The following is a 72,089-nucleotide window of genomic DNA, read 5'->3' as shown; positions in this document are numbered from 1 at the left end:
TCAGCCTGGGCAGAAGGGCAAAGGGCAGTTCCTGTTCTCAAGGCTCACAGTCTGGCGAAAAATGAAATATCGCTCTACAAGCAGGATAAACAGGAGATAACTCTAGAAGCCACTAGTATGAAGAGGAATTAGAAGAGACTTATTTTTGTATTTAACATGTAAATATTTTTTCAATTACATAGTTTTTAAATTACATAGTTTGAATTAGAACTACAAAGATATTTTCAGCATTCGTTTTAATAAGCTTTTGAGTTCTAAATTTTATCTCTTTCTCCCCATTCCCCATCCCAAGATGGCAAGTAATCTAGCCTATACATGTGCAATAATATTAAACATATTTCCACATTAGTCTTCTTGTGAAAGAAGAAATAGAACAAAAGAGGAAATACACACACACACACACACACACACACACACCAACTTCAGTGAAAGTTGTGTGCTTTGATCTGCATGCTTCCTCTCAATATGGATAGCATTTTTCATCATGAGTCTTTTTTGAATTGTCTTGGATCCTTGTATAGCTCAGATAGTTAATTGTTTCACAATTTCCTTCTGATTCTGTTCTCTTCACTTATCATCAGTTCATGTAAATCTTCCAAAGTTTTAGAAAAGTCTTGCAAAATTGGTAACATTTTAGCTGGGATTGAAGGAAGCCAGGCCAGGAGACAGAGATGAAGAAAGAGAGGTTATTTGGTCTGGGGACAGTTAATGAAAATGCACAGAATTGGCAGTGGAGACACTATTATTGAATTGTGGAGTATGTGGTGGGGACTTTGTAAACTGAGAGCCAGGTTATAATAGGCTTTGAATGCTAAAGGTATTATATTTGATCTTGAAGGTGATTGGGATGCATTGGAATTTATTGGGGGGGAAGGCAGTTTGAGGGGTGGAGGGGATGGGGAACTGGTAGGATGGTAACATGTTATGGTCAGATTTGTGCTTCAAAAAGAAAAGTTTGTCAGCTGAGTCAAGCATGGAATGGAGTGAGGAGAGACTTGTGACTTTTGGAATAGGCCAGGAATGAGGTGTTTAGAAGGGAATTAAGCATTTCTCTATCTCTACTATGTACCAGAAACTGTGCTAAGAAACTTACAAATATTGTCTAATTTGATTCTCACCAAAACCTTGCAAGATAGATGCTGTTATCTTCACTTTACAGCTGAGAAAACAGAGGCAAACCCACACACCAAGTAAGTGTCTGAGTGTAGAGTTGAAGTCAGCTAACTGATTCCAGGCCAAGTACTCTATTTTGTAACCTTCCTCTCTTTTATGAGTCTTTGGGTACCAGGGTAGCTGCAAAGTGTCAGTAAGTTGATCTGAAGGAAATTCATTGAGTCTGGTTGAATGAAATTTATAAATAATCCTTCAAATCTCATAGTATCCAAAAGTTCAGTTAGACTTTTATGTAAAGGATCTAACAAAGATGAGAGGCTATAAATATGGAATGCTGCACATATTTTCAAAATCAGTGAATATAACTGTTAGTTTTGATGAATTACTCTCCCCACTTCTTTAAGACCTTTGTTTCAAGGGTTGACTCACTGAATAGGTAATATTATATGACTCACTGAAAAGGATATTATATGTGTATAAACTAGCATTTATATAACACTTTAAGCTTTGCAAAGCATTTTATTTTATTTTATCTCAATCTTCACAACAATTTTAGGAATAAGTGCTTATATTATCCCTGTTTTATAGATGAGTCTAAGAAAAGTTGAGTGACTTGTTCAGGCTCATATAGCTATTAAATATATGATCAGAATTTGAACTCAGATCTTCCTGATTCAAAGGCTAGGATTTAACTGGTATAAATAGAAAGGACATCAAAGACAAGATTTTTTTTTAAAGAAATATAGGTTTAAAAGTGCTTATTTCATTACTTCACATATGCTAGCCCCAGAATCCAATATCAGTAATCTAATCTCTGTAAAAGAGATGATGTTGGCTGTACTTTCTACCTCTACCAATTAAGAAGCAATTAAGTATCAGATATATTATTGTGGGTGCCAGGTATACAAAGACAAAAATGAAAGAGTCCTGGCCCTTAAAGTGGTTTTCATTGAAGAGCTTACTTTGATGAACTTAAATATGTTTGTAGAGGCCTTTAAAGGAGCTTTCATTGAGGAGCTTATTTTTATGAACTTAAAGCAGAAATGTTTTGAAAACTGAACCTTTATTTAAATAAATGGAAAAGAAAATAAACGTATCAGAAATTCACTTCTCCTGTTCTCCTAGCCCTCCCCACCAAATTTGGAGTCTCTAGATTTTATACTCTAGAAGACAGAAGCAAAGAACTTGGATAATCCATTTATTGATTAAATATTCCCTAATAATTTAATTATGAACAAAAGTTTTTAGGTAAGAATTTTGACATTTGATTTCTTCTTAAAAATGATCTGATTTTCCTCTTAAATTTCTTCTAAATTCATGAGGCTGGTTGAGGAAATTCTCAACATAGAGAGAACAGAGAGAAAGGTAACTTAATTGAAAATGTTAAGATTCTGCATAGAAAATCTTCTATATCTTCTTAATTCTTCTCCTTCTACTCTTCAGTCTTAAGTGGATTTTCATCTAGGTCATGTCTATTATAGATGGGTGACCCACAGCACTCAATCAGAGCTCTCTTTTTTCCCTCTATACTACTTTACTTGGTGATCTTATTAGCTCCCATGGATTCAATTATCACTCTGTTGGTGATTCTCAAATATACTTACCCCTCCCTAACCTTTCTGCTAATCTCCAGTCTCTAACTGCCTATTGGATATCTCTATCTGGATATCTTAAAGACATCTTAAACTCAACAAGACCAAAATTGAACTCACCTCCTCACCCAACCCTTCCAAAGTTCCCTGTTTCTATTGAGCACACTACCATTCTACTCCCCTAGGCTGACAACCTAAGTTTCATCCTTTTCTCATTATCTCTCACCCCTGACCCCCATCCACTCTGTTTCCAAGATTTGCCTATTCTACCTCTACCTTTTGGATATCCTGTGCTCTGGCCACCACCCTAGTAGAGGCCATCATCTCCTCATACCTGTACTATTGAAGAGGCTTCCTCATTGGTATTTCTGCCATAATCTTTCCCCACTGTTGTCCATCTTTGATTCAGCCACCAAAGTGATTTTCCTAACATGGATGTCTGACCACATCATCCCATTAAACTATAGTGACTCCTAATCATCTTCAGAATCCAATATAAAATTATCTCTTATTAAAAGTTCTTCACAACATAACACTCCAGTTTTGAAGAAAACTTTTCCAGTCATCTTATGCATAGCCCTCCTGCCCCTATACACACTTTCTCTCTTCTTTCTCTCTCTCTCATATTCTTCTATCCAGTGAAACTGACCTCCTTACTATTCCTCAAAAAAAAGAAGTGTTCAGTATTTTAATTCTATGCATTTTCACTGGCTATCTATCCCATACTCCCCTTCCTCATCTCCAATTCTTGACTTCTTTCAGGTTCTGGTTAGAATCCCACCTTTTCCAGGAAGTCTTTTGTTCTGTATATAACTTATCTGTAAATAATGATTTACTTATTGTCTCCACTGTTACTTCATGAGCTCCTTGAGAGCAAGAACTGTCTTAAACCTTTATTTTTATTCTCACTTTTTGAGTGATTGATTGCCTTCTTTCCTCTGCTACTGTGCTTTTGTTGTTGTTTGTCCTTCTTTCTTGAAGAGGACCATCTATGCCTTTAAAAACTATAAGTGCTAGGGGCAGCTAGTTGGCACAGTGGATAGAGCACTGGCCCTGGAATCAGGAGTACCTGAGCTCAAATCCGGCCTCAGACACTTAATTATTACCTAGCTGTGTGGGCTTGGGCAAGCCACTTAACCCCATTTGCCTTGCAAAAACCTAAAAAACAAACAAACAAAAAAACCAAACTATAAGTGCTGCTAAAAATCTGTATACTTATATACCATAGTCTTGTAATTGTCTATCTTTAAATATTAGTTCTGAAGATGAAGTGGATGTGCTTTTACATGGTACTCCTGACCAAAAGCGAAAACTTATCCGAGAATGCCTCACTGGCGAGAGTGAATCATCTAGTGAAGATGAATTTGAAAAAGAAATGGAAGCTGAATTAAATTCCACCTTAAAAACAATGGAAGATAAGTTGTCATCATTAGAAACAGGTAAATCTTCAACTCAGTATTTTAAACACCTAGTTTTAAGGACTGAGTCAAAAAATTTTTTCCCCAGAGATTTAACTGAGGTTTGGTATTCATTACCTACAGAAATTTTACCTGTGTTTTTGCTAGGATACAAGTGGCATTTACCTTTGTGATATTATTTATTTACTAGACTTTGTGATGGAGTAGAGATGGGATAATGTTGAGGAGGAGGAAAAAAGAAAAGCTCAGAAATAACTCAGCTTGAAGAAGGAAGATTTGAGGATTTACCATACTTTATTTCCTTATTGTTCCCCTCAGTGAAATTTGTTCTGCGTTTTGTATAGTCCTTGAAAAGCAAACATTTTTTTTCCTTTTTTTGAGTTAATAACAGGAAATAGTCCCCTGAATTCTGACATTTATTCTATAACATTGACCCATATTGGGCTAAGGAGGTATCACTTTCTTACTAAATCCTTGGATAAAATACGATCTTACCCCAGACAGGTTCCAAAATCTTATTTGTATTGTAGAAGGAATTTAGTAGAACCCCTTTTTTTCCCCCATATTTTTTACATTTTATTTTTTGGGATTATTCTTTGAAAGTTAGAAAAATACGGGGCAGCTAGGTGGCACAGTGGAGTCAGGAGGACCTGAGTTCAAATCCAGCCTCAGACATATAATTACTTAGCTGTGTGATCTTGGGCAAGTCACTTAACTACACTGCCTTGCAAAAAAACAGCAACAAAAAAAGAAAATCCATCTTATCTGTGGCAATGTGTATACGTGTGTGTGTTTGTGTACTTCTTATCTACTGACTTTCCATTTTTAAAAACAGGTTCTTCCTTAGGAACTGTGAAAAGTTCCATGGTTATGTCAAAGTATTATGATGACTTATATGCTCATTCTGATTCTGAGGATGAAGATACAGGTAATTCTTTAATACTCTTCCAGCTATTTTTTTCATTTTCTTTTAAGAAATAAAAAAGGCTAATGGCAGCTAGGTGGCACAGTGGATAGAGCACTGGCCCTGGAGTCAGGAGTACCTGGGTTTAAATCCGGCCTCAGACACTTAATTATTACCTAGCTGTGTGGCCTTGGGCAAGCCACTTAAGCCCATTGCCTGGCAAAAAAAAACTAAAAAAAAAAGAAAGAAAGAAAAAAGGCTATCTAGTTAGTATTATCTTGATATAATAAATTTTAAGTAGTTGCAGAACATTTGCATTTAGGGCAACTAAAAGACACAGTGAATAAGTGCCTGAACTGAAGTCAGGAAAACTCATCTTACTATCTCAGACACTAACTTTGTGACTCTGGACAAGACACTTCACACTGTTTGCTTTAGTTTCCTTATTTGTAAAATGAGCTAGAGAAGGAAATGGCAAACTGTTTATTTCGCCAAGAAAACATGGGATCACAAAAGTATTGGACATGACTGAAAAGGACTGATTAAAAGACATTTGCCAAGATAAAGGAGATACAAGTATTTATATAATATTTTTTTCCAATTACATTTTGGGGGCCACTAGGTGGTGTAGTGGATAAAGCACCGGCCCTGGAGTCAGGAGTACCTGGGTTCAAATCCAGTCTCAGACACTTAATTACCTAGCTGTGTGGCCTTGGGCAAGCCACTGAACCCCATTTGCCTTGCAAAAACCTAAAAAAGCAAAAAAAAAACTATCCCCCTTCCCCTTGCTCCCTCAATGAGATGGTGATCTATGTAATATAGGTTTTAAATATGCAATCCTATAAAACATTTCCATATCTAATTCAGTTGGGGTTTTTTTGTTTGTTTTTTTAGGATTTTGCAAGGCAGCTGGGGTTCAGTGACTTGCCCAAGGCACACAGCTAGGTAATTATTAAGTGTCTGAGGTTCGGATTTGAACCCAGGTTCTCCTGACTCCAGGGCCGGTGCTCTATCCACTGCTACCTAGCTGTCCCACCTAATCTCAGTTCTTAAAGAAATGTAGCCACCCTTTTCAAAGATAAGATTGAAGTAGATATATGAAATTAGTATAGGCATAAAGGGTAGTACCATAATTCAATTAAGAGAACAAGAAATAATTTATTTGTCAAATCTATGGAGAGGGTATGAGTTTGTGACCAAACGAGATAGAGAACATAAAAAATGCAAAATGGATCATTTTGATTATATTAACAAGTTTTTGCACAAACAAAATCAATTAACCAAACATTAGAAGGATTGCAAAAAAAATGGGGAAAGTCTGTTTCTGATTAAGGACTCATTGCTAAAACTATATAAAGAATTGAGTCAAATTTATAAGAAAACAAATCTTTCTCCAACTGATAAATGTTCAAAGGATATGAACAGACAGCTTTTAGATGCAAAAATTAAAGCTTTATATAGCCCTATGAAAAGAATGCTCTAAGTCACTATTGATTAGAGAAATGAAAATTAAAGCAACTCAGGTATTACTTTACACCAGTCAGATTGGCTAACATGACAGAAAAGGAAAATGATAAATGTTGGAAGGAATGTGGGAAAATTGGGACACTAATGTATTGTTGATGGAATTGTGAACTGATCCAACGATTCTGGAAAGCAATTTGGAACTATGCCCAAAAGACTATAAAATTGTATATCCTTTGATCCAGCAATACCACTATTAGATCTGTATCCCAAAGAGATGATTAAAAAAGGGGACAGGACCCACATGTACAAAAATATTTATAGCAGACCTTTTTGTAGCAAAGAATTGGAAATTGAGGGGATACCCATCAATTAGGGAATGGCTGAACAAATTGTGGTATGTGGTTGTAATTGAATACTATTGTTCTGTAAGAAATCATGAGCAGCCAGATTTCAGAAAAACCTAGAAAGACTTACATGAACTGATGCTGAGTGAAATCAGCAGAATCAGGAGAACATTGTATACATTAACAGTAACATTATGTGATGATCAAGTATGATAGACTTAACTCTTCTCAGTAATACACATGATCAAAGACAGTTCTAAAAGACTTGTGATGGAAAATATTCCCTTCCAGAGAAACAACTATGGATCCTGAATGCAGACTAAAGCATACTGTTTTCACTTTTTTATAATGTTATAGGTTTTTCTTTCTCACAGGTTTTTCCCTTTAGTTTTGATTTTTCTTTTACAACATATCTAATATGGAAATTTGTTTAAAATGATTGTACATGTATAATCTATATCAAATTTACTGTCATGGGGAGGGAAAAGAACCAAACACATTTAGAAACAATAGACAAAATTATTTTTCTTTTAATTCTACTTTATGATTTCTCAGAATTTCTACCTTTGACCCCATGTTCTTCATTATTCTGTTTTTCCTTCATATCTTTCATATTTGTCATTTTAATCACACCAAAATTTTCTTTTTCAATATATAATTCAGCCATTCTCTCAATTATTGGGAAGAGAGGTTATTTGTAGTATTTTATTATTACAAATAAAATAGTGATGAATAATTTTATTACAGATAGACCATTGCAGTTTTTAAATATTTCTGCTAGATAACAGTGAAATCACTAGATCAAGTTTTATTTCACATTTTGAAGCACTTACACATGACAACTTAAAAGAAACTTTAGACTCAGAGAAATGCCTAAGATATTTCATTGAATGAGTATCTCAGTGTTTAAAACATTAGTTATTGAGCTTTTTGTGGAGACTTTTGTGATGTCAGGTGGATTTATCTCCTGTACCATATGATTTTAAATTTCTTTATTAGCTGAATAAGAACTTGGGGCTGAGCCAAACTGGGAGGGAAGAGGTATTGTCTTTTTTCCTTTTTTTCAACATTTAAGAAAAATACATAAACAGTAAAAAATAACACAAAGAAAATGTTTAGCATAGAAAATTCTTTATTCTGTGTTAAAAGCGCATGACTATTTAAAATTTTATTGATACTTCCTTTACATTTTCAGCAATATCACAAGTGAACAGGAAGAAAAAACAGCAATGTTGGATTCCAACAAATGATGAATTATTATATGATCCTGAAAAAGACAATAGAGATCAGGCCTGGGTGGATGCTCAAAGAAGAGGGTAAGAATTTTAAACCAAAAAAGAAATTATGCTAGAACACTGAGGGAGAAATTAAAAATAATTCTCCCAGTTAAGTGCCTTAAATTCATTCAAAAGGGAAAGTACACTCTTGTGCTTTTTGAAAAATTAATTTTTAAAATAAAATCGTTAAATTTAGCCTAGCATATGACTCATAATAGCTTATTTTATTTTTCTGTAGATTTTTTTAAAAGATTTTAAGATTTCTCATAATCTCACATTTGTAACATAAACAGACTTAATTTAGAATCATTCATTTATGTAAGGCAAATTGTTCCTTCTAGTTTTTATCTCCCTGTGTCTTTACATTGACCATTGGATAGTCAAAAGTTTCCCACAGTGACCTCTGATATATTTGATTCCTTCTCTTCTTCAGCCCCCAATACATTGTCATTTACCAAATGATAGTAACTCTGTTTCCTCATTATTTCTTAAATTTTTCTTTCCTCTTTATTCTTACAGTTCAGTCCAGTTCTTCAACTGTAGTGCCTCAGCTGTTGGCATCTGACTTTTCCTTTGATCTGCCATTCACACTTGTCTGAATACATGTCACATACAATTTTGATCAAGTTATTACTCTATTCGATACTCTTTATCCTTTTGTCTACCCAATGGAGTCCACACTCTGACTTATCCTAGCATTGAAGTTCTTCCTCCTCTTAGAATCCTAGCTCTCCACACCTTATTTTTTTTTCCTCTGATTGGAGAGCAGATTGCTCCCCTAGATTCTCTGCTTAGGCAGGTGATCAGTCCAGCCAGCTCTTCATTTTCTCCTTGGCTACACCTCTGGTCCTCATCATGCCCCTTCCATTCTTCAACTAATTTTTAATGTCTTGTTTTTCCTCATTAGATTGTGAGCTCCTTGAGGACAGGGACTGTCTTTTGTTTTTTTTCTGTATTCCCAGCACTTAGCATAGTGCACAATGAGTACTTATTAAATGTTTATTGACTCATACTTTACAGTCTGTCCCCAGTGTGCCTTTTCAGCTTTAGCTCACACTACTTACATTCATACCCAGCTTTTCCTATATTTTCTTATGTCCATGTCCTTGTTCTTTTGTATCTGGCTACTTCCTATCTTTCCAGGCTTCTTACATCTTATTTCTTTCTATCTATTCTTCAATTGAGTGATCCTTCCCTCTGCTGTTTTGTAAATACTTCTTCTCCCTAGTCTTAAGCATTTTCAGTGACTATCCTTACGTACTTGAAATTCTCTCCCTCCTTCATCTTGGCCTTTAGCTTTTATGACTTCCTCCAAGTCTCAGCTAAACTCCTATATTAAGTAAGAAATCTTTTCCAATCCTCCTTATCTTAGTGGTTTCCCTCTGAAAGTAACTGAATTTATCCTTGTATATTTCTTGTTTGTAGAAATTTACATTTTATATACTTCATTAGACTGGGACTTCTTGAGAACAATGCCTGACACATAATAGTTAAATAAATTCTAGTTAACTTGACTTAAAATATTCTTTTCTAACCATTTCTGCCTAGTGACATCCTGTCTTTTTTTTTTTAACAGGCAAAATAGGTTTACTGGAATGTCTTTAGTCACAGTTGAAAGTAGCAGTATTGAACACATTAGTTTTGCCATAAATAATGGAAACCATTTCCAAAATCTAATTTTTTTTACATGAGAAAAATTATGCACTTTGTGATCATTAATTGAATGGTTACCAATCCTTTTTACATAATGTTTCATCTCTTACCTCCCATCCTATCCCTGAACTTGATGCAATAAATCCCTCCCTCTCTAATTTACAATAGGAAGTTATGTTAAATTATAAATATCATCATCAACGTTTAACTCTATATACAAATAATGTATTGGCAAGTATCTAGTTTCAAATTAGGCTTCTATAACAAGGCAAAGTAGATGTTTCTTTTAAAAATAAATTAATGACAGCATATTTTGGTAAAGGAGAGGATGCTAATCGGGAATTTGTCAGTGCTCCAATTTGAACAGGACACTTGCCTCTTCTTGAGAAAACACTTTTCAAAGTCATGTACATTTATCTTTAAATTATGCAGCAATCTTCTTTTTTTTTTTAAATTGTCCCAGAAATGTTTTATTAGAGATCTTTGGTCACAGAATCAAGTCCGATATTTCAGGACAATAGGAATGATAATCACCAGCAAAAGGATAACAGCAACCAGAGCCATGATGGCCTTCATTTTACATCCACGCCACCACGTTTGTTTTGATCTGTTGCTAAAAGCTCTTGCGTTATCTGATAAGCTTTCTGATTTGTCTTGTAGCTCATCCAGTCTCTCTCCTCTTTCAATCACTTTTGTAATATTCTCTTGCATGACATCAATTACTTCATCCACCTGATTCTGTACATGTCTAATTTTGTCATTCTGGGATCCAAATTTTGGTCCAGATGGTCCCCTTAGGAAAAAATCCTCTTCGTCATCTGAATCTTCTTCCAAAAGATTTCTCCTTTCGCTTTTCACAGAACCAGTGACATCATCATCATTTAGGTGGCGCTTGAATTTAGGCAGCATTTTTATTAGTCAAAAAGTTGTTTTTCTTTTCCCAACTTTAAGAGGTAGATATATACCACCTGGGCATCCGCTGGAGGGTCTGGGACGCCCCTCGGAGCCAGGCTGGGCCAGGCGGGGGGGGGGGAAGGGGAGGGGGGGCGTCAGCCACTCGCGGCCTCTGCCGCCTGTGGGGGGGGCAGGGAGCATCGACGCCCTCCGTGTTCCAACATCCTGTCTTTAAAGGCCAAGTTCAAACATCACCTCTCCCATGAAATTTCCCCTTTCATGATAAACATGAAGTAAACTTTTTTTATAATTAATTCTGTCTCTTTGGTGCTTTATATTTTAATTTGCATCTGTTGTTTGTGCAGTTCCTCTGCTTGATTTTAATCTACTTAAAGGGCAAGACCTAGTCTTAGTTGTATTTTCATATTCCTAAAGTATAGTATCTTGTGTATCACAGATGACTTGAATTCTACCTCAATTTGTCCTCCCCCAGGATAATGCTATATTCCAAGTGATCCCTTCTGTTTCTATCCCAATCAAAATAAGCCCTTAGTAGAACTAACATTACCTGGTTAAAAAGACCCTGCTTGAAATAGTGAAATAAATAATATTAATGTTCCTTCATTGTTCCTTTTTTCCATCTTGAATGTACTGAGATATTTTACTAAATAGTCAACCAAGAAATATTTGTTAAAAATTTGTTGTGCTCTGGGCATTTATATAAAATATTGCTTACAACCAGACATCTATCATTCATGTGTTGAGATCATATAAAATCCTCAATTGTTCCAACCACAGAGATAACTTGGTTAAGGATCCTTTTTTACCATTATCAAATAAAGGAAATATCAGTCAGTCAATATTTTTTTAATTTATTTTTATTAAATATATTATTTGAATTTTACAATTTTCCCCCAATCTTGCTTCCCTCCCCCACCCCACCCCCACAGAAAGCACTCTGTCAGTCTTTACTTTGTTTCCATGTTGTACCTTGATCTAAATTGGGTGTGATGAAAGAGAAATCATATCTTTAAAGAGAAGAGAAGTCTAAGAGGTAACAAGATCAGACAATAAGATATCTGGTTTTTTTTCTAAATTAAAGGGAATAATCCTTGCACTTTGTTCAAACTCCACAGCTCCTTATCTGGATACAGATGGTACTCTCCTTTGCAGACAGCCCAAAATTGTTCCCGATTGTTACACTGATGGAATGAGCAAGTCCTTCAAGGTTGAACATCACCCCCATGTTGCTGTTAGGGTGCACAGTGTTTTTCTGGTTCTGCTCATCTCACTCAGCATCAGTTCATGCAAATCCCTCCAGGTTTCCCTGAAATCCTGTCCCTCCTGGTTTCTAATAGAACAATAGTGTTCCATGTCAGTCAGTACCTGCTATATTCCAGTACTGTGCTAAGTATTGGGGTATAAAAAATGGCAAAGACAGTTCTTGTTCTCAAGGAGTTTACAGTTTAATGGGAAGGAGAAATTAGGGAGATGTATGCTTCATCATTGTCCTAGAAAATTTTCTGAACAAAAATCCAGATGGAAGAGAGATTCCATATATATATATATATATATATATATATATATATAGTAAGGTCCTCTAGGTATTCCTACTTACAGATGACATTGTGCTGCTTTCATTAAAGTTCCAGAATACATACCTCATCAGTAAGATCTATTACCATTCAACAGTTTGCTCAAGAAAAAAATAAGTAGGGGTGGGTAGGTGGTGCAGTGGATAGAGCACCGGCCCTGGAGTCAGCAGTACCTGAGTTCAAATCCAGCCTCAGACACTTAATAATTACCTATCTGTGTGGCCTTGGGCAAGCCACTTAACCCCATTGCCTTGCAAAAACTTAAAAAATTGAAATAAATTTAAAAAAATGGATAGAGAATTTTGCCCAAATTATAACATGCAATTGGATGATCAATTACAACTGATAAGAGGCACAGTTGGGGAGATAAGTGGTAGAGTGTATAAAACTTATTGTATGTCACTGGTCAAGTCACTTAATCCCTATTTGCTTCAGTTTCTCATCTACAAAATAACTCTCTGGAGCAGTGGATAGAGTATTTGATTTAAAGTCTGTAAGATCTGAATTCAAATCATATTTTAGTAATTTAGCTATTTGACACTGGGCAAGTCACTTAATCTTTCTTAGCTTGATCTGTTCTATGGGGAATAACAATAGCACTTACCTCACAAGATTGTTGTGAGAATTAAAATGAATATATCATACGTAAAGAGCACTTTGAAAATCCTAAAGTGCTACATGATGCTTGCTATCATTGTCATAAATAATAATAATTTATTATGACTTTATTTTGGGACAGATATTAAATATGCGGAAGAGTAGACTAGATAGCATTTGAGAGATTGCTATGTGCTTTCAGTATTTCTCAAGATACTCCTTTCCCTCATTTCAAACCCTTTTTTTGCTAAGGGGAGGGAATTCATCAATGAAGGAAACTTCTTTTGAAAAGACTCATTTCAATAAAGATCAATTGTTATTCAGTTTATCATCTTAAAGATTTGCCCAGAGGCTCTGAGTCTGACAAATCTATAGTAGGAATCAAACTATACTTTGATTTCTGAAAAGTCAAAACAGTGAATGATCCACTGGAAAATAGAGGGGATAACATGGTGGGGCTAACCAGTATCTAACAAAATGCTAATAATTGCATGGCCTCTGGCTCTCCTGGAGTACTCAGCTAGTACCTTTGAAGTATATTAAACGACCTGGGCTCATCCTAAATTCTAAATGGAATTTGGAAGGATGTGATAAAAATGCTGGAAGATGAGAAAACAGAGAGGCTGTGAGCTTTATGGGTGAAGAGTCACATTAATAAAATCAAAGATTCTTCAAAGTATCGGAAGAATTTTTGTGAAAATTGCAAGAATATTATTGGCTAACATTTTTAACATACCAAAGGTTAGAATGCATTAACTTATGTTAGTTTCACAAAACATTTCACAGACTATAGTAAGGTATTTTCATTTAGTTGCCCAAGTTCGGGTTTAAAAAATTGTAAGACTGATAATATTTTGATAGATTGTGAATATATAAATCTTTAATCATACAAGTTTATGCTTTTATTACAAATGCAGAAACAGCATGTAGTAGTGAATAAATACACATTTGTTATACACCTGCTATGTGCCAGGCACTGTGCTAAGTGCTGGAGATATCAAAAAATGCAGAAGTTATTCTCTGCCTTCAAGGACCTTACAGCTATTAGGGGAGATAAGTAAATAATTATATATAGAACAAGCTAAATGTAGCATAACTCAAAATAATTAAGAGGGTTAAGTTAAGGAAGGCTTCTGCTAGAAAGTGAGATTTTAGTTGGAACTTAAAAGAAGGTAGATAAGTAGATGCAATTGAGGAGGGAGAGTATTCCATGAATGGCTGACAGCCAGAGAATATTTCTGCCCCTGAGAGATGAAGTGTTTTGTTTGGAGAACAGCCAGGGTGCCACTGCCATTGAATCAAAATTTGATTGGGGGGGGGGCTAGGTGGTGCAGTGGATAGAGCACCTGCCCTGGAGTCAGGAGTACTTGAGTTCAAATGCAGCCTCAGATACTTAATAATTACCTAGCTATGTGGCCTTGGGCAAGCCACTTAACCCCATTGGCCTTGCAAAAAAAAGAAAAATTTTGATTAGGGATTAAGATGTAAGAAAACCAGAAAGATAAGAGAATCCTAGGTTCAAAAGACTTTGAATGTTAAAAAGCATTTTGTATTTGCTCCTTGAGACAATATGAAACCACTGGAGAAGTGGTGACATGATGGAACTTGCATTTTAGGAAAATAACTTCAGTGAGTAGATGAGAGAAGAGTTGGAATTGAACAGGCACCTAAAGTAGGACAGATCCACCTGCAGGGCTAAGTATTGAAAGTGTCATGAGGAAGGTAGGGTGTGTATTTGTGAAATGTTGCAAAGGTAAAATCAGCAGGCCTTGGCAACAACTTGGAGGTGGAATGTGAGAGAAATAAGGAATCCAGAATGACTTCCTACATGTAAAGCCTAAGAAACTAGGAAGATGGTGTTATTCTCAGCAGTAATAGGGAATAACAGGGACATAGAGTTTAAGGGAAAGATAATGAGTTCTGTTTTGGACATAGCCTCAGACACTTAATAGTTACTTAGCTAGGTGACCTTGGGCAAGTCACTTAACCCCATTACCTTGCAAAAATTTTAAAAAAAGCCTTGGGAGATGATGAAGTAGTATAGAGAAACAAACTCAGGGCTCAGCTGTGAGGGATCTTATGGTTAGAGGACATTATCTGGAGAAGGATCCAGCAGAACTGGGAGAGAATGTTGTCCTGAAAAGAAAGAGATGAGAGTGAACAACAGTGTCAAAGGCTGTGGAAAAGTCAGAAAATGAGGATTGAGAAAAGACAGTTGAATTTAGTAACTTTGGAGAGAACAGTTTCAGTTGGAATATAAGGTCAGAAGCTTATTATAAGGGGTCAAGAAGAGAGTGATAAAAATATAGAGACACCTTTGTAGATAGCCTTTTCAAGGACAGCCTACAAAAATCAGAAAAGATATAAGGTGATAGTTAAGAGGGACAGAAGGATCAAGTAATAGTTTTTTCAAGATGGGGCATGTAGACAATAGGAAATGAATCATTAGAGAGGGAGATATTGAAATTAAGTGAAAGAGTCAGAATAGCAGAGAGAACAATTTATTGGAAGAGACGGAATAGAATGGGATCATTTGAACAAGTAAAGGGGTTAGCTTTCTTAAGGAATAAGGCCACTTCATCATGTGAGATGAAAGAGGAGAAAGTGGCAGAAAGTGACACTTCTTTAGTGCCTCCATGAATTAAATCATTATATTCTTTGTTTTCATGTAATATAAATGTGGATAAACTATATATCTTAATGTTATAATAATCTTTTTTCCCCACTTTTTCTGTAATAGATACCATTGTTTTGGAATACAACCCTCTCACGAAAAACAGGCTGTTCCAAATAGTGATGCTGTCTTGAATTGTCCTGCCTGCATGACAACACTGTGCCTTGACTGCCAGAGGTAATGAATAAAGAGGAAAATGCTGGTGGGTTTTATTTTTAGGCAAAAATAAGCTTGATATTTGAAGATAGCTAAGTGGCACAGTAGATAAGAGTTCTGGACCTGAAATCAGGAAGACCTGAGTTCAAATTCAGTTTCAGACATTCATTATCTGTGTGACTGGTCAAATCACTTAACTCTATTTACTTTAGTTTCTAACATCTGTAATATGAACTAGAGAAGGAAATGGCAACTCACAAAGATACTGGTATCTTTTGCCAAAAAAACTCTTAGATGGTGTCATCAAGAGTCAGACACAACTGAAATGACTGAACAACAAATGAGCTTTACATTTATATAATTTAGATTTAGATTTCCATAAATTCTTTAAGGATGGAGATATTTCAAGCTCAGAAAATCTTTTAAAAATGTTTTAATAAATTTTTTTTCCTATGACCCATGTTTCTAAATGTATTTTTCTATCTCTTATCTTTTCCCCCCACCAGTCCCTTATAACAAGAAGTAAATATGAGTAACAGGAAAAAAACAGTTCAAAAAAACTAACCAACATATCAAAAAAGTCTTAACAAATGCAGTGCTTTCCATGCTGCCAAAAAAGTGAAAGGAGATTCTGTCTCAGTATTTGCAGGATCAAACTTTGTTATTATAATTTTGCAGCATTCAATTTCAGTTGACATTTTTTCTATTTATATTACTGTATATGTTGTTTTCCTGGTTCTGCTTACTTTGATTAGTATCAGTTCACATAAATATTAACATGCTTCTCTGAAATGATTATATTATTTCTTAGAGCACAACAATATCCTATTAGATTACTATTCTATAACCATAAAGCAGCACAACTTGCTTATCCTTTCCCATGAGTTCTTTAACCTCTATATATAGGTTAGTCTAATTTTCTTCTTAAAAGATATAAAGACATTTGGGGCAGCTAGGTGGCGTAGTGGATAAGGCACCGGCCCTGGAGTCAGGAGTACCTGGGTTCAAATCCAGTCTCAGACACTTAATGATTACCTAGCTGTGTGGCCTTGGGCAAGCCACTTAACCCCGTTTGCCTTGCAAAAAAACTAAAATAAAAAAAAAAGTTATAAAGACACTCTTCAAGACTTGGTTGGCTCAGAATATTGATATCACTTCATCATGTTCCAAGTACAAAGCAGCCACTAGGTCTTTAGTCAGGGGGAGACTTAGAGGTTTGATCAAGATGGATGCATTCAAGGGAACTTTGATTAGCCAAATCACCTGTTCTTGTTTGAATCTTTCTCCTACTTGAGCTAAATAAATCTCTCTTTCTTAATTGTTAAATGACCCACTCTTAAGTTACTCATTTTATTTCACAGTTGAACCTAAACTTTGAGGGTGCTGAACTGGGACAAACCCAGCACATGACAGTTGGGATAGTCTATAGGATTGGTGTATAACTTGAGCTCTTGAGGTGGGCAATGGACTCTGTAAGGAGGGCAGTTATGCTTCTGGTGGTATTTTTTGGTAATGCCAAAAGGCATTTCTTAGTATGAGACACTTCCACATCTGGGAAAATGAAGAGTAAACTGGGGCCATTCACTTTGAGTATGCCTTAAGGACTCTGCCTTGAAGATAACTGCTGAAACTGTGTTAAGCTCTCCAGCTTCACGGTAGCCTCTTTAAAGTTCTGTTAGGGGATCCCCCTTCAGAACTCAGTTTTACCTTCAAAGCAGCTTGAAGGGCCTCAGTTTTGGAGATGTAGAAAGAAATGTTTAGAAAAGAACAAATTCAGAACTCGTGCTCGGGCCACAACTAGATGGTGCAGTGGGATAAAGTATCTGACCTGGAGTCAGGAAGATTCCTCTTCATGAGTTCAAATCAGGTCTCAAACACTTTAAATAGCTGTTCCTCATCCTGGGCAAGTCCCTTGACAGTTTACTTCAGTTTCTCATCTATAAAATGAGCTAGAGGAATGGCAGACCACTACAGTATCTTTGTTGAGAAAGTATTTGTATGAATTGTTTGCATTCCTTTGATTTTTTTTTAAAATAACACTGCAGATGAACCAGCAGACCTCACTCCTCTAATTGCATATGGACATAGCCAGGGATGGGTATGATTGACCCCTCTCCCCCCCCCCCCCACCAACAATGAGAGAATGTAACTCCAGTTCTAAAAGATCCGGGGAATTTTCATTAATAATTAATAAAATATAGTAGTGAGGTCTAAAAAAATTTTGCTCCTCTGTCTCAGTGGTCTTTCCATCTGGACAGACCAGCACTACGGTTATTAGGCCAAGGAAACCAAAGCCCTGGGCTAGTATATCAGACTGTGTAGGTCATCATTATATGGTGACATCTAAATTCTTTATAGGGTCCAAACAAAGTTACCTGAAGACTTGAGTACTTGGGGCTACCATGTCAGTGAGTCAGTGTTCATACTAAATCTTGTTCTTGTCAAAATCTGTCTTATAATTTGGTAAGAATTTCTTAAAAGATGTCTTTGAAGTGACCATCAGACCTTCAAGATGGTATTTTTGATGCTCATACGCAGAGGCCACTTCTGAATGGCATAAGTAATCAACTACACACAAAATCTGAGATAGATGCATCAGATAGGTGCATTCAAGCATGTCTATGCTTGAATCTCCAGGGCGGGGGAAGTTGTACCCTCCACATTCCTTTATTCTACCATCATTTAGAGTAAACACCATCTTTAAAGTGCCCTCCTTATTTACAGTGAAGTTGATGACCTTATACTGGTTGCCATTCACCTCCTTTCCAATACGTTATATTTGATATAACCAAGGACTAGATGGAAGGAGAGGGAAGTAGAAGGGTATCTTCATACAGATTCCTTGAATAATGTCCTTTCCACTGGAGTTTTAACTACCTCTTTAGCTTGAATTCTTGCATATGGACATCATCTGGAGTAGCATGCTATCAAGCCATTAGGCTACATAATATTTCTGAATGTCTAGTACTAAATCAGCATTGATCTGATTATCTCTCTAGTCAACATATATGAGCTGTACATCCACATAGAATGAGCTTTTCTTTGATAAACATTGGCTGAAAGGTGTGAGGGAGAGAGGTAGACTTACTGGGAGAGCATTTAAAAAGGCCAAAGATTTTCATGTGTTTGAAAAAACTCAGCAATTAATGTATTTTTTGGAATAGAATAGTATCTAATTTCATTGCTCATAATAACCTTTCCAGTAGGTAAATACTATTCTTAACAACCATTTTCCAGATATGGAAATTGAGGCTCAGAGAAGTTAAGTGCTATTTAAATCCAGTTCTATTTGCATCCAAACCAGCACTAGATCTCCCATGTCACATTCCCATCTGTAAAGGGGTAGTGCTAGTAAATGACATAATATTTGTGGGATAAATTGCAGAGTGCATCATAAATGTCAGAAGGAGTTTGGGTAAGAAGTTGGTACTAGACTCATCCATATTCCACCTTTTTTTTAGATAAATATATTTGTAACATTTTATTTTCTTTTCCTCTTACTCTGAGGCATGAATACTACAAAACTCAATACAGAGCAATGTTTGTCATGAATTGCTCTGTCAACAAAGAGGAGATTCTAAGATATAAAGGCTCAGTAAATCAGAAGAAAAGGCGTGGCCATAAGAAAATGAAGTCTGACAGTGAAGATTCCACAGTTCAAGAAGAGAGTGAAGAAATATATCATCCAGTGAAATGTACTGAATGTTCAACTGAAGTAGCAGTATTTGATAAAGATGAAATCTTCCATTTCTTCAACGTTTTAGCAAGCCATACATAAAAGCACAGTTGATAATATGCATATCTGTTACTATATAAAATATAAATGTGTAGTAGTCCTCTTGCTAGTTTGTACATTTAAGAAAATCTAAAATCGTCATTTAAGGAAACATTTTTAAATTTAATAAGAAGTAGTTACTATCAGCTAGTTTGAGTAATTGAAAACTAATTTGGAAGTCACAGTGTTTAGCAAGTAGTATTATGTTTATTAGAGCTGTCTTGAATAAACATTTTCCTGAATTACAGCAGTTCTTGTCCTCTGTGATAGTATTTAACTCCTAAAATTTATATATTTTTTGGCCAACTTGTGAATAACCACAGGGTATCTCTTTTATGGCCCTCAGATGGAGTTATGTTTTGAGATTATATAGGTTTTTTAGTTTCAACTTAAAGAAAAATTAAACTATAGAAACAAATTAGCTTTTTGGAATTTTCTGATTAGACTTCAGAACTATTTATCCAAAGCAAATTTTTTTATTTTATTTTATCTTTTCCAATTACATGCAAATAAAGTTTTCAACATTTATCTTTTATAAGCTTTTGAGTTCCACATTTTTTTACCACCCTCCCATGGCAGTGAGTAAGCTGATATAGGTTGTATATGTACAATCAAGTTTAACATATTTTCATATTAGTCATGTTGTGAAAGAAGAATTGAAACTAAAGAGGGGAAATCCCAAGGAAAGAAAGAAAAAACTGAAAAAAAGTGAAAATGGTATGCTTTGCTCTGTATTCAGACTCCATAGTTTTTTCTCTGGATGTAGAAAGCATTTTCCATAACAGGTTTCTCAGAATTGTCCTTGATCTCTGAACTGCTGAGTGGATCTGAGTCCATCATAGTTGGTCATCTCACAGTATAGCTGTCAATGTGTACATTGTTCTTCTAGTTCTCTGTATTCACATCATGTCTTATATGCACACTATTTTAATACATTTATCTACCACAGTTTGGTTAACTATTCCCCACATGATAGCTGTCTACCTTGAACTGGGTCTTTCTAGGCTTTTCTAAAGTCCACCTAATCATCATTTCTTATAGAAAAATAGTACTCTATCACTCATATACCACAAGTTGTTCCTCAATTGATGAGCATCCCTTCAATTTCCAATTCTTAGCCACTATTAAAAAGGGCTGATAGATGTAATTCTGTATATGTGGGTCTTTTTCCCATTTTTATAATTTCACAAAAGCAAACATCTTGAAAATATGCTTCCATTCTATGAGATGATGGTAACAAGAATTATGAAGGGCTTCAAATCATCATTGGAAGGAGAGTAGGGGTGTTGCTGAGGTAGCTATGAAGGCATGGCTGGGAAAAAGCTGCCTAATCCAGTTCACAAGCTGCTCTGTCAGCTTGCCTGAGTTTAGAAGTATGTGAGGCTGTGGAGGTCATTAGAGTCTCTGAGTTGTCTCTTCCCTTAGGCCTCCAACCAGGGTGTACCCCTGGATACAGAGTTACAATTTTGTAAAGAGGTTTGAGGTGGGTTTTTTAATCAACTAAAGGATGAGAGAAATTTTTAGGAGAAATCCCTGCTAGCAATTTTAGACAATTACCAAATAGAAATCATAGAAATAAATTTTCAGCATGGAATTCTGTCCTACCAATCAAACTAACAAATAATTACTGAGCTAGAAAAAAACAGTAAAAAAATTCATCTGGAGCAACAAAAGGGCAAGAATAGCAAGGGAACTGATGAAAAGAAATGTAAAGGAAGATGACCTAGCTCTACCAGATCTCAAACTATACCATAAAACAGTAGTCATCAAAACCGCCTGGTAATGGGTAAGAAATACAGTGGTCAGTGGATTAGGATAGGTTCAAAAGAAACTGCAGTAAATGACTGCAGCAATCTACTATTTGACAAGCCCAAAGACAGCCTCTGGGATAAGAACTCACTATTTGACAAAAATTGTTGGGAAAGCTGGAAAATAGTATGGCAAAAACAAGGCATAGATCCACCTCTCATACCCTATACCAAAATAAGGTCAAAATGGGTACAGGATTTAGACATATAAAGGGTGACACCATAGAAAAATTCATAGATCAAAAAATATTCTACCATCTGATCTATGGAAAAGGGATAAATTTATGACCAAACAAGAATTAGAGCAGATTAAATTGAAAAATGAATGATTTTGACTATATTAAATTAAAAAGGTTGCACTAATAAAATCAATGCAGCCAAAATTAGAAGAAAAGCATAAAGCTGGGAAACAATCTTCACAACCAGGAGTTCTGATAAAGGTCTCATTTCTATAAAATATAGTGAATTGCATCAATTGCATTTGTAAGGTCACAAGTCATTCCCCAATTGATAATGGTCAAAAGGATATGAACAGACAGTTTTCAAATGAAGAAATTAAAGATATATGTATATATATGTGTGTGTGTATATATAAAATATATATAATGTATATATAATCATATGAAAAAATGCTCCAAATCACTATTGATTAGAGAAATCCAAATTAAAACAACAATGAGGTATCATCTCACACCTCTTAGATTAGCCCAGATGAGAAAAAGGGAAAATGATCATTGTTGGAGAGGCTGTGGGAGAATTGGGACATTGATGCATTGCTGGTGGAGTTGTGAATGTATCCAACCTTTCTGGAGAGCAATATGGAACTATGCCCAAAGAACAATAAAACTTCTTAACCTTTGACCCAGAAATTCCTATTCTAGGACTTTATCCAAAAGAAATTGTAAAATTGAGAAAAGTCCTTTATGTTCCAAAATATTCATAGCTCTCTTCATAGTGGCAAAGAATTGGAAATTGAAGGGATGCCCATCAATTGGAGAATGCCTAAACAATTTATGGTACATGAATATTATGGAATATTATTGTTTTATAAGAAACCATAAATGGTTGGGTTCTAGAGAAGCAAGGAATGACTTATGGAATCTGATACTGAGCAAAGGAAATAGTCAAGAGAACAATGTATACATGAACAACATTATGAGATGAACAACCCTGATGGATGCAACTCCTCTCAATAATCCAGAGAGCTAGGACAACTGTATTAGACTGGTTATGGACTGTATAATCCCCAATCTGTTTTGTATCAACAGTCTCTGACAAAGTATATTGACAGCTGACAAAATACAATTCTCAAGATCCATAAACATCACACCATAATCAATTTATACCCACACTCCTCCTCCAGCTGTCCTAGTAGAAATACAACCTTCATAAACCATCACAACTTGATCAATTTGAGTATCCTCTCTGCAGCTGTCTCAAAATGCCTACCCCTTCTGTGATATTATTTTCCTTTCAATTGTCCTAAGAGAAATAAAATTCTCAAGAGCTACAGGCATTGTCTTCCCATTTAGTCTTAATGATTAACATTTTTCCCCTTAGTCTCATTGAATAACTTTTTTTCTTTCCATTTACCTTGCTTTCCATCTCTTAAGTCTTGTATTTGAATATCAAATTTTCTGTTCAATCTGGCCTTTTTATTAGATAAGTTTTAGAGTCCTCTCCCCCCCCAAAAAATATAGACTTGCTTGAGCGATAAAGTAAAGGGGAGAGGAAAAAAAATTAAAATAAAAAAACAGTAATAATTGTAGGTATGGACAGGTGGCTCAATGGATGGAACACCAGCCTGGAGCCAGGAGCACCCGAGCCCACATCCGGGCCCATACACCCAACAATCACTCAGCTGTGTGACATGCAAGCTATCCCAACCCCACTGTCCTGCAAAAACCAAAAAAAAAAAAAACAAAAAACCCCAAAATAAAATAAAATAGTAATAATAGTAGGGGTGGTTCAGTTCAAACAGCGAAAGTGGTGTCCCAGTTTCTTTTCTTGTTTTGAGGTAGTACCCTCTAGTTGGGATTTTGGAAAGGAGCACCCTGGGTGTCCTGGAAGGGTGGAAAGTGAGTGCCTGATAAGGAGTCTTACTTCTCAGATTAACCTCATCTTCTGAAGAGGTCAAGGAGAGTGTGAGGACTGGTAGCAGTTGTCTTTGAATACCGAGGGTTCAGTGGGTCCAGGAGAGGGTTGCAAGGGTTCCCCCCTTAGGCACGATCAGGGAGTTAGTCAGCTTACCTGATAGTGAGCCTTCAGGATTTCCTGCTACTCCTTTCCTGGGTTTCAGGACCAAATGAAAGATCAAAGGTGAACCCTCAGTTAAAAGGACAATGGCACTATAAATGGAAGTAAATGCAAAGCTGTTTATTGAAGGAAGGTCCAACAGGCTGGCTCCAAACAGACTCCAGCAGTGGGTAGTGGGAAGAGCAAGTCTTTTTATAGAGTATTGGCTATAGGAGGCAGGGTGGTATGGTTTCTTTAGGGTCTGGAAGCCAGTCTCCTTGGAAGATGTGTTTTGAATGGGAATTCACCAAGGTAAGATTGTACATTATTCTGTGGAGGTCCTTAAGAAAGGATAATCAGTGGGGCTTTACTAGGCAACAATGGAACTCAGGCCTGGATCCAACATTCCAGACTTTTTGTTTTAATTTTACTAAGGGGGATTGGGGTCAGAGGTCAGTTCTCCTGAAGCTACTTTTAGCTTAGTGGGGGTGATGATGTCATCAGGTAAAACAAAGGATAAAGGATGGAACTGTTGGTATCTTTGTGCCTGAAGTAACATCATGGATTTGGCCATCTGAAATGTTGCAGTGTTCACTGGTTTGTGGATGAAGGATATAAGCATCCGAAGCAAAGGAGGACTTAAAAAGAGTGCCAACAAGACCATGATTAGGTTAAAATGGGAAAGAGCCAAAGGAACGTGTGGCAAGATTTGAGCACCATCCTAAACCATTACACAGATTCCCAAAATGCTTTTCATATTTTACATTCCCATGCCTTTATCTGGGCAGAAAGAGGTTTCCTTACTTCTAAAGACTCTCCTATAACTAGTGCTGACTTAATCCTTAAACTCCTCTCTGCACTGTCCTCCTCCTCTCCTTTGGTGATGATCCACTGTAAGGCCATCAGGGCATGCCCACCTATGTGGCAGCTGGGATGAGAAGGCCACACACACCAACAGGCAGCCAAACAGGCAGAATTCCAGCCCCATACACACTTTCAATTACCTTGCCTTCCCTGAATCCAGAATATACACTGGATGAAAAACAAGCTCACCTCTCTAAAGGGGAGGTATGGCAAGGTCCCTGGCTAACTCAGAACAGCTACCTTCTCTTTCTCCAAAAGCAAGCAGGCACCTTTCTTTCTCACTTTCACGATTCCCTCCATGTAGGACAAACCCCTCCTACAGTTCCTATCCCCATTGATTAGTATTCCTACCTCACCAAAGACTGTTGTATCTGTAACCATATCTCCTCTCAAGAGGGTCTTCATATCCCCCCCTTCTTTCCCAACCCACCAAGCCCATGGGCATGTTCCTGACCAAGACCCATGACAGGTGTAGCCCTTGCCAGGTTCTCTCTCACTTTGGCACAGGGAGAGGAACGAGTTTGCTCACCTCTTCTCTCTCCATCTTGGTGTACACTTGAGAGGAGTCAGGATCTTTTTTCTCTGTGTGAACACTGCATACCTATGTCTAACCATCAACTAGACAGGTATTTATTCCCTGGTTTACCTCTCTTCCTACATTGAGGTAGCCCCTGATAAGCAAGGTACCAAAGAGTTCCTGCTCTCATTCCTTTCTTAGCAGTTATAGGCATCCTTTCTGGTGTGGGCATGAGGTAGAAAGCATCACAACTTCTCTGTATTACTTTCAGCTACTATAAACAGATCCTCAGGAAAGTCTTGAGGATATAGCCAAAAGTCTCTTAAAAATTTGAGATCAACTAGATTCCCTAGCTACTGAAACCTTGCAAAACAGATGGTGCCTAGACCTACTGACCATAGAAAAGGAAGGCCTCTATCTGTTCCTGGATGTTAATTGGATTGTTAATCATTCTGGATTGGTTCTGGATGGTACTAAAACTGACTGACAGAGCCTTACATATTAGGGAAAAATCAAATGACACCTGGTCTGGTTGGTTTCAGTCTTCCCACATGCTCCCTTGGCTCCTTCCCATTTTAACTCCACTAATCATGGTCCTGTTGGCACTCTTCTTATGCTAACCTCTGACCCTAATCCCCCCTTAGTAAAATTAAAACAAAAAGTCTGGAATTTTTGATCCAGACCTGAGTTTCATTGTTGCCTAGTAAAGCTCATTGATTATCCTTTCCTAAGGAGAGAATCCTAACCTCCATAGAACAAAGCATAATCTCACCTTGGTGAACCCCCCCAAAAAATACATCCTCTTTGGAGACCCCAACAACTTCTAGTTTGTATAGAAACCATGCCACCCTGCCTCCTATATCCCATACCTATAAAAGACTTGTTCTCCCCACTACCCACTGCTGGAGTCTGCTTGGAGTCAGCCTGTTGGACCTTCCTTCAATAAACAGCTTTGCATTCACTTCCATTTATAGCACCTTTGATCTTTCAAAGGGGAAAGGAGAAAGAAAAGTACAAATACTGGGAAGATAGGATGGAGGGGGAAAAAAAAGGTTTTTGCACAAATAAAACCATTGCAGCCAAGATCAGAAGGAATGCAGAAAGCTGGAAAACAATTTTCACAGCCAGTGTTTCTGTAAGAAATAATGAGTGATGGACTTTGGAAAAAAGTCTGGAAGAACTTGCATGAACTGATGTTGGAATCAGGAGAACACATCAATACATTGAGATGATCAATCTTGATGAATGCAGCTCCTCTCAGCAGTTCAATGATGAAGGACAAAACCAAGAGATTTGTTATAGAAAATACCATCCAAATGCAGATCAAGGCATACTATATTCACTTTTAAAAACTTTTATGTTGTTTCTTTCTCTGTCATGATCTTTTTTCCTCTTGGTTCTAATTATTCTTTCACAACATGTCTAATATGGAAATATATTGAACATGATTGTACACATATAACTTCTATCAGATTGTTCACTTCCATGGAGAAGGGAAAGGGAAGAGAGGGTAGTGGAAAAATGTGGAACTCAAAAACTTACAAAAGGATGAATGCTGAAAACTATCTTTGCATGTAATCGGGGGGAAAAAAGAAGGAAGGGAGAAAGAAATGACACACTGCTGCATCAATGAAGATGTATCTAAACAACTAACTTAAATTAACTTTAATCCTTTCTTTGGACATCTCACCCATGTTCAGGGCTCATCAGGATTTTTTTCTTTCTCTTTAAATTAATCCTTCTTGTCCTATCATTAAGTCAATTAAGAGTGATATTTGGATTGCCTTTTGTATTATCAGAATCCATTCAGAAAATTATAGGTATGCTGTGCTTCAGGATCCCAGGTGACATTATTTTTCAGACTTCTAGTTGAATTGATTTATATGCTGCAGTGAAACTGAGATATTGAACCTGGAACAGTTTAGTTTCTCGCTTATAAGTGACTACTGCAACACATTTTCCAAGTAACAATCAGGGTTCAACATTTTTTTCCTCCAAAGGATTCTTGCCAATGCATATTACTAGATATGTGTTTTGCTAGGGAGGTGACCCCTTCCTACTTTCCTTATTGCTGCACAGTTCAATACCATGCTCCCAGTGCCTCAAATTCCCAGCCTAGGAGCTCACTATTAGAAATCATCTGGACACCTACATTTCATACCCTCAAGTCCAATCTGTTGCCAAGTTCATAGATTTCACCTTTGCAACTTCTCCAAATGCCTCTTTCTCTCCTCTTAATAGTGCCAGTACTCTAGCAAAAGGCCCTTATCCCCTCTTTCCTGAACTACTGTAATAGCCTATTAGTGGATCTGCCTCCTTCAAGTCTTGCCCACTCCAATTCAGTTGAACCACTTCAGTGGTTCCTAAAGCACATCTGTGATCATATCACCCCACAATTCAATAAACTCCAGTGTGGGGAGGGTGAGCAGAGCTACAAGGGTGAAGAGAAAACCAGGAAGTTGCCCGACTCTCCCCAGTTTCCTTCAAAAACAATATTAAATCAAACCACTAAAATAACTCTTGAGTTCTAGAATCCATAAAGAGGGAGAATAAAACAATTTTTTCTGCCTGAGAAAACATGGAAGGAACTTCAGGAAAGGTCTGTCTCACTGGAGTAAAAAAGGAGCAGAGCCCAGAGCAGGTTGCATCTGGGCATGCCAGGAGGAGACTCTTAGCCACAGCACAGATCAGCATCTGAGGTTTCTGGTCCTGACCTGTGAAGCATCAAATCCCATAATAGAATTTAAGTTGAAGCCCCAGAACCCAAATATAACATGCAAGACTAGGTGGGTTCATCTCAGTGCAGTGAGCAAAACTCCAGCACCTAAGAAGTCAGTGAGGAGGCCCCTAAAACCCAGTGCAAGAAACTTGAGACAGGTAGGATTTATACCAGGAATGAAGGGATGTCAATATTAGGAAAATTGTCAGCATAATTGATCATATCAATAACAAAATTAACAGAAATTAAATGATGATCCCAACAGATGCTAAAAAAGCTTTTGTCAGGCTGCTAGGTGGAGCAGTGGATGGAGCTCCAGCCCTGGGGCCAGGAGGACCTGAGTTCAAATGTGACCTCAAATACTTAATGATACTTGCCAAGCTGTGTGACCTTGGACAAGCCACTCAACCCCATTGCCTAGCAAAAAAAACAAAAAAAAGTTTTTTGGCAAAATACAGCACCCACTCCTATTAAAAATACTAGAACATAGGAATAAGTGGAATTTTTCTTAAAATGATAAGCAGTCTCTATCCAAAACCATCAACAAACATTATAAGTAATGGGGATAAGTTAGAAGCATTCCTAATAAGATCAAAGCTGGAACAAAGATGCCTATTATCACCACCATTTATTCAATATTGTACCAGAAAAATTAGCTTTAGAAATGAGAGAAGAAAAAGAAATGGAAGGAATTAGAATAGACATTGAAGAAAGATGATATGAAGGTATACTTAAAGAATCCTAGAGAATCAACTAACTTTAGCAAATTTGTACAATATAAAATATGCCCACATAACATTTCTCTATATATATATATTACCTACAAAGCCTATCAGCAAGAGATGGAAAGAGAAATTTCTTTTTTTAAAATAATTATAGACAATGTAAAATACTTGGGAATCTATTTGTCAAGATAAATCCAGGAACTAAATGAACACAATTACAAAACACTTTTCACACAAATTAAGTCAGATCTAAACAATTGAAAAAAGTGTCAATTGTTCATGGGTAGGCTGAGGTAATATAATAAAAATGACAGTTTTACCTAAATTAATCTATTGGTCCTAGCTAAGAAATAGAGTGGTAGATCAGTAGAATTGTTTGAGAACAAAAGAAATAGTAGTACATGACTATTATAATCTATTATTTGATAAACCCAGACTTAAGCTTCTGGCAAAAGACCACTTTTTTAGCAAAAACTGCTAGGAAAACTGGAAAATTGTAGGGCAGAAGCTAGGCATGGACCAACAACTCCCACGCTATAACAAGTGTTATGTCAATCAAATGACCAAAAAAATATTTTACAAAGCCAGAAAAAGTAAGCACAAAATTCATCTGGAAGAAGAACAGATCAGAAATATCAAGGCAATTAATGCAAAAAAAATGCAAAGGGAGGTAGTCTAGTCTTAATAGTTTTTAAATTGTATCTTTAAAACAGCAATCATCAAAACCTTTTGGTCCTAGCTAAAAAATAGAGTGGTAGATCAGTAGAATTGTTTGAGAACAAAAGAAACAGTAGTACATGACTATTATAATCTATTAGTTGAAAAACCCAGACTTCAACTTCCTGCAAAAGACAACTTTTTGGCAAAAACTGCTAGGAAAATTGGAAAACAGTGGGGCAGAAATTAAGCATGGACCAACAACTCCTACCCTATAACAAGGTATTCAGACATAAAGGTTGTCACCATAAACCAACTAGAAGAGCAAGAATGGTTTACTTGTTACATCTATGGAGAGGGGAAGAATCTATGACCAAACAAGAGATAGACAACACTGTGAAATGCAGAATGGATAATTTTGATTATGATGAGTTAAAAAGGTTTTGCACAAATAAACCCAATGCCACCTAGATGGAAAAGGAAAAAACTGGGAAACAATTTTTACAAGTAGTGTTTCTGATAAAGGCTTCATTTCTCAAATATATAGAGAGAAATGAGTCAAATTTATAAAAATTCAAGTCATTCCCCAATTAATAAATGGTCAGAGGCCAGGCAATTTTCAGATGCAGAAATTAAAGCTATGTACAGCTATATGAAAAAAAATGCTTTAAGTCACTGTTGATTAGAGAAATACAAATTAAAGTAACTCTGAGTTACCACTTCACACCTATCAGCTTGGCTAACATAATAGAAAAGAAAAATAATAAATGTTGGAAGGGATGTGGAAAAACTTGGACACTAATACATTGTTCATGGAGTTGTGAACTGATCCAACCATTTGGAGAGCAATTTGGGATTATGTCCAAAGTTGGAATAAAATTGTACATATCCTTTAATAAAGTAATTCCAATACTAAGCCTGCTTCTCAAAGGTCATAAAAAAGACCCACATGTACAAAAATATTCATAGCATCTCTCTTTTGTGGTGGCAAAAAATTGAAAATTGAGGGGAAGTCCATCAAATTGTGGTATATGTATGTAATGGGAACACTATTATGCTATAAGAAATTATATGCAGGCCGATTTCAGACAAACTTGGAAAGACTTATATGAACTGATGCTGAGTAAATAAAGCAGAATGAGGAAAACATTATTACATAATAAGAACAGCATTGTGTCATGATTAACTATGATACACTCAGCTCTTCTCAGCAATTATAGTGATCAAAGACAATTTCAAAAGACTTGTGATGGAAAAATCCATATTCAGAGAAAGAACTATGCAGACTAAAAAGCAAATCATACTTTATAAAATTTTGTTTTACTTTTTTTTAGTTTGTTCTTTTTTAGTTTTAGTTTTTTAAAATTTATTTTGTTTTTTTTCCTTTTCTTGTGGTTTTTTTCCCTCTTGTTCTGATTCTTCTTTCACAGCATGACTAACATGGAAACATATTTAATATTAGCATATATATATATATAACTTAGATTACTTCCCATCTTGGAAATGGAAAAAGAAAGGGCAGGAGAAAGAAAAGTTTGGAACTCAGATTTTCACAAGAAATGATGTTGAAAACTCTTTACATGTAATTTGAAAAAATAAAATACAATTAAATGAAAATAAAAGCTAATTTTCTTATAAACAACAACAACAACAAACACCACAAAAACTCTAGTGGCTCCTTCCTTTTTTTCAGAATTAAATACAAAAAAAAAAAAAGGCCTTCATTACCTAAGTCCCTCCTGCCTTTCCTCTCTGCTTACACCTTACTTGTTAACATGTATTTTCCAATCCAGTGACACTGGCATACTGACTGTTCCACATATAAGACATTCCAACTATGATCTCTGGGTATTTTCTCTACCTGTTTCCCATTTCTGGAATACTCTCCCTCCTCCTCCTGATGACCTCCCTGGCTTCTTTTATGTCCCAACTTAAAGTCCATTTTTTACCGGAAGCCTTACATAATACCTCTTAATTCTAGTTCCTTCCCTTTATTAATTATTCTGATTAATCCCATATGTAGCTTGTTTTCATATACATTTCTTTGTTCACATGTTGTCTCTGCCATTAGACTGTAAGCTCATTGAAGGAAAGGCCTGGCGCATAAAAGGTGCTTGATAAATGTTTACTAATTGATTGACATAACCAGGAATGATGATGACTGTATATGTGCATGGGCACATGTGTGCCAGTGTGAGTGCTTCCCCCAGGGATGCTGAATAACATCTCTTTAATGAGTATTCATGAGAGAGGCAGGGATCATTTTGCCAGAATGTATCTGTGATCACACAATAAATCAGAAACAGCTTAGACTGAATATAGGTCAAAATGATTTGAGATCTTGCCCTCTCTGTCTAGAGGAATATTTGAGTTCCAGACATTTCATATAAGAGAGATCCAAGCTAAGTTAGTATTTTCCATACTAATATTCCTAAGTCAAGGACAAAGTAATGAAAAGGTCAAAGTTTAACTCAACAAAACTTTGACTCATTCATTTTCCAATTGTTCTGAGTCAGAAATAGTTCAATTAATATTCAGAATTTGAGCAACAACAGTACATTTGTAATACTTTTGCAATGTCTGTATCATCCATTGCAATACATTTGTCCTAGCAGATACAAGACCCCATTGTTTAGCAATCTGTAGAGCATTTTACTTGTCATATCACTGATTCATTCACCATTAGGTTGCTTCATTTTTAGTTCTATTATCATCATGGGTAAAAATTGAGATAATAATCTCTACTTACCTTAAGAAAAATACATCTTTAAAATGCTTTGAATTCATCTTACTTTGTAAATTAAAGTAGCTCTGACATCCATTTTTCAATATATAACAAGTCACTTACTTGAGTTTTTAAAACTTAACCCCTTTAAAAAAAATCTTTTGTACAAGTTCCCTGGGTTATTTCAAAAACAAAATAAGGTCTCTGGCTTTATCTCTTTGCATATAACATAATGGAAAACTTTGATTGTACACTAATAAGGACCTCAAATCAAATGTGACATGGAAAACAATAGTCATAGCTACAGTATTACTTAACAACAAGATTAGCAGTCTAAAACAGTTTTGCCTTGCCTACTTATAGCATTTTCTTTAGCTTATAATCTATTTGCATTACTGGAAGAGTCACAAATGAGACTTAATTCAGAAGGTAACTTCCTGAGTACAAAATCTCAAGATTATATTGAGATCCAAGCAAACAAAAAATTATGAAAATAAAATAAAACAACCAGAAAAGGAGAGTCAGAATCTTAAAGAAGAAAATGATTCTTTGAAAATTAGAATGGAGCAAAGGGAAGTCAGTGAAGTTATGAGATTAAGAAATAGTAAAACAAATTTTAAAGAATGAAAAAATAGAAGAGGTAAAACATCTCACAAGAAAAACAACAGATCTAAAGAACAGATCAAGAAAAGAAAACAAGAATAATTGGACTTACTGAAAGCTATGATCAAAAAAGGAATATTAACACAATAATACAAGAAATAATTAAAGAAAATTGTCCTGAAGTGTTTGACCAAGAGGGAAAAGTAGAAACAGAAAAAATTCACCAATCACCAGCTGAATAGGATCCTAGGAGGAAAACTTATAGGAATATAGTTGCTATATTCTACAACCTTCGGTTAAGGAGAAAATATTAAGAGCAATGAGAAAAAAACAATTTAAATATGATGGAGCCACAATTAGAATTACATAATACCTAGCTACTTTAAAAGACTGCAGGTCTTGGAACACAACACATCAAAGAACAAAAGAACTGAGTTTGCAGCCTCAAGTATCATACACATTAAAGTTAAGCATAATCCTGAATGGAAAAAAATGGATATTCAACAAATTGCCAGAATTACAGGATTTTTTGCAAAAAAGACCTAAACTTAATAGAAACTTTGACATGCAAAAACAAATAGAAATATAAGGTAAACATTAAAGATGAATTACAAGGGACTCAATAAGTACAAATTGTTTACTATCTATCTGTGGAAATGTAAACTCTGTGTCTAAGATTGTTATTAATAATTGAGTAGCTGCGAGGAAAGATGAGGCAGAGCTGAGTAGGATGAGATTTTTAAAAGTAAAATGGTCTAAGAAAAGAATTTTTTTAGAAATATTTTATTTATTTTGAATTTTACAATTTTTCCCCTAATCTTGCTTCCCTTCCCCCCCAAAAGGCAGTTTGTTAGTCTTTATATTGTTTCCATGGTATGCATTGATCTAAGTTGAATGTGATGAGTGAGAAATCATAGGAAGAAACATAAAAGTATGATAAAAAGCAGAACTACATAATAAGATAACATTTTTAAAAAATTAAAAGTAATAGTCTTTGTCCACAATTCTTTCTCAGGATAAAGATGGCATTTTCCATCACAGATAGCTCAAAATTGGGCCTGTTGGTATGAACACGTCCATTAAGGTTGATCATCTGTTAGGGTATACAATGTTTTGCTGGTTCTGTTGATCTCACTCAGCATCAGTTCATGCAAATCCTTTCAGGCTTCCCTGAATTCCCCTCCCTCCTGGTTTCTAATAGAACAATAGTGTTCCATCACATACATATACCACAGTTTATTAAGCCACTCCCCAATTGATGGACATTCACTCAATTTAGGAAAAGATTTTTAAAAAGAGTTACAATCTCATACAAATAAGATGTGAGAGGAATTTGATACAGAGGAATTAGATGGGGAGGAAGATCTGGTAGTTCTGAAAACCTATTCTCATCAGGAATGGGTTAAAGAGGGAATAATACATACATATATATGTATATCTATATACATATATATCTATAAAAATTCCTATTAACAATCAGTCAGACACAATTAATTCTTATTGAAGTCCTTTAAGGTGATAGCTATAAAAAGTTTTCTAAATTCAGAAAAAAATAAGAGGAATGGATAGGAAGTGTAATTAGAGGATAAGAGAAAATGATAAGAGGGTATATAGAACTATATATGGATTAATGGGGGTATAGAAAGGGTTGTAGATTAATGGGGAGGTGGTATAGAAGGGAAGCAAGTAAAAACAGAGAAGAGTGAGGAGTGGTTGTGGTTTTTAGGAATGTTATAAAAATGAGAGATACACAAAAACCAAATATATATACATATATATATATATATATATATATATGAATGTCTATATAGTGGTTTGTGTGGTGTATATGTATATGTGAGTATACATACATATGTGTATATAGAAATATATGTATATAGGAATATATAATTGTATGTATGTAAGTATGAATGTATGTATAATTATAGCTGACCTTGAGAGAGGTGGGAGGAAAAAATAAGTAAACAGTGCACAGCAGAAAACAGAAGAAAAATCTACAAGGCAGCAAAGAAAAGGTGGACAATTTTGAACACAATATTATAAAGGCTTTCTTAAAAACTGAAATTCATCATTTTATGATATGAATCCTCTCATGTTTTGCTAAGCACAAGAAAATGTTTTTAATAAAAATAGATTTAAAAAAGAAAATATTATTTTATAATGTGCAGCTAAGTGTACTATTGACAAGAAAAGTCATTGAGATTTATTTCAAGTTTTATTATTACATAATATTGCCATATAATGAATGTACTTTGTGTCTTCAGTACATTAATGTAAAAATGTTATTTGCACATGTTAGTAGACAGTAGCACCTTTGCTGAACACGTAGATGGGTTTTGGATTTTCCAACTGATTTCAATGTGTTTTTGTTCTTTTCTTTTCTTTTTTTTTTTAAGCAAACAAGCATTGTACTGGAGTCAACTCTAAAGAAGTTGTGACAGCTGATTGTTAAAATTTGACTGTATGATTTTTTTCACCTCACTAACGTTAAAAAATGTCTTCATTTATTATTTTGTTTATTTCCTGACAAGAAAATGTTGGAAAATTTTTTAATTATTTAGATTAGATTTAAAAATTATGTCTAGGGGTGGCTAGGTGGTACAGTAGATACAGCACCAGCCCTGGAGTCAGGAGTACCTGAGTTCAAATGTTGCTTCAGACACTTAATAATTACCTAGATGTGTGGCCTTGGGCAAGTCACTTTAACCCCATTGCCTTGCAGAAAAAAAAAACACCTAAAGAATTATGTCTACATAAAAAAAGAAATTACCACTTTGTACATGATTTTGATAACTATCCCAAATTATGATAAACAATTTTGCTTTTCTTGTAGACTAGATTATAAAGGCATATGTATAGTTTATGTTTCCAACAGGTATGTTGTTCCCCTATTATAAAAAACATCTACAAGTTAAATTCTTATTTTAAAATATATACTGTCTAGGTTGGTTACTTTGAACCATATTATAAATAATCTTTAGGGATGGGCACAAGAATTAAAAGCATCTTTTTGCATGATCATTTGCTTTAATCTGTTAACCTGATGAAATGAAAATAGTACATGAAACACCCTAAGATATAAATATAAAACATGTACTTTTCTGGGATATATCCCAGACTTGTGGTTTGTATTCCCTGGAATAAGCTACTTCCTCAGGTTCTAGAGATAACTCAATGGACCTGTGTTTATAATAATATAACTCATAAATTCCTATTAACAATCAGTTAGATACAATTAATTCTTAGTGAAATCCTTTAAGGTGATAGCTACAAAATATTGTCCCCTGCCTTAAGGCATACCCTTCTACAAAACACAATGTGTTCATAGGAAGAGTAGCCTCAAATTCAGAATACTAGAATGAGGAACATGTAAAGGATATATGTATGTATGTCAAAGTCAACTCATAATTTCAGTCTTAAGGTTCTCTTTTTGTAAAATATTTCTGCAGCTCCCACAGGGTTCAGTGCCTCTACTGAGAGGGTTGCTCATCTGGGTTTCCATAGAGCTTTCCATAGCCTAACTCTCTCTTCTGTACGGCCAGGGGCCATGTTCCCTAAAGTTACTTCCTCTTTCTGGATACCATCTTTCCATATCATGGTTCATCCAGAATCTATATCTGTCTTCCCTGATATATTGAATAGTGTCTCCTACTAGCTGAGTTCCTCCCTTCTACCTTTGCTTAAATCTCCTCCACAGGGAGCTCCAGGTTACTAAGCCTCAATTCCCCAGAATTTAGCTATTTAAAGTCCTCTGGGGTATGACTAATTTGTTTGCTCACAAAACAATGATTACTTTGGCTTTTGATGTCTGAAGACCAGTTACAATTATTTTTTTTTTATGCAAGACAATGGGGTTAAGTGGCTTGCCCAAGGTCACACACCTAAGTAATTATTAAGTATCTGAGACCAGATTTGAACCCAGGTACTTCTGACTCCAGGGCTGGTGCTCTATCCACTGCACCACCTACAATTATTTTTTATGCCTCTGCCAGGGTTCCCCAGTATCGTTAAGGGATTTCTGGATGGAGTATTTAGACTCTCATCCATTGTTTCCAGCTTCCATTGATATGTTCCTTCACATAGAAGGGAGTTCCCTCTGCCCCAGTTTCCTATTAACTACTTAATAGTTGAATTAGCTTTTATAAATACTTGAAGTGGCATTATCTTGGTAGTTAATTTAATACCTTGTGATTTCATTTTAGACTTTCTGGATTAAGTGGTGCTTGGCAAAGGGTAAACTCTAAATATCTGTAGTTAGTCATATGTGCTTGCTAGTGGCTACAGGTTTTATTGGAGTCCAGAGTTTTCTAAACAATGGTTGGGAGAACTCGGGGTGATTGTGGGAGCATGGTGCAAGGAATGATCAAAATTATTGTTGATATTTCCAAGAGCAACTCCTAAATTAAATATAGCCATTTTTTGATGAAAATAATGTTCAAATCAAAGTCAACAAAAGCAAAACTAACACAGAGAATTAGCATCTGCTGGTGTGGTACACGATGTACTGCATAATAGCAATTAAGGAACTATGTGTACTGCTAAAACAGTTTCCTCCTAGGAAATTAACCCGAGCTCCACTGATTTAATGGTAGGATTCAGGACCTGAATTGTAAAGCTCTGATTCTGTCAGCTAGGGCATATTAAGAAAGGCTTCAGCTAGAGGAGGAGATATGATAGAAGTGGCTGGAAGAAACCTGTTAAAGCTTTTGGCTAGAATCTTGCATTTCATGTTTTCAAGTGAACATGTTTCTGTGTGGGATAAAAATCCATTTTAAAAAAATATAGGTGGCACTGGACCTGGGAATCAGGAGTACCTGAGTTCAAATGTGGCCTCAGACACTTAATAATTACTTAGCTGTGTGGCCTTGGGCAAGTCACTTAACCCCATTGCCTTACAAAACCTAAAAAAAATTATAGAGACTCCTCTGAACAAAAAAAGAAAGTTTATTTTGGCTTTTCTTGAGAAAAGGGCACACTCTAAGTCTCACAAAGGTAATAAAGATCAAGGAGCTGCCACAAATTGACAGTCAAGATTATATGGCCTAATTCGATCCCCCTCCTCCTTCCTATTGTCCCTCTCTGTCGACTTATTGGTTAATCTTCAGAGTTACATTCTACTTGTGAAAATCTACCCCAGCAACAAAGAAAAGAATGAAAGGCTTTCATAAAATATTACCTCACCATCCAGATGGTGAGAATAGTCTTCAGGATTATAACTATCTTATTGAAATAACAGTCTACTTATCATTATCATCAAACAAGAGGAGTCTTATGAGCTTCATTGGAATGCAAGGTTTTTCAGATAGGAACAGTCTACTTTTCTCCCAGTTAGGTAGTTTAATCATCAAATAGGTGACTAACTAAAAATGCAGTCTCTGGAAATAGTCTACTATCCCCCCCCCCAACAGAATCAGGAGGGTGCCTGGCTTGAAATGCAAGGTCTCTCTCCCTCTTTCTTCTAAGAAGAGTCTAAGAGTAATAGTCTGTCTTTGTTTTAATGATTTTTAACCCTGAGAGGACTTCACTAGGAATATTAACTCTTAAGAGGGAACATCTCACTCATTCCTCATACATTTCCTCTAATGTATATGGATTGGCTAAAGATCATGACAATTTGTAGTTCAGGAGAATCTAGCACTGGTTTCATAATCAGAGGTCCAAATTCAAATTCTGCTTCTGATGTTGTTGTATGACCTTGGGAAAATCATAATCTCTTGGAACTCATTTAAACTGAGAGGTTGGAATAGGTTGTAAGACCCTGAGTCTTACATCTGTAAACTTTAGCCTGAATGCCTGTAAGATCCTGAGTGTCGAAATCTGTGAACAATAGCCTGAATGCCTGTAAGACCCTGAATGTCGAAATGTATGAACTATTGCCTAAGTTCCTGCTTGGTCAGCTAGCTGGATTTCTGCCAGATCAGCTCCTGAGGATTCTGCCTGGTCAGCCCTCGGACCATGCATCAAGGGGGCTTCGCCGAGGACCTGCATCCAATAAGACCACGCCTCACCATCTCAAGACAATCTGAAGGCAGATGCTTGAAACTCCCCTACCAAACCATATATAAGGTCTCTCCTCACTTTACTCAGGGTTCCAGGATCCTAGCCCTGACCTAGGATGGAACCCTAGCTCGAGCTAGTTTAATAAACCCTTGCTATTGCATCTCCTTCGTGTCGAGTTCCTCTGTTCTGTAACTGGGGACATTTCTTGGACCTTAACAAGGTCTTTGGGACCTACCCCAGTTTTCAAACTATGATCCCATGACTTTCAGAAGCAGGAATAAGCAAATCATGGTAAAGTAATGGCAAGCTTGAGGAGAGAGCAAGATTTGAGTGATTATAGAAAGTATAGCAGTTTGTGATATGGTTAAGAAAGAGTGAATTAGTGAAAGGCCTCATAGATCAGAGAGAAAACTGTGGATTTAATACAAGAGATCATTGTTCAATGGAATGGAATATGATCCCAGCTCTGTTACTGATCTTCTAATTTGAGAAAGTAACTCAAAACTCTCCTTGTCTTTCTCCTAATAAATAAAACTAAGGGGTTATCCTCTAAAATTCTTTCTAGTTCTATGATTCCATGATAAAAATAGCATATGAGAAAGATAGCAAGGGGCAGAATTAGATATACAAAGATCAACTCAAGACTTTAGGGATGGAGAGGAAACCAGGTGGCACAGTGGAAAGAGCACTGGACCTGGAAACAGGAGGACCAGAGTTCAAATCTGACCTCATACACTTAATAATTTCCTAGCTGTGTGACCTTGGGCAAGTCATTTAACCCACTGTCTTGAAAAAAAACCCAAACAATCACAGACTTAATAGTTTCCCAGTATGTCATTAGCACCTGGGCCCAGATGTTTAACAAGGAAACAGTAATGAAAGTCTGAGAGGGATTCTGAAAAACTACTGGGAAGGCTAGTGATATATGTAGGAACATCTTGAGCCTAAGAAATTGGTGTGATGTTGGTACCATTATTCTGATACAAAAGTTAAAAAGAGGTAATTTTTTTGCAGGAACAAGATGGCACAGGGTTTTTTTTAAAGTATTTTAATATTTGGTTTTAGCAGGAGATCTTAATAGTTTTCTACTTGATCTTTTTTTCTAGAAGATGTTACAAGTAGATAATGTAAGAAAATTTTACAAAAGTTTTATAAATTCTTAGATTTCTTAATTCCACAGATGTAGAAACTTATGGACATGATACTGACCACAGATGGACAGAAAATTCAGTAGAGTTTAGGACAATAGTAGAGAGAGCATGGGTGAACTTTTACCAGAACAACTTATAGGCCAGAGATTTTGGCTTAGGAATGTCTCTCCCCTTTCTAAGACACTCAGTAGCAGGCAGTGGCTAATAAGATCACTCTCAAAAGCAAAAATGGCATAAGGATTTTTTTTTTGAGAGTAGCATAGAAATCCATTTATTCAAATTGTTAGGAAACAGAAAATCAGAGAAGGCATATATATATAGGAGAATATACATTACAGAGTGAAGGAGCTCTCCATTTGGGAGCAAGAAAACTCAGTTCAACCAAGAGAGTGTCCTAGATCTCACCTAAGAGGAGACTCCCTGAAGTCTCTGGAGTAGCAGTCAAGGAATAGAGACATGATGGAAACTGAGATCTACTCCCATTTCTTCCCAGAGTTTTTCCCTTCAAGCACCCCAAAGAGGGATTGGTCTCATCCATCTTCCCTTTTGAAGTTGAAAGCCAAAAGCATCTGAAGTGACTGGATGTTACTCAATGCTTAAAGACTTAAGCTTAGGGGTAACTAGGTGATACTGGGCCTGGAGTCCAGAGGACCTGAGTTCAAATCCAGACTCAGACACTTAAAACTCTTTTTCTTATTTAGTTGTGTGACCTTGGGCAAGTCATTTTAACCCCATTGCTTTCCAAAAACAAAAAAAATGACTTAAACTTAATAATATGCAAAGGGAAATTTGAGTCCCTGAAGTGGGACTCAAAGGGAGATTTTGTTCTGAGTGTCCCAAAAGGTACTAATGAAGACTTGAGCTCTTGTCAGCTCTGCCCATCTCCTTACTATACCACCATTCCTTGCTCTGCACCAAATTCCAATTTTTAAAATTCAATAAAGACTTTGTCTCTTTATTTCTCTCTCTTTAGTGAGAGAAAATGATCTCTATAAATATATATTACATTCGTAGATTTTATGTGTGTGTGTATGTATTGTGTGAATTAATTTTGGTAGGAGGAAACTTTTTTTTTTCTTTTGCTGAGCAATGAAACAATAACCTCACTGTTCTATTCTTATGACTATGGAAAAGGAAAAAAAAAACCTAAAAAATTCCTTTGGCTGACTTTTTTTGTTAGTTCTACTTGCTGTTGCATTAGTCTGAATACAAAGCACAAGTGACACAAAAATGAATTCTTTCTCTTGCTTAGATCTGTTTCAATAGCAGACATTAAATCAGACTATTTTAGCAATGAATTTCCTGCACAGATATATTTAGGAAATATATTTCTTTTTTTAAGTAAAAAAAAGTTTGTACTGGAATAACAGAAATTTGCATGTACTTTTGTGTGTATACATATATGTTTGTATTTCCTTTAATTTTTTTAAATTTTGTTTAAATTCCAAATCAATCTAGTTTCTACATGCCCCAATGGTTTGATAAAAGCTATTCACAAATGACAAATACCCATTTAAAGAACCCTCCCCATCCTTTATCTGACAATATTGAAATGTCTAAAGATCCAAACTCAAGAATCCTATGAGTAACAAATAGGGAAAATTGATGGGAATCTCACTGCCTATTTGAGAATACAAGACTCCTTATAAAAGATCAAAACCCTGTCTTTGAATTGCTGTGAACTTTAAAACTATATTAGCACTTATATCAGCAGAGCTAGCTAAGCAGCAGGCCTAGAAGAATACATCATGAACTGGAAGTGCTCTGTGGTTTATCAGTAGCTATATTCCTGCTCATTTGTGACCAGGAGCTGAGCAAATTTAACTCATTTGAAATTTGAAATTAGCTCCAATCAACCAATCAATTAAGCCCATAATATATGTCAGGTACTATGCAAAGCCTTATGGATGCAAAAACAAAATCGAAATAGTCCCTACCCTCAAGGAACTTGATTGGCATGGAATACATACATACAAATATATACATAAACATAGATAAATATTTATACATATATACATAAACAGATAAATATTTATACAATAAATATACATATTTACTTATGTTTATGAGAGAGACAGAGGGAGGGGTATACAAGGATAATATGGGAAATGAAGGCACTAGGAGTTGAGAAGCACTTGGCAAGGTTTCATAAAGAAGGTAGTGCTTGAGCTTAGTTTGGATGCCACAGAGTCTAAAAGGTGATGAGGGGGGTGTTTATTCCAAGCGTAGGGACAGTTTTAGAACACAGAGTCATATGTACAGAGCAGCAAGTAGGACAATATGGCTAAACTACAGAATTTTTAGAGAGAAGTAATATATAAAGACATTAAAAAGGTTGGAAAACATTAGGTTGTGAAGACTTTTAAATCCCAAATATACTTGATGCTGAAAGTAACAGTCACTGGAGTAGAGAATTTGAATGTTAAATGTGAGTGTTAAATGTGAATTTTTAGAAAATCACTTTGAAATTTATGTGGATAGTGAATTAAATCAAGACACTAAATAGGAGGATACTAGAAGATAATAGAGAAGGCAACAACCTAGGCTGTATAAAATAGCAGTTGTATGAAGGGAGAGAAGATGCCCTATCCAAGAGATGTTGAAAACACACACAGACACAGACACCTGTATACCTCTTCTAGTTGTCTATATTTCAGATAGAGAACTCTAAAATGAGAAGTCTGATGTAAAAATAATTTTTATTTGATTGATTCCCTTACTACTTTAGGTGATTTATGTTTGTGTAGAAACTTTTGAATTTCATATACTCCAAGCTATCCATCCTATCTAATTATCTCTATACTTTGGTTATAAACTTATCACCTCCATATCTCTGAGAGGTATTCACATTGAATTGAGAAAACTAGAAAGCAATCTGACCAAAATTGGATATAGGAGCAAACCTTTTAATTTCATGTCTGCAGTGGCCCTTTGCAGTGATCTTTGAGTCCAAGACTAAAAATCTGATATTGTTTCTATTTCTCCATCTATTTGCCAGGAAATAATGGGAACAGTCACCAAGATCTTGGTTTTTTGATTTTAAGTTTCAGTCTAGCTTGCTCACTGTCTACTTTCACTCCCATCAAGAGGCTTCTTACTCTGGTCTATAAAAGCAGGGTATAGCTGGGACTGCATCCACTGGCCCACCAAAGTTTGCTGCCTTGGTGCATCATTAATGAACTATTTTAAATTTTACTTCCTGAGTTTTGCTTCTTTAATAAGCATGAAGGCCCAGATATGGAATTTTTGTTTTAATGTCACTCTCATCTTGAAAATCCTTTCCTTTTTGTTAAGAATCTCTTTAAGTTCATGTTTTCTTACCCTTCTAGGCAGTAGCATCCCTAAGGAGTTCTGCTTCCTTTTCTCCTATGGCAGAATGCTGTCTATGAAGGGACAATACTTTCAGAGGTATAAATCTTTCTAAGCATTATCTCTGCAGAATAAACACATTTTAAAGTCCCTCATTTACTGATGACTTAGAGTGCAACATATATTCCCCTCAACCTGCTTCTTCTCCATTCCTCTTTTATATGTCCTCCCATTATGCAGTTTAGTTCCATAAATAACAAAAGTGAACAGCAACACTGATTCACTTGGAGATGTGAGATTCAGTTAACTGTATTTCAGGTCTGTTCCTCCTTCATGACTTCTATTTAAGTTTGACTTTTCTATATCTCAATGATTTTTCTTTGTAAAAATCTACAGATATACTGTCTTTCCCCATGTAAAAGACCAGCCCTTTTTGAAAAAATTTGGGGTGTAAAAACTGGGATTGTCTTATATAATGGTTATAGATTTTTTTTAACTTGCATTTCCTTCTTTTCCAGGTTTGTTTTGCACTTGTTGTAGATTTTTGTACTTGCATTTCCCACTTTTTTGCACTTGTCTCTGCACTCATTGTTTTGCATTTGTTACCAGCATATTAGGTCACATTTTGCCACATTATTTCCAGAAATGGCTCAGAAAAGATTTTTGTACAGTGCTGAATTTAGGTTCAAAGTGATCTAGTTTGAAAAAGTGAATGGAAATCATGCTGCCAAATGTCAGTTTGGTCCTTCTCCAACTGAGAAAACAATTGAGACTGGCTATGGGAAATGCCCGGGCAGAAGAAGGCCATGAGTGGCAAGTCAGCCAAGTGACCTGAGTTAGAGAGGGAAGTGAAGAGATGGATGGAAGAGCAAAGGGCCAGTGGAATTCCTGTGTCCACAAAGATGGGTCAGCAGGAGGCCAGAAGAATTGTGATGAACAAGAAGTGACTGATCTCAAAGGAGATACAATTGGTGCTTCAGGTTCATAAAATAGAACGGTCTGAGCATGTGTCCCTGCACCAGACTTGCCCAAAAGATGCCTGAAAGCTATGAGCAGAAGGTTCTTGGATTTTATGATGAATAAAACAAATTCAATAACATTATACATTTTTTTTCACATTTTGGGACCCAAAATTAAGGTATGTCTTATACATGGGGAAATATAGTACTATTATTATCATGAATTCTAACCCCAAAGGTTTCTTTCTCTTTCTAGTTTTTTCCTGGGGTAATTTATTTATTTGTGTATTCTCTGGCATCAGTATTTGACCTTACTTCTTTTGTCTAGGGTGTTCACAAAGCAAATGATTTACCTGCAATGGGGGAGGGGGGATCAGGCTTTTGGTTTGTAAGGCTTTGTATGATATCTTGAGCACTTTTGCTCTTCAAAACAAATTTTATTCCCTTCTGTGGTATCTAAAAGTCTTGCCTTATTTTAATTTCCCTTTCTGTTTAACGGACTTCTTCCTTATCAAATGCAGAATGTTGTTTGTCATTGAAATAGTTAAATGTAGCTACAATGTATCTTGGTCAGTGGAGCAGTATTTTACTCCCATCTTACTCTCCCCACTCTAACACTCCAAACACAACTATAACTGTCTGAATTCCATTAGCAATTGATTTTCTGTGGTTAGGAGTCCTAGGCCATTTTCTTTTATTATTTCATACTGAAGTTTTTTTTTTTTTAGGTTTTTGTGAGGCAAATGGGGTTAAGTGGCTTGCCCAAGGCCACACAGCTAGGTAATTATTGTCTCAGACCAGATTTGAACCCAGGTACTCCAGACTCCAGGGCCGGTGCTTTATCCACTGCGCCACCTATCTGTCCCCTGAAGTTTTCTTTTTACTTATATTTATTTGAAAAATTTTAAGTTATATTGATGTCAGTCAGATCTTCTAGATCAATATGCTTTACTTGTATAGAAATCATGTGTCCTAATGTAATAATATTAAAGTCTTTTGCTTTTCTTCTATATTGATCTTCACTTCTGATAATCTGTACTTCTAAACAGTTCCCTTTTGTTTCTTTGAGGTGATTTGCCACAAGAGATTCAAATTGCCTTGTCTTGTCAATTATTTTTGCTGGGCAGTATATTAAATTCTTCTCGCGTAATTCTTATTTCTATCTCGAACCATTTAGGAACATGCTGCTGGGGTTCCATACACTCAGAAATGCACAGGGTCATTTTATTCATCAGGCATTGATTAGTTTTCCATTATCTTATAATATTTATTCACAGAGAATTGGACTTGTTTATTTTTCCTGTTGATAGACAGCCTGGGCTCAAAGTTTTCATTTGACCATTTTATTTCCTCCTGAAATCTTTGAAAATTTTTGTCTTTTACCCTTTTATTTCCCATCACTCACTTTTAAAAAATTTCTTCTTTTGTTTTTCCCTTAGATTTCCCAGGGGCTAGATCAAAAAAGCTATCTCAGCCTCTGCTCATGCTGGGTAATTCACTTTCAACTGACAGGAATCCCTGTGACTTCAGAGGAGACAGAACTGGTCCAGCTGGATTACAGTTCCATTTTATTCAATCTCTTTTCCTCAGATTTCAGACTAGTGATCTACCCCGGATCTCTGTTTTTAAATTATTTGTCTGATTATTGCTGCAAATACAATGAGCATGCTGGCACCCCAGGTACAATGCCTTCACCTTCCTATACCTTTTCTTTTTGAATGCAATGTTGTAAGTTGGGGTACAGTTGAGATCTCTTGCTTTGGTCACAATAGTGGGGTGAAGGCAGGGACAGGGGGACATGCTGGCAGAGACTGAAAATTAGCAAGAGAATTGCTGAGTGAATCCCAGAGCAAAAGTCTATAAGTTCTTTTGTACAACTCTACCAGAACATTGGGAGATGGAGTATGTAGTGATGAATGAGTCTGTTAGGGATTTATCTTCTTTCTTTTAAATCATCAGTTTTTTGTTTTTGTTTTTAACCCAATTTAGATCCAATTGCTTAACTTCTTATACATAACATTGGGGTTCACACTTAGAAATGTTGGGTTGTCTTAGAAAGAATTCACTAGATGTGGACTCTTTCCAGACAAATAGGCATTTTACTGGGCACTGTGATGGCACAATGGACTGAAATTTGGGAAATACTCCAGCAAAGAGGGATCTAACATATTCTCATTTATATAGGGAAAGAAGAAAGAAAAAATGTTTTCAGGTGATTATATCTGTCAGGGTGAATTCTGGTTGTCAGAATTTGGTGCCACCAAGGGACATTAGAACTTATAATGAAGTTACAAATATGCTTGTTGAAGGAGGGCTTTAGGATATCAAAGAACACAGGTGCCAATAATAGGTAATTAAGTCTCTAGCAAAAGGTAAAAGGTCAAGGATGGCCTTAAGCAAATCTGGAGCAATGGGCACTGAAAAAGGGCAAGAAGACAAAAAGGCCTTGGGCAAAACCAGAGACAACAGAATTAAATCATTTAAATAATAGGTAGAATTCCTGGTCTAGGAAGGACACTCAGGGCAGATCTGAATATTGGAGAGTGGGGCTCATTTATTAGGACCCCTCCATCACATAATTCTACTTTTGGAGAATGTTGAGACTTAACTAGGTTTGGAGAAAATGTATAATTCTGGGTGGCTAGAGCACCGGCCCTGGAATCAGGAGTACCTGAGTTCAAATCAGGCCTCAGACACTTAATTACATAGCCGTGTGACCTTGGGCAAGCCACTTAAATCCATTTGTCTTGCAAAAACCTAAAAAAAAAGAAAAAAGAAAATGTATACTTCTCCTTCTTGTTAGTCATGTCACAATTAAATCTTGGGGATGATTATAAAACCATTTTTTTTGGCAAGGCAAGGTTAAGTGACTTGCCCAAGGTCACACAGCTCTGTAATTCTTATGTGTCTCAGACCAAATCTGAACTCAGGTCCTTCTGATTCCAGGGCTGGGGCTCTATCCACTGCACTGCCTAGCTGCCCCATGATTTTAACACGTTTTAAGGAAAAACTGGTCTGAATGTCAGTGCCGGTCAGTCAATAAACATTTCATAATATACCAGGCATTGTGCTGAGTGCTGTGAATACCAAAAAAAAAAAGGCAAAAAACAGTTGCCATCTTCAAGGAGCTCATAATTTAATGGGGCAAGCAACCTATATATAGGATAAATAGAAAATAATTAACAGAAAGAAGGCACTAGAATTAAAAGGTATTAGAAATGACTTCCTATAAAAGGTGGCAGTTTAAATATTTAAAGGAAGCCCAGGAAGCCAAAAAATAGAGATGAGGAAGGAAAGCATTCCAGGCATGGGAAACAGCCAGAGAAAATTCCCAGAGTCAGTTGAAGAGTATTTGAAGAATGAATGGGCTTCAGGTATAACAAGACTGGAAATATAGGAAAGGATACATAATAAAGGGTTTTGAATGCCAAATGAAGGATTTTATATTGATAAGGAGTCACTCTAATTTACTGGGCAGGGGAGTGACACAGTCAGACCTGTTTTAGGAAAATCATTTTAGTGGATTAATGAAAGATGGATAGGAATGGTCAGAGACTTACAGTAGGCAGACCTATCAGCAGGCTATTATTGCAATAATGGTCTATGGTTAAGAAAGAGTAATAGTTCTGTGGGACTTTAATGAAACCCTTTTCAGGGTGGTTCTTCCACCTTTGGTGTCTACCTGGCACTCAACTCTTACCTGTGGCTCCAAGAAGCTGCAGCACACACAGTGGCCATACTTCAGTAAACAGACTTAGTAGACTGTCTAAACTAGATTGAGGTTAATGGACTGGTCTCAAATCCATCAGTGAGTTAGGGGTGTGTGTTTCTATTTCTAGCATGTTAAGACTTCCCACAGTGGGATGGGCAAATGAGAACAAATGGACCACTATGAGTTGGTAGCACATCAAAGACACCAAACTCATTCACTACATCCTAGATGCCAAGGGATTTCAATGACTTTGGGGAGGAAGAGTGCTGTTAACTTTTTGTAACTTGTCCTCATTTAAATCCATTTCATGCACCAGTCAAGACATCATTCCATGATGTCACTGGTCAACTTCAAAAAACAAAGGATAAACAGAAATATCACAACATTCCAGGTGTGAAGTGATTAGGATCTGTATCAAAATGGTGGCAAATATCAGAGGAAAGAAGAAATGTTGCAAAGGTGAAACCAACAAGCCTGGCCAACAGACTGGCTATAGGGAGTGAGTACTAGTGAGGAGTAAAGGTATTCCATGATGCAGCCTATAAAACAATTAAGACTCAAAAACACAATAAAAAGTTACTCCATGAGTGGCATCTACACAAACTCACCTAACAATATATAAGCAATGACGTGTTGAAGAAATGACAAGTCACACAGATTTATTTTTAGAAATGAAAAGGTTTATAGGGAGAGAAATTTGGGACCAGTTCATTGCCACTATACATTAGATTGTTCTTAAGGATCCTAGATTTGGTGATCAAGGAAGATTTTACAAAGAAGAGTTGCAGTCTTCACCCACTGATTAGGATTATACATCTGAAGGTCACAATTTTTCATGAACTAAGAAATAATAATTACAAATACATCCCTTAAAATATCCTTATTACTGAAATCCAAGGATTATCATAGATTTGACTAAATGACAATGACATAGTAAAGATTCATAATAACTTAAGAACATTTTAAAAGATGTTGCCTATCAAATATTTATAATTTCTAAGTTGCAAGGAATGAAGAACTTTTAAGATTCAGAGAGATAACTAGACTTTTCAAATTGTGCCATGGTCAATACTAGTGTTTTGTTCTCGAAGACCTTGGCATCAGGGAAATGATGCCATGACATGTACTTGAATGGGAATTGAGTGACATATATAGCGCTGACCACCCTTGCCCATGTGAAATTAAAAATTGAAACCCCACTATATTTTGTATTACTAATTATTGAGAATCATATCTAAATACTGGAATCAATATTTGTGGATCAAACATAGACTTAATTGTATAGATCACATTGATAAAACTTGTAAGAATTTAACTTCTTTCACAAAGATTCAAACCTTTTACTGATCATGGTGGGCAGACAAATCAATCTGGTCACAGAATGTTTGCCCATCATAAAACATTTTGGAGGATGTGAGGCAATCTAGTCATATCTGCCACTCATGAAACATTCTAGATGGTGTTACCTGTTTTTTTTCTGTTGCTCTGATTTATGAAACTCCCCCACTTTGAATCAAGCCAAGTTCTGTCAACCCTTCATTTCTGTGTGACCAGTCTTATTTTAGTTTGCATCACAGGACTGTTCCTGGTACATTATATAACTAGCTATATTAGATACATCCTTGGCTAATGAGGAGTTTTGGATCCCTTTAATTGACAATTATAAGCCTTGCTAATAACACTGATAAGGTTCAGATCTTGTGTCTCAGTTTCTCTTTACCATAGATTGCAGAGCTGTCCAGGAGCAATGTAATGGGCCCTCTACCCCAGGACATGAGTTCATGTAAGTCTTCCCACAGTTTTCTGTCATTTCTTATAACATAATTTCTTCCATCACAATTATATTCTATAACTTGTTCAACTGTTTCCTAATTGATTTTCAAAAAAAGAGTTTCAAATTCTTGACAAAAAGAGCTGCTATAAAATATTTTTGTACATATAGGTCTTTTTTTCCTTTTAGTCTTTTGGGATATGGAAATGGTAGTATTGCTAGGTCAAAAGCTATGCGGTTTTATACACTTTGGACAATGGTCCAAATTGATCTCCAGAAGGATTGGATAGGGTTCACAACTCCACCTACAGTGCATTAGTGTCCCAATTTTTACACATTTCCTCATCTTTTTCCTTTTCTATCATGTAAGTCAATCTAACAGGCAGGAGTTGTTTTAATTAAAACCCTTTAGGGAAACCTTTTACTATTTATTTAAAACTAGCATTTGAGGTCAGCATTCCATATAAATGCTATTAAGTAAGTTAATTAATTCTCCAAGTATTTTATCATAGAAAACTTTTTTGACAATGAGAAATTCATAAAATAAAGCTATTAAAAGGTTAGGTATTACTTTATTTTACCTGTAGAAAGATCTTCTTTGCTCTTTCACTATTATGGGAAGAAATATTTTTTTAACACTAGTGTAAAACAATAACAATAATAAACAAAGTCTAGAGGCTGAAACTATTCATGAGTATAAACTTACAAAGTATCTTATGCTCAATTAAAATAATCCCTCTTCATCTTTTATTATTTCTACAAAATTTAGGTCAATATTAAAAATATATCTAGGCGAGATCAAAAAAATCCCTAGTCATATGAAAAACTGCTCTAATTAGGGGTAGCTAGGCGGCACAGTGGATAGAGCACCGGCCCTGGAGTCAGGAGTACCTGAGTTCAAATACGGCCTCAGACACTTAATAATTACCTAGCCGTGTGGCCTTGGGCAAGCCACTTAACCCCATTGTCTTGAAAAAAATACCCTAAAAAAATTGTTCTATTTATTAGAGAAATGCAAATTAAAGCTTCTTTGAGGTACCACCTCACACCTCTCAGACTGGCCAATATGATCAGAAAGGACAATGATTGCTGTTGGAAGGGCTGTGGGAAATCTGGGATACTATTACATTGTTGGTAGAGTTGTGAACTTATCCAACCTTTCTGGAGAGCAATTTGGAATTGTGCCCAAAGGGCAACAAATATCTGCATACCTTTTAGATCCAGGGTATGATACTGGGTCTATACCCTGAAAAGATTATGAAAAAGGGTAAAAACATCACTTGTACAAAAATATTCATAGCAGCCCTGTTTGTGGTGGCAAATAATTGGAAATCAAATAAATGTCCTTCAATTGGGGAATGGCTTAGCAAACTGTGTATGTCATGGAACACTATTGCTCTATTAGAACCCAAGAGGGACCAGGAATTCAGGGAAGTCTGGAGCGATTTGCATGAACTGATGCTGAGCGAGATGAGCAGAACCAGAAAAACACTGTACACCCTAACAGCAACATGGGGATGATGATCAACTTTGATGGATTTGCTCATTCCAACAGTGCAATAATCAGGGACAATTTGGGGTTGTCTTCAATGGAGAATGCCATCTGTAACCTGAGAAAGAACTGTGGAGACCAAGAACTATTACCTTTAATTTAGGGGAAAAAACCTGATATCTTATTGTCTGATTCTTGCTATCTCTTTTACTTTATGTTTCTTCCTTAAGGATATAATTTCTCTCTCATCACATTCAACTGGATCAATGGATACCATGGAAACAATGTAAAGACTGGCAAATTGCCTTCTGTGGGGGGTGGGGGGAGGGAAGTAGGATTAGGGGAAAAACTGAAAAAACAAAAATAAATAAAATCTTTATAATCCAAAGAAATATGTGTGTGTTTGTGTGTGTGTGTGTGTGTGTGTGTGTGTGTGTGTGTATCTGGGTAGACAATTGATGAAGCAAGAAGCCTAACTCATGATCTCAGATTAAAAAATTAGAAGACAATCAAAATTTATTCAATGTTACTTTAAGAAAATCTTTTACAAAAGAACAGTGAAAAAGTTCCAAAGATTAAGAAAATACCGATATTTAGAGTACAAACAATTACAATGTCAAAATAGACAAAACTATTATATAAGGGAATACTTGAATAATGAAAACAACACATGAGTTGGGATCACTTCCTTGTTCTACTAATATGGAATTTAGTTTTTATATTTGCAACACCTGTCTGGAATCTGTTGAAATTTCATTTCACCAAGATGGGTTGTTTCTTCCCTTCAATGGGTCTCAGGTTCATTGCTTCTTAAGTACTTTGTATTCATTGTACAATTTCAAAGTAGTGTAATATTGCCAAGATGTGCTGAGGCATGAAGATATATCCAGTGTATAATGCCATTCCAATAATGGAAACCAACATGGAATCTGAGTTATAATTAAGGAAAACAATTAAGTTGTTTCTCTTAGTACAAGTGAGAATTTTAACAAAAATAATTTAAAATATAAAATATACATTCTAAAAAAGTAAACTCAAAATTTTTGAGGAATGCTTCCTTTCTAAACTGCAGTGTTTTATACTGTAATAATCACAAGTACCAAAATATCAAAAACCAATATGGGATTATGATAATTACTTAGACCATAAACATATCTTCAGTCATATTAAATTACTTTAATTCTCAATCTTTTCAATACATTTCACAAGTAATATTGTATGTCAGCAAAATATGAAATATCACTGCCTGCAAAGAACTAAAGATGAATATCACACTGAGGGCCATGGAGAACCATAAAAAGAATGTAAACAAACTGCAAAATATAATTAATTAACACTCCAAAGAGCAAGATTAAAGGATGTTATCAATAAATTGGAAGACAGGAAGTGAAAATGGGTTAGGCAGTAGGAAAGGGATGGCAAATAGTCAAAATGAGAGCCTTAGGAAGTCAGAAGAGAGCAAGGAAAGTCTTCAACAAAATGGGTGACCCCTCTGTGGAAAACTTTAGATTGAATATGAAATTGAGTAGAAACTACTCACCCAACCTGATCAATAACAATCCATTTTATACTTATTCCTCAAATCTGCTCCCAACAGAGTTAATTAAATCTACACAATACACAAATATTGATAACAAAATTATGTAAGTATTTCTTTTTCCTCAGTCTTTGATAAAGGTCAAACAGGGGGCACCTCAGGACCATAATCTGAGGATCATAAATAACTCTATAATTAGAATAGACTTCACAATGTAAACCCCTTAACTCACAAACTTGCAGAAGGAACTTAAATGACATATCCAAGGTCATCAAAAACAATTGATAATTGCTTTCAATATAGTTGGTTTTCGGGGCGGCTAGGTGGCTTACTGGATAAAGCACCGGCCTTGGAGTCAGGAGTACCTGGGTTCAAATTCGGTCTCAGACAGACACTTAATAATTACCTAGCTGTGTGGCCTTGGGCAAGCCACTTAACCCCATTTGCCTTGCTAAAAAAATATATATATATATATATATAGTTGGTTTTTGCTGTAATACTATGTATTTTATCTTATGTATTTAAAAAGATTATTCTAAAATGGGGTTCTATAGGCTTCACCAGTTAAAAAACAAAACAAAAGCCACTCTAAAACAAGTCAGTATTCTTTTGACTGCCTCTTAATCTCTTCTCAGACAAAGGTCTAATCTGGGATGCTCATCAGTCAATATTATAATGTAACTAGTTGAATCCAGCTCCCAGTTTTCTTTATTATCCACAAGGAGAGGACAAATGTCCCCACAAGAAACTTCCACCATTCACAAGTAAACACAAAGACAATTTCAGTAAGGTTCCACCAGTTACAGTGATGCCATACAGTGGGAATGGAGGTCCCTGATTCACATAACCCTATAAGCAGTGCTCTTTAAGAGTCAATTAACCTTGCTCTGAGTGAAGAGTCAAGGTTAGTGTACTAAAGGCAAAGATATTCTCATCACTGTTGATCTTAATGAGTTATCAAATGAAAATGGAAGTAGAGAAGTCAGGAGGTATTATTAAGAACAACCTATCTCAGTTTCAAGATTGCTCCTACATTCTCTATGTAAAGGCAACATGACCTCCATCAGACAATGTTAAATATCAACTAAGCCCCATGCATGGGAGGTCAGGTCAGCAATAAAACAAACTAATAAAAATAAAAACCTATCTATGAAAGACTTTACAACTCTTGATTATGAACATACTCTTGAGGGGGGGGGAAATGCCATCAAAACATATATCCTGGAAAGCTTAAAAACTTTTTTCAGGAAACTTTATTCAAATACATAAATTCTTATATGTTTTATGAAATGCATGAAGAGGGCCTAAGATGCTCTCAGGGGCATCTGTAGTTATAGGTCATAAAGATAAGCCAGCAATGTCCTATTATAAAAAGCTCTATCCTCATTTCTTGTAAAACTATAGACATATTATACAAATAACTTATATTCCAAGCCTGGAAATAGCAAAGTAAATTCTAGTGACAGATTATTAAACTTAGGGCCATGACCCTCAAATTTTACTCCAAAAAGAATAATTAACTACAAAAAAGTTCTTGTAAACTATTGGAAAAGCAGAGAGTCATTAGGTAAGGAACACTTCCTCCAGTAATGGAACTTAGCAACTCACCTGTTAATTTACAGTCTTAAGTCACATAGTTAGTATATATAAAAATCAGGACTTAGCATCTTTCCCCATGTATAAGATGCACCCTTTTCTGAAAAATTAGGGGTCTAAAAACTGGGAGTGTCTTTTACAATGGTTGTAGATTTTTTTACTTGCATTTCCCACAATTTCATGTTTGTTGTCTCTGTGCTCATTGTTTTGCATTTGTTGCCTGTATAAGTTACATTTTGCCACATTCTGCCCAGAAATGGCTCAGAAAAGATTTTCATACAGTGCTGAATTCAAGTTCAAAGTGATCCACTTTGCAAAAGTGAATGGAAATCATGCTGCTGAGGGTCAGTAAGGTCCCCCTTCAACTGAGAAAACAATTGAGACTGGCTATGGGTAGAAGAAACTCACTAAAAATGCCCCAGCAGAAGAAGGCCATGAGAGGCAAGTCAGCCAAATGGTCTGAGTTAGAGAGAAGTGAAGAGATGGATTGAAGAGCAAAAGGTCAGTGAAATTCTTGAGTCCACAAAGATTCAGAAGGAGGTCAGAAGAATTGTGATGAACAAGAAGTGACTGATCTCAAAGGAGGGGACACAACTGGAGCTTCAGGTTCATGAAAAAGAATGGACTAGGCATGCATCCATATAGCAGACTTGCTCAAAAGATGCCTGGAAGTGATGAGCAGAAGGTCCTTGAATTTCATGATGAAAAAAACTTGAGTTCAATAATTTTATGTAACCCCCCCCAAATTTCTGGTCCCAAAATTAAGGTATATCTTATACATGGGGAAATATGGCAAAAGGGGATCTTGAACCTGGGAGATGATGGTAACTTCAACAGAAAGAGGAAAATATAAAAAAAAGGGGAAGGTTTGGAGAAAAGAAAATGAGTCCTGTCTTGAATATGCTGAGTTTGAGATCTCATTAGGAAATCCAGTTTGAAATGTTACTTAGGTAACTAACTGGTAATGTGCAACTAAAACTTGGAAGAAAAACAAAAGTAGAGCAAATGGGTTTCCATGTGCATATGCTCACATATGTAAACATACACACAGAGACACAGAATAAGTGTTAAACACATAAGAGAACAAAAGATTACCAAGAGAAAGTTTATATATAGGGTTTTGTTTTTAAACCTTTTTTCTTTGGACCATGGAACCTTTCAAAGTTGGGTAAAACCTATGGATCCTTTCCTAAGAGTACCAAAAAAAACTTATTTAGCTATATAAAAACAACAACAAAGTTTATGGACAACAGGTTAAAATCCCCTAAAAGCAATACAAGAGAGCCTAAGACAGACACTCAAGAGATTTCTAAAGTTATAGGTTTTGATAATGAGCAAAGGAGATAAGATAAGAGAAAGAATGGTTAAATGGAATGCAAAATAATAGTAGTATCTCAAAAATATAGAGAGGCTAAAGAATTCAGGAAGAGAGGGGATATTAAATGTTAATGTAGCAGAAAAATTGAGAAGGATGGACATGGAGAATAAGAGAATCTCATTTGGCAATTAAGAGACTGTCTTTGAAAAGAGCTGTTTCAGTTGAAGGCCTGAAGCTAGAATTCAAAGGGTTGAGGAATAGGTGAAAGGAAAAGGAATAGGGAATGTGAGCAATTTTTTCCTAGTAATTTGATTGAGAAAGAGAATAAAGATTTAAGATGATAGCTTGAGGTACATCTAGAAAATGCCTTTTTTATAGCAAGGGTGATTTGGGCCTGTCTGAAAAGGGTAGGAGAAGATGGCAGGGGATAGATTCAAACAGGCATGTAAGGAGGTAGGCCTTTGTTAAGAGAAAGGGTACTAAGTTTCAGCAACCGGGGAAAATAAAAGCATGGCAGATGATATCAAACAAGGTATTTTGAGTTAAAGAGAGGATTCATGGGGTACATTCCTTCAATTTTCATAGTAAATTTAATAGATGTTTATCTGAGAAGTTGGAGAGGGGAAAATTAGTGTGAGAATTAAGGAGAGAAAATGTTTGGGGCAGTTTATATGAGGAATAAGATCAAATTGATTAGGAAGGAATATCTAAAAAGAAGATGATGATGTTGATTTAGCTAATATTTAAATTGTGCCTAAATATATCAGGCACTTTAAAGTGCTTGACAGATATCTCATATGATCTCCACAACAACCCTGAGTGATAAGTACTATAATTGTTCCCATTTTACAGTAGGGAAAACTGAGGAAAATAGAGGTTAAGTGACTAACTCAAAGCCATAAGTTAGTAAATCTTTGAAGTTGGATTTATTCTCTGGTAAATGCCTTCAGACCCAGGGCTCTCTATATTGACAAGTGCCAATCTACACTGGTCAAGAAAGGGTTTCCTTGCCAGAGATTCCTTAAACCTTTGAAATCATTGGTCTAGAGATTATATGTGTGAAAATAACTAATTTGAGTAAAAGAAGTTTGATTAAGAAGCCACATGACTTATGTCAGAGAAATTACATCTGAATAGATAGAGGGCTGATCTCTGGGTATTACTGGCTACTCCTTGATTATGTAACAAGGCAATGGCCCATCTACATTGGTGGATGAAATTTCCTTACTGGGAATTCCCTTCACAAAGACATCATAGGTTCCCTTACCATAATAGTGATATTAGGTAGAGAAGACTTTTGATAAAAATAAAACTTATTTGTGTTGAAATCATTAAAGAGAAAAGAAACAGAAATTTGCTTTGATCTGAGTAGTGCTGATTTGAAACCAAAGGTTAGCAAGAATATTGGTACCTAACAATTCCAAAAATGCCAGTAAAAGTATTAATCAAGAAAGATAAATTAGATGTGATGGCATGTGCTTGTAATCCCAACTCCTGAGAAGGCAGAGTCATTTCTCTTGAGCCCCAGAATTCTGAGCTGCAGTGAGCTCAGCAGGACAGGTATTTACACTAAACTCTGGCCATTTCTATTTTTCTTTCTTACTGATCTTCTTTTTAAAAAAAAAAAGTTCTGGGGCAGCTGGGTGGCATAGTGGATAAAGCACCAGCCCTGGAGTCAGGAGTACCTGGGTTCAAATTCGGTCTCAGACACTTAATAATTACCTAGCTGTGTGGCCTTGGGCAAGCCACTTAACCCCGTTTGCCTTGCAAAAAAACCAAAAATAAAAAATAAAAATAAAAGTTCTTATGTCTCCATTTTCACAATCCCAAGCAATATGGGTTCTACATGTAGGTTTCACTCTAATGAAACTAATCAAAGATAAGCAATAATAACCTTTTTTTTAAAAGTTGTTAACTTGGGCTTTCCCTGGGAGGGGGCAGCTGCTCCTCAGCTCGGCTACCAGCAGAGCCCAACTTCTGTGGAGCCTGGGGTGGGGGGGCCAGGCACAAGCCACCTCCCGCCAAGGGCCAACCCCCCCCCCCCATCAAGGACCCCTCTAAGGTTTCATTATGTAGATACCAGAGGGAGGGGCAAGCCACTTTTGTTGCTATTCCACCACTTTTGTTGCTATTCTACCACTTTCCTGAGTTCTGGTAAAAGCACTTCCCTTCCTTTCATTAAAGATTTCACTGACCTTTAAAAGAAAATTTGTTAATCAAACAAAAATACAAAGACAGAAACAGAAACATAGAAGATTTTATAAGAAACTGTAAATTTCTGTTATATAGCATGTATTTCTGCATAAATATGTAAAAAATTTTATCTTTTGGATATTCCACACAACAAAATAAATCTTGTATAATTTATGTGTAGTATTCAAAAAATTTAGAAGACTTGGAGATAGAGCAAAAAGAGCACAAGACAGGGCAGCTAGGTGGTGCAGTGGATAGAGCACTGGCCCTGGAGTCAGGAGGACCTGAGTTCAAATCCAACCTCAGACCCTTAATTGCCTAGCTGTGTGGCCTTGGGCAAGTCACTTAACCCCATTTCCTTAAAATAAAAAAAAATTGTTTAAAAAGCACTAAAGTGGGAGTCAGGAAATTTGAGTTTAAATCCTGGTTTTGCATCTTTCATAGAACTGAATATACTACTTTTACCTCCAAGGACAGCCATTTTCCCACTTGAACAGGTTTTAAAAAAGATAAACTGAAAATTCCCTTAGAAAGTCCAAGGAAATTTGGTTAGCAACCATTATCAATGGCTTATTTATATGCTGAGTAGTGTTCAGATAACAAAAAGAAATAGGAGACAAGATTTTAGTCATACAGTATCAAGTTATATCCTGTAGAAAGGAAATCTATATAAATTATTGAGATTAAAAGATCTCAAGACTAGTTCAGTAAATACAGCAATTCATATCCAATTCATATTTAATCTGATATAACTCAGTGGCAATTATATTATTTTAGCATGATCTAAACTCAAATTAAAAAGTTATCTTTAATTTTTCTACTATTCCTACTGATATACTGTCCACAAGACACTACAGGGAGTGTCTCATACTGGATTTCCATCAAGAGGCTTGAAAACAAGTTCAACCAGACTATGCTACACACACACACACACACACACACACACACACACCCTGTTCTTGTGTCTCACATGATTTTGTTTTTGGGTTGACTCATATTCATAAGTGTACAGCCCCCCCTGAGGAGACTCACTCTACCAGTGCTGAGAAGTTGCCCAGGATCACACATTCAGTATGTGTGTCAGAGGCAGATCTTGAATGCAGATTTTACTATCCATAAGACTGGCTTTTTATTCACTACACTATTTGCTTCTACACAATATTAAAATTATTGTTTTAAAATGAATTAATAGTGTACCATCATACTCAAGAGTCCAACTTTAATAGAACACTCATCTTGAAAATTGATGTTGGCAATCAACAAAGAATCTAATAGAACAATAGCTTAAGCATGTAGCAAAAATAAAACTACAAAAACATTAACATTTCCATTCATTACTACAATAAGAGTAACAATTTAAAAAATTTCTTAGATACAAAATGCATAAAATATCTGGGAGTTAGTCTGCCAAGACACATATAAGATTTATAACATTTTTGTTTGTTTGTTTTTTGTTTTTTCTTAAAAGGGTATGTGCTCCTGGGATAGGGGAGAAAAGTAGACTGGGAAGTCAGGGATTACATTGGGTTAGGAATTTTAACAAAGTACGGCAATTTCTTGAAATCTATTCAGGGGCAAAGTCACAAGGGCCAATTTTTTCCCAAAACCTTTCCTGCAAAATGAATCTAAGAATTCTGTATTGAGTGGAAAAACCTGCCAATGGCATACAACAGAAATGATACCAATTGTGGATGTCAGAGGCAACAGCTGCTGCAGCAGTAACAGAGGGAGTATATGTGTACCCAAGGCACAAGGATGATAACGGCACTGAAGAACTGGTCAGAAAGAAATTCCAGGAGATCTTGTTCTAGTACTGGGCCCAGAATTTGTGTATCATTTGGCAAGTCCAAAGATCATTACCCCATTCTCATTCAGAATTCCAGGATGAGAAAGAGTTTGCAAGGGAGCATGATCCCTACCTGGGTAAGGACAAGAATGCTCACAGTACCTTGGAAGCACCAAAAACCAACAGGTCTCCTAGATCAAGATATAGAAACTCAGTCATCTTTCCCAAAAAAGTGAATAGTGCCCCCATCCCCAGGTGAAGAGAGACCAACTTCACCACGAAGTCCAAAGTCAAGAAATAGGTTGGAACAATAAGTACATACACAAAAGAACTGATACAATGTATGGACTAAATGGCATAGCATCCAAATTCTTAAAGGAAAGGTTCAATTGGTTTACAGGACTATAGTGGTCCTATAATTCTATACTAGTAAAACCAGACTAATGGGGGAACCTCAATTTACCCCTCTCAGACCTAGAAAAATCTAGATATCAAACAAACAAGAAATGCTTGATGAAAAAAATTTTAGATATTCACTATATACATCAGAATTGAAAGGATAAATACAATTTTAGAAAAGTGAGACATGATAGATAAGGAATATACCTAATTCTGTGAATGGCACCCTCATAAAAACTAGTTATATAGCAGGGAAGAGAAACCTCATATGCAAATGCAAATTTTACATGAATCAACTGAATTCCATCACTGGTAGTACCTCAAAATTGTTTTAATTTGTATTTCTCTAATCATTAGTGATTTAGAACATTTTTTCATATGACTATTGAAGGCTTTTATTTCTTTAGAAGAGGATGGTTTCAGGAAAATGAAATGACTAGCATCATAAGATTGTATACAGAAGTATTATAATGATAATCAACTTGGACAGACATAGCCATTCTGATTAATACAATGATTTAAGACAATGCCAAAGGACTCATGATAAAAACTGCTAGTCATTTCCAGAGAGAAAACTTATCAACTCAGTGTGTGAAGCATTTTTTTCTTTTTCTTGCTTCTTTTCCCCTTATAATATATTAGACTAATGTGGAAATATATTTTACATGACTTTATATGCATAATGAATACATGTATCTCTTGCCCTCCCAACCAGAAGGGAAGAGTTGGAGATAATTTGGAATTGAAAATAAAAAATTAAAAAGAAATGTCCAGCCTCTTTTTTGGTCTGATTGGTCCTTATCATAGCTATCATTTACATAGCATTTTACATCTATTATCCCCTTTAATCCTCACAACCCTGTAAGGTAGGTTCTATTATTCTCATTTTATAGATAAGGAAACAAGAGTCTATGAGAAATAAATTGAATTGTCCTGGGTCACACAGCTAAGTTAAGTTTCAGAGGCATCATCTTTGAGGTTTTGACTCCACATCTTACACTCTGATCTACTTAACTATTTTAGCTACTTTATAGTAACATGTACAACTTACACAATGATCAGTTTGGAATTACGCCAGGATTGCAAGGTTGGCTTGCTTAGGAACACTATACATCTAAAAGATTACATTAATAACTAGAAAATAAATTATATGTTTATATCAATAGGAAAAAAGCTTCCAAGAAGACATTATAACCATTCTTGTATTAAAAAGTACTAAAAGATGTAGAAATAATAAATCTATCTAAAACTAAGAACTAGCATTGTATATAATAAGAATGAAGAAGTTTTTTCCAATAAGACCAGGGAAAAAGCAAAGATGTCTATAGTCATTATCTTAGAAAGGCTAGCTATAGCAATAAGACAAAGAAATGGACAGAATAAGCAGTCAAAGAAGAAACAAAATTACTTTTTTCTGCAGATGATGTGATGATTTACTTAAGAGAAGCTAAGAATCAACCAAAAAAATTAGTAATTTCAACAAAGCTGTTGAATATAAAAAGAAATCACTAGCATTTCAGCATATTCTCAACAAAACACAGGGGACATTTCATTTAAAATAACCTCAGAATATATAAAAAAATTATAAATCTACCTATCAAGACACACAAAGGAACTAAATTAGAATAACCATTAGACATTCATTGTGAAAATAAAGAACAGAATAATGGAACAATGACTTGCTCACTAAGCCAATATACTTTAATTTATTTAATGCCATAGCAATCAAATTACCCAAGGGTTATTTTATAGAGAAAGAAAAATTCACCTAGAGGAACAAAAGATCAAGAAGATCAAAAGAAATAATGAAAAACTGAGATGGAAGGGGTCCTAGCAGTACCACATTTCTAACTATACTAGAAACCAGCAGCAGTGAAACAATTTACTACTAGTTTAAAAACTTAAGAGATTAGCCAATATATTGGATTAAGTATGACAAATGGAACCTCATGGATAGTAATCTAGCATATGATAAACCTAAAGATCCTGGCTACTACTATTGGACAAAAACTGTTGGAAGTAGTATAAAAGAAATTAGATCAACTACAAATGTACACATAAGAAGCAAGGAAGAAATCATCTTTCAGATCTACAGAAAAGCCAACACTTCATGACCAAACAAGGGATAAAGATCACAGAAAATAAAGTGAACAATTTTGATTACATAAAACGAAAAGAATTTTGCACAGACAAAAAATCCAGCTAAAATTATAAAAGAAACAAGAAAACTAGATGTCATTCTTGACTTCTAACATTGCCACCATGAAATCAATCAATTGCTAAGTCTGGTAAATTTTAACTTTGAAACAATTTTCCTAAAATCTCCGTAAATTCCTCAAATACTACCAATACTATGGATTGCAGGCCCTAATCACTTCACATCTGGACTAACCCAAGGGACTTTCCATTGATATCCCCGTTTCCAGACTTCCCCAACTTCATTTCATCCCCCCCCCACAGCTGCCAGTAATTTAATTGAAGTGATTTATATAAAGTACTGATTTAACCATATTGTCTACTTTCCCCTAGTAAATTCCAGATTCCCTATTAAATACAAGATCAAATATAAATTTTGGTTTTTAAAGTCTTTCATAACCTGGTCCTTTTCTATTTTCTTCTATTCTTATTTTTTCTATTTTCTTCTATTCTCTAATTTTAATTGACTATCCTTCATGCCTAAAATGCTTTTGCTTATCTCTGCCTTCTGACTTCCATGCCTTCCGTTCAAGTCTCATTTAAAACATTAAGGTCACAGTTATACTGAAGATTTTTCTAGGCAAAAGAATTTATTAGTGGAAAAATATTTACATCAGCTCTTCTTGTGGTGGCAAAGAATTGAAAATTAAGGAGATGTCCATCAACTGGGAAATGACTGAACAAGTTCTGGTGTGATTGTGATGGAATACTCTTGAGCTATAAGGAATATCAAGTAGAATCCTTTAAGAAAAACCTTGGAACTTATTTGAACTGATGCAGAGTGAATAGAACCAGGAAACCATTGAACACTGTAATAGCAATATTGTAAATTAATCAATTATGAAAGGTTTAAGTACTCCAATCAAGACAATTCCAAGGGACTCTGTGAAAAATACTATCCACCTGCAGAGAGAGAACTGATATACAATGAGTGCACACTGACCCATACTCCTCCAGCTAGAGCAGTTTCAATGCCTGAAGTGGAGGACCCCTTATGTGGGACTATTCCAATGCTGCTATTGCCACTGCTACCACCTGTACTGCCATCTACCTGGAATTAGAGTCAGAGCCAGAGCCTGAGTGCAGCTGAGATCCTGCTAGATCCCCCAGAATCATATTGGTGTAAAGCGAGAACTATCAGTACATTTTGTTTTATTTTTGTTTTGTGTATTTTGCAACATGGTTGCAAAAACATGGAAATGTTTTGAATGATCACATATATATTTCTTATTTATCAATGGGTAGATAAGACCAGATCTTATATTAATTTTTGCTCCAAAAGATGCATTAGAGCTTCTTTTTAGGGAATCTGGAGAAAGGCAGTCATTCCTGAGGGAATCATCATGTGATCAATTCTTCTCTCTGCAAGGAAGTTCATGTCTTTGGTGAGGTGAGTGATGGATGAATCCCAGACTAGCAAACCTCTGGTCATCTTGCAAAACAAGTGGCAGCATTAAATCCATCCACTTCCTTATAACTGCTTGTGTGCCAGGTTTTTAGTTTCAAGAACATAAATGTCTGAAACATATTCAATCTTAATCTTTCTTGCCCTTAGTAATTTGCTTTCTTTCCATTCAGTGAGCATTTTAATTATGTGTTATGTCTGTACTCCAAAGTCATTTGGCAATAAGTTTAGAGTTCATTTGTTTACGTAGGTATTTACCTCTCATCCAAAGGTGCCTGCTTAGATATTTACAAATACTTAATTACAATTTATATTAGTTTATTACATAATATTTTAAATATTGATATCAATATTATTTATTTATATATTAATCTTATCATTTTATAATTCAATGTTTCCATTTTGTGTTGTAACAGACAGATGGACTAAATGCTTACTAAATAACTGATTTTTTTTTTTTGCTGCAAGGCAATGGGGTTAAGTGGTTTGCCCAAGACCACACAGTTAGGTAATTATTAAGTGTCTGAGGCCGCATTTGAACTCAGGTACTCCTGATTCCAGGGTCGGTGCTCTATTCATTGTGCCACCTAGCCACCCCTAAACAGCTGAAGATCTTAACTGGTTTATTTTGGGGGTGGACTTAAGAGCATCTTGAAAAATTATGCTAGGGCTTATTTTCTAATTAGGTCTTCCCCTTCCCCCCAAATAGTGTATCTTTCCTCTAAGATTATATCCAGTTTACATATATTGTATATATATATCTGTATATCTACATCTTGTTTATTTTCAGCTATTGTTTGTTGTCTCCTCCATTAGACTATGAGCTCCCAGTGGGCAAGGGCTACCTCAGTACTTAGTACAAGTGCTAGCTGACTAATTTAAATAATTAAAGCTACTCCTCAATTGGAAAAAAAAATCTAAGACTAAAAGCTAGTAATTTTCTTTTTAAAAAAATTTTATTTAGTATTTTATTTTTCCCAGTATCACATAAGAACAATTTTTAAAATTCATTTAAAAAATTTTGTGCTCCAAATTCTCTCCCTTCCTTCCTCTCCCCAACTTCCATAAGACAAGCAATTTAATAGATTGCACATGTGAAGTATGAAACATGGAAATTTTAGAAAGATCAGAAATGCAGTGCTAATTATAATATGATATAGTATAACAGGAAACAGAACATGTTTTGCTTATACATAGATTTTTGTATGTTTATATACACACCTACATACAAAAGTCTCCCCAAAGCATAACAGGAAACAGAAGAGAAGGTGGGAAAAAGACCCCAGTTCAAAGTCTTCCTTACAGCACCTGAGGAACTCTCCCTTCAAAAGCAGTTGTTAGGGCCAGTTCATGAAGAAAATCAGTAGCAGATAGGAGTGTTAAGCCCACAAGGCTAGGGCTGGTAAAGGTAAAGTACAGGTGCAACTATAGCAGCTACTCCAGTCTCTCAATAGTAAAGAAGCGACAAGAAACCCTTGACATTAAGACATTATCCAAACCTAGGAGTATGATGGGAGTGTCCAGTTTGGGAAAAAGGAATAGTCCCAGTTTACATGGAAAATAAAGTCTGTAAAGAAAAGTAATAAAAAAAAACTTGAAAAAGTAAGTGTATTGTAAAGAGCTATATACACTATAGCAAATTTGTGAGTATAGCAGTAACAGGGTTTGATGTGATTTAATGTTAAGTTACGTTGGAAGTTGTAAGGATGGATTAGAAGGAATACAGTGGAAATCCATTAGGAACTTATACTTTCTGGGTTCTATAAGATCTCAAAGCTCCAATTAATTTTGGTTTTTGCAAGGCATGGGGTTAAGTGACTTGCCCAAGGTCACACAGCTAAGTAACAATTAAATGGCTGAGGCTGGATTTGAACTCAGGTCCTTCTGACTCCAATCCAACATAGTTTTGATATCACTGAAAAAACATCTTTTCAAAAACTCTATAATTAAGAAAACTTCTTGGTGAAGCATATCAACTATTGATGAAACCCATGTTTGAGCACTACCTTAACAAAGAACCTAGAACAAATCACTTAGTAATTTTTCTGGAGGAATTAAAATAGCTATAGCAATAAATCTTTCAAATTTCAATCTTACTCAATTATAAATGGTGCTGGGGTATATATAAAGTGCTTTTCTGAATTCCAAAGTAACAATAACATTCTGAATCCTTGAAGTTTTTCACACACATACACACAAATATGTGAATACATATATATGAAAATAAAATATTACGTACCTCACAGAGAATTAGAAATCAAATCTGGGCTGGCTAGGTGGAGCAGTGAATAGAGCATGGGTCTTGGAGTCAGGAGTACCTGGGTTCAAATTTGACCTCAGACACTTAATAATTACCTAGCTGTGTGGCCTTGGGCAAGTCACTTAACCATATTTGCCTTGCAAAAACCTTAAAAAAGGCTGATTTGACATCGATGGATTTTTGAAGACATTCTATTAATCCCATCAGTTTATAATTTTAAATGAATTTGCTATTTTCCATACACTAGCAATAAAATTACTTTAATATTTCACTATAATGTTTTACATGTTCATTTTAAAAACTAAGGCCCTCTCCAGGAAACTATACTGACAACACCAATGGGTATACAAAAAGGAATGCCCTGTACCTGTCACTAAGACAGACTTAAAACAATTATTCCGGGAGCCATCATTTGGCCTACTTTTTTCCTTTGGAAAACCAACTTAGTTGTCCATTTCAGTAGGGCCTTTTGGTCTTCCGACTACGAACAAATAGTCTCTAGTGCACAGCTAAGCGTTAATGAGTAAGATCCGGAACTCAGCGCTGCTGGGGCACAAGGATAAGTGTCCACCGCTTCCCTGGGAGCCAGTGTTTAGGCCCTCGGACGGCCCTGCGCTACGAGGCGCGCCCAGCCCTCTGCCTCCCTCACACGCGGTCACCGGAAGGCGGATCCCTTCGGCCACGCGCAGCGGCGGAAACTCTGCTCATGGGCAGCGGCGTCTCCACTTTTCTCCACGTCTCTCCCTCCTCCTTTCTCTCCTTCCCGCCCCGTTCTCAGGCGGCTCCAAGGAGGATGCACGCAAGCGCCGCCACGTCCTCCAAAGCCCCCCGCCCCCCAGGGACCCCCGAACTTTCCCACGCTCGGAGGCCCACACCCGCGGCCTAGTCTGGGCTCCGCCCCATCCGGGGCTCTCTCGGCCACTCGGCTCCCGGGACGGCTGACGTCACCTCCTCCCCTCCGCCAATCCGGCTCTTGCTCCTTGCCCCGCGCCCGCCCGCCCGCCCCCAAGTCCCGTCCCGCCGCCCCCGCCGCCGAGCGAGCAGGATACTGAAGACCGTCCTCTCCCAAGGTTCCAGCATGTAGAGCGCCGTGACGAGCAGGTACTGGTAGTAGAACCAAGACATCTGCTGCCAAGCCCTTCCGAGCGTCGCGCCCGCCATCGGAGCCTCCACCGAGAACCGTGGCTTCCGGGAGCCTTCGCGTCGACACCCACTCCCTCCCGCCGAGGCCTCTCAGCCCATTCAGCCGGAGGAGACGTAGGCGTCGCCCCGCCTGCTCCGCTTCCCGTGCGAGCTGACGTCAGCCCCGCCTTCCTGGGAAGCTCCTGATTGGTTGGAGGCTTGCGGTGGGCGGGTCGCGCCGCTCGCTAAAGCTACTGTCACTCAACTGCCGGGATTCGGGCTTCTAGCCCGGGCCTCGGCGCTGGAGGTGCGGCCTCTGGAAGGACGCCGGGAGGGCGTGGGCTCGAGCTGGGAAGAAGCCGGGCAAAAGTGGGAGCGGTTGGCAGAAGTGGAGCATAATGTGCCTGGGGGGGACTTGAAGGGGTCACCAAAGACTAGACCGGGTGATTCCCTCCGGGTGCGCCTTGAATAGCGGCCCTCCTTATTGCACTGTGTATACACACAGATACATAAACACGTGTGTATACACATAACTATACATGGTTACATGTATGTATGTATATATATGTGTATATATATGTATATATATATATATATATATATATATATATATATATATATATATAGTGGAGATACACTCATACACAGATATACTTAACTATATAGTATCTACCTGTTCAGTCGTTTCTGTAGTGTCTGATTTTTCAAGATCCCATTTTGGGGTTTTCTTGGCAAAGATTCTGGACTGTGTGTGGGGGAATTTAAACCCTAACCCAAAATGACTACTTGGAGTCCTCTCAAAGTGGCAGCAAAGAGTTAAAATTTAATTCGGTTCTTGCAAGAACCGGGGCAGTTCCTAACTATGAGAGAGAGAGCAAGAAAAGCCGAATTAGAGAAGCTGAAGCAGGGTTAAAAAACCCCACAAAAACCACAACCCATTCCCCCTCCTCTTTTCTGCCGACCCTTACAACAATTGGTCAAACTTGATGGTCCCAAAGAGAAGGGGAGTATACCTGAGTATTCCCAGGAAAGTTAATCTTTTTTTACATCTTATAAGGTTAGGGTGACATGATTTTTCTAGCTGGAGATATGGGTTCCCAGGCTCACCTGATTCTTGAGAAATAGAAACTGAGGCCTATGGCTTAGATTAATTTAGCACTATGTTAATGAAAAGTCAGCACTTTGCCCCTCACAAGTGGCTTTGCCATTTCCTTCACTTGCTCATTTGATGGATGAAAACTGCGGCAAAACAGTAAAGTGACTTGCCCAGGTTCTTTCAGCTGGTAAGTTGTTTGAGGTCAGATCTGAACTCTGAGATGGGTCCTCCTGTTTCCAGGGCTAGCATTCTATCCACTCCATTAATTAGCAGCCCCTAAGTAGCTGCCACACTTGTATCTTTTAAAAAGCTATGCGTTTCTGTACAAGGTCTAGATCATGGGAAAGGAAAAAGAGTAAGGATCTTTTCATGTGATTTCAGACCCAGTACTACACCTATTGAGCCCCCTTTCATCACACAGTCCTCAGAACTCTGTCCTGGCTGGAAGGAATAGGTCCTGTGTGCTGTCCAGCAGGAATCTAGTGTGAGAGACCTGGATTCCCCATGGCATGAACTTTTTATTGAATTTATGCCTTGAAGTTTCAGAGAAGCTAGGGCCAATCAGGCTCAGAAGGGAAGGTATTTTCACTAGGAAAAGACTAGGTGTGGAAAGAAGTTGTATAGAGTTTGTGTGTAGTGAGGAAGCTGTACTAGAATAAAAGAAGCTGCCTTAAGAAGTTGCTGTTCTACTAAAAGGGGTAAGAAGAGGATAAGGGGAAGAAGACTGATGAGAGAATAGGGTTGTCTGAAAATACATTAAGCTAAACTAATGAGACATAGTATTATGTTTACAGTGGAAGAGGAAAACATAATTTTGGGGGAAAATTAGGAGCAAAGGGATAAAATACAAACTTAAAAACTGTAATAAGAATAGTCCTATTTTATTTAAAAATTTTTTTTGAAAGCCATCAAACTATCATATGCAATTGGAATCTTCTAGAATTCTTTCCAACAAATATGATTACAAAGAAGGGATGCCCACTCTCATCGTTATAATTAGATAAAGTTCTAGAAATACTGGCCATTACAATAAGAAAAGAGAAAGAAATTAAATGTGTAAATAAATATAGGTAAAGAGAAGAAAACCATCCCATTTGCTGATGTACAATTGTTTAGAATCAGTAAAGATGCAAAATGACACAATACCTTTAGAAACATTGAAGTCCGCAGAATGGCAAAAATCAATTACATTTCTGTAAAACAATAACAAAATCTAAGTGTGGGGTCCCTGTTGGGAAAGCTATGATGTGATTACTTAAGCAGAAAAAGCCAATAATAGTGTGTATTTCCTGGTAAAAGTGAAAGCCATGAATTGTATAAACTAAGATTAAAGTAAGTCAAAAGAAATCTTACTGACCAGAGCACAACCATAATATGACTATAGAAATCCAGTCTAGAACCTTGTAAATCTATCAATACCAGATAGCACTGATTACAGCATCCAGGTGTTTATTTGGGCCTCAAGGCCAGTACTGAGCCTGTCTGAGGCTGGTTTCAAACTTCTACCTTCCTGCCTCCAAAGGCCAGTGCTCTATCCACTGCGCCATCTATCAGCCTTTGTGAGGAACGCATCTCTTATGCATTGCTGTGAAAGTACACAGTTGGCTTCTATTATATTTCTAGTGTTTGATTTTTAATATTAAGGTCACATATCTATTTTGAATATATTATGGAAGATGTTGTAACATGTTGGGTTAAGTCTAATTTCTGCCAGATTTCTTTCAAATTTTTCAATGTTTCTATTAAATTGGGAATTCTTACCTTAAGTAGTTTGTTGACCATATTAATGTATACTAGATTATTATTTTTTATTCAATATGATTCTTCCTGTCTAACCTGGATCATTCACTTACTACTTTATTTTTAAAAAATAATACCAAATTATTTTTGAGAATGTTGTTTTATATTATAATTTGAGCTTTGGAAGTTCTATTCTGCCTTTATCCCTAGCTTTAAAAAAATTAACCACTTATTCTAAATCATTTGTTTTTTCAAATGTTATTGCTCTTTGTTTCTTTAAAGAGAATTTAGTAATTATGTCCATACACTTTCAAAATATTTTATGTTGTTTGTTTATAGTTATTTTGAATGTAATTTTCTATTCTATTATTGCCTCTTGGGCTTTGTTATTTTATTTTATAAAATATTTTATTTAGAAATCTATGGAATTATATAGTACCACATAATTTTTAATGGGGTTATTTTGTAATCTGCAGTATTGCTGAAGCTATTAATTTTTTTTTTTTTTTGTTTTTGTCATTAAATATTTTTCAAGTAAACAGGTCATAAGAAAATAGGCATAGTTTATCTCTTTTTTAAATCTAATTTAAAACTTTCATTTTCTTCTCATTGTAATTGCTAGCATTTTATTAAGTAAAAGTGAGGAGAATTGGAATCCTTGTATTACTCCTGCATTTATGGAAGAGTGTCTATATTCCAATATTGAGTATAATACTTCTGCTTTTAGATAAATACTCTTTTAGTGGTCAGCCTGTACCTTAATAGAACTTTTTGGTGCAATTTTGTACTTTGTCAAAACTGTTTTGAAAAAAATCTATTGAGGTAATTATATTTTGGATTTTTTTATACAATAATTATGTTGATTTTAAAAAATTATTGAAACAGCATTGAATGATTTCTTAGAAGACTTGCTATAGTCTGAGAGGATTTTATTTAAAATTTTTAATCAATATTGATTAATGATATTGACATATAGTTCTTTATTTTAATTTCCTTTAGGTATTAGGACCATATTTTTTTACTCATTAAAAATATCTTTTTTGAGAGAATTATTTCTAAAATTTTAAGAAAAATTTATATAATTGTTGATTTTTATTGAATATTATTTTTTTTTTTTTTAGGTTTTTGCAAGGCAAATGGGGTTAAGTGGCTTGCCCAAGGCCACACAGCTAGGTAATTATGAAGTGTCTGAGACCGGATTTGAACCCAGGTACTCCTGACTCCAAGGCTGGTGCTTTATCTACTACGCCACCTAGCCGCCCCTTGAATATTCTTTTAAAAATTAATAAAGTTCTCTTGTTAATCCATCTGGAGTAGAATTTTTTTCTTGATAGTTCCATTACAGTTATCTCTATTTTCTTTCCTGATATTGGATTATTTTACAGCTTTATTTGGTCTTCTGTAAATTTGGGTATTTCATGTTTGAAAATAATCTCTGTTTCTTTTGTACTTTCAGTTTCATTAACATATCATCATATATAGTAGGTAATTTTTATTTCTTCATATTTTGTTGTGATTTTATTTTCTTCATTTGCTATTTTTCTAATTTGATTTTCTATTCTCTTCTTTTAATTAACTAAAGGCTAATCAATTTGTTAAGTTTTTATTAATCTTTTTGTTAGATTTTTTAAAACCAAAGGATAGAGATTAAATATTTCTACTATTATTGTGTTATTGCCTGGGTCTAATTGTAATTCATTCAATTTTTGCATTATGAATTTATCTGCTAATGCTAATATTAGTATTGATTGGTATGTTATTCCTTTCAGCATAATAATATTTCATTTCCATCTCTATATAGTGAGTTTTGGCTTTATTTGGCAGTATGATAGCATCATCTGCTTTTTTATTCATCTATTATATAGTGAATTTTGTTCCTGCCTCCTCATTTTTATTCTGTGTATATGTTTTCTTTTCTCCTTGTAAGTAAGAGATTGGGAAATTTTGTTTTCTTTTTCAATGTGTCACTTTTACTTTATTCCACTGTTTAGTCCATTCATGTTTAAAGTTTGTGCAATAATAATAGCATTTACATAGCACTTTAAGGTGTACAAAGTTCTTTTACACACATTAACTCAATTGAATCTTACAATAATCATGTTTTAGGAATTTTTTCTCTCTTGTTGAATACAATACTTTGTCTTTTCAACTATGTTTGGATAATCTATTTTATGACAATACGATTCCCACAACTTTTCTTTTTCTCAGTCTCAAAATGTCTAAATTACTTATTATGAGTTTCCTTTTCTAAAGAATTTGAACTATTTAATCTAGAAGGGAAAAGATATTAAGAGGGAGTAGATAGGATAGCTATATTCAAGTATTTGAAAGCTGTCATGTGGAAGAACTATTAGAATCGTTCTTTTTGATCCAATAAAGTAACAATCTGTGGAAGAGGTAAATTTTAATTTAAGGAATGTACCTCCCTAACAGTTAATGCTGTTCAAAATCAGAATATCTGTCTTGGAGAGGAGTGTGTCCTATTCCGTCAGTGGCCTTCAAGGGCAGTCTCTGGATGAACTAGATAAGATGGGACTCCTTTGGATTAGATACCTAGTAAGGTTCATTCTAATTGTAAAATTCTACAATTTGATTTTGTGGAAAGCATTTTTTTTTTCATTTTTGCAAGGCAATGGGGTTAAGTGGCTTGCCCAAAGCCACACAGCTAGGTAATTATTAAGTGTCTGAGGTCGGTTTTGAACTCAGATCTTCCTGACTCCAGGGCCAATGCTTTA

The 72,089-nt window shown here is 35.9% G+C and overlaps 2 protein-coding genes and 1 pseudogene across 2 annotated transcripts in view; 1 reads left to right on the top strand and 2 right to left on the bottom strand.

Annotated features, from left to right (window-relative positions):
* The window catches only part of EAPP (E2F associated phosphoprotein), a 20,203-nt gene extending 494 nt beyond the window's left edge, over window positions 1-19,709 (top strand). Inside the window, exons 2-6 of the mRNA XM_074235985.1 lie at window positions 3,963-4,144; window positions 4,959-5,051; window positions 8,034-8,154; window positions 15,595-15,705; window positions 19,192-19,709. Of these exons, the coding sequence (XP_074092086.1) occupies window positions 3,963-4,144; window positions 4,959-5,051; window positions 8,034-8,154; window positions 15,595-15,705; window positions 19,192-19,462 (778 nt within the window). The 3' untranslated portion in view covers window positions 19,463-19,709. The remainder of the gene's footprint in view (window positions 1-3,962; window positions 4,145-4,958; window positions 5,052-8,033; window positions 8,155-15,594; window positions 15,706-19,191) is intronic.
* LOC141522498 (vesicle-associated membrane protein 4 pseudogene) lies at window positions 10,193-10,703 on the bottom strand (annotated as a pseudogene).
* A 27,211-nt stretch (window positions 19,710-46,920) lies between the features above and the next one.
* LOC141522496 (serine palmitoyltransferase small subunit A-like) lies at window positions 46,921-66,677 on the bottom strand. Its single transcript, XM_074235984.1, has 2 exons — window positions 66,446-66,677; window positions 46,921-51,635 (listed from the first exon to the last, which is right to left on the bottom strand). The coding sequence occupies exons 1-2, from the start codon at window positions 66,555-66,557 to the stop codon at window positions 51,532-51,534; spliced, it is 216 nt and encodes a 71-aa protein (XP_074092085.1). The 5' UTR covers window positions 66,558-66,677; the 3' UTR covers window positions 46,921-51,531.
* Window positions 66,678-72,089: the final 5,412 nt, after the last annotated feature.

Source organism: Macrotis lagotis, chromosome 4, assembly GCF_037893015.1.
Source record: "Macrotis lagotis isolate mMagLag1 chromosome 4, bilby.v1.9.chrom.fasta, whole genome shotgun sequence".
NCBI lineage: Eukaryota > Metazoa > Chordata > Mammalia > Peramelemorphia > Peramelidae > Macrotis > Macrotis lagotis.
This window is presented reverse-complemented; position numbering and strand designations above follow the sequence as displayed.

Bases quoted from the DNA above. Each gene is read 5' to 3' on its own strand.
- LOC141522496 (XM_074235984.1), bottom strand. From the start codon at position 66,557: ATGGCGGGCGCGACGCTCGGAAGGGCTTGGCAGCAGATGTCTTGGTTC. The intron at 51,636-66,445 runs GTATCCTGCTCG...ATTATAACTCAG, and splicing joins TTGGGAGAGGACGGTCTTCA to ATTCCATGTTGGTTTCCATT.